The sequence below is a fragment of the Hibiscus syriacus genome, unplaced genomic scaffold (genome assembly GCF_006381635.1).
Source record: "Hibiscus syriacus cultivar Baekdansim isolate YM2019G1 unplaced genomic scaffold, ASM638163v2 tig00110391_pilon, whole genome shotgun sequence".
Lineage (NCBI taxonomy): Eukaryota > Viridiplantae > Streptophyta > Magnoliopsida > Malvales > Malvaceae > Hibiscus > Hibiscus syriacus.
Genome location: NW_024062719.1, coordinates 341,296 through 413,384, shown reverse-complemented (window position 1 = coordinate 413,384; position 72,089 = coordinate 341,296). Strand labels below are relative to the sequence as shown.

Below are 72,089 nucleotides of genomic sequence, written 5' to 3'. Positions count from 1 at the left end.
AAACGAATAGAAATGCCGCGAACCATCACGGCATGTTGATTTGGCTCGGTAATGTTAGAATAAAACTCATTCACTATTGTGGCGTTGACAGGGGCAGGATGTTTGGAAAACTTCTGCCACTTATGCTTAGTGACCATGTCTAGCACTTCGCTGCCCAAATCGGTGTTCTCCACCTCGGAGAAGACAAAGCCCAACTCGAAAAAGACTCACCGGTTCTTTATGGTTTGATAGCATTCCTTGGCAGCCTCGTCGACAAAGCGTGGTGGTGAGGGTGGTGGGGCTGGTCGTGAGCGCACCATCGTGAGACTGCAAAAATAACGAGTGAAAATGTTCTTATGAAGGAACTTGAGCACAGTCTTTGAGTCGTTTCTCGGCGTAGCAATTGCTTCAACCCACTTTGAAAACGTAATCCACCGCTAGCAAGATGTATAAGTGCCCTCATCGCTGATAATAGCTCTTGGGACTCCAAAACGAGTGAAAATGTTCTTATGAAGGAACTTGAGCACAGTCTTTGAGTCGTTTCTCGGCGTAGCAATTGCTTCAACCCACTTTGAAACGTAATCCACCGCTAGCAAGATGTATAAATCTCCAAATGAAGATGGGAATGGTCCCCATGAAATCGATGCCCCAAACATCAAAGAGCTCAATCTCCAATATTTGCAGCGGCATTTCGTGTCGTCTGGAATATTTCCAGAGCGCTGGCATCTGTCGCACGCCTTGCAAAATGCGTGGGTATCTTTAAATAATGGCCAATAAAAACCTGACTGGAGGACCTTTGCAGCAGTCTCGACCTCTAAAATGCCTCCACAAGTTGATGTGTGGGCGATGGTGTAAGATATCGCTTTGTCTTCTTCGGGGACACACCGTCGAATCATTGATCAGCACATTGCTTGAATAAGTACGGCTCGTCCCAAAGTAGAACTTGGCATCATGAAGAAACCTCTTTTTTTGCCCTGGCTGTTTAGTTCATAAGGAAAAACCACTAACAAGAAAGTTAACCAGGTCAGCGTACCACGGAATTGCCGTGGCATATAAAATTTTCTCGTCAGGAATTCTTCTTTAATATCAAAAATGTCATGGCATTCTGAAATATTTTCTAGCCTAGATAGTGGTCTGCAACCTGATTTTCAGTACCTTTCCTAACAATTACCTCTAAGTTGAATTCTTGCAGAAGTAATATCCACCTGATCAGTCTAGCTTGGCATCTTTCTTGTTCACTAAATATTTTATAGCTGAATGATCAGTGTGAACTATTCCTTGGTGCCTATCAAGTATGGCCTAAATTTGTCAAATGAAAATACCACAGAAAGTAATTCTTTCTCAGTGGTTTGTAATTTAATTGTGCATCATTTAAGGTACGGCTAGCATAATCTATGCATGAAAGATTTTACTTTACGCTGCCCAAGCACAGCTCCCGGCAAAATCACTTGCATCACACATTAATTCAAATGGGGTCGTCCAATCTGGGGGAACTACAATTGGTGCAGAGATAAGTTCTGCTTCAGCTCTTTGAATGCGCCATGGCATTTCTGATCGAACACAAAGGGTTGGTTCTGTTGCAGCAAGGTGCACAAAGGCTTGGATACTGTGGAAAAATCCTTGATGAATCGTCTGTAAAAACCAGCGTGGCCAAGGAAACTCTGAATGCCCTTAACAGAATTTGGTGGGGAAAGCTTCTCGATCACCTCGATCTTAGCCTTGTCGACCTCAATGCCCTTTGTAGAAATTTTATGTCCTAGAACAATGCCTTCAGTCACCATAAGTGGCATTTTTCTCAGTTTAGTACGAGATCAGCCTCCTCGCATAGCTTCAGTACCTTTGCCAAATTGCCGAGACATTTTTTGAAAATCGTCTCCAGAAACAGAAAAATCGTCCATAAAAATTTCCAAAAAATCCTCCACCATGTCAGAAAAGATGGCTTGCATGCGACGCTGAAAAGTTGCCGGGGCATTACAGAGTCTAAAAGGCATTCTTCGAAAAGCGTATGTGCCATACGGGCACGTGAATGTCGTCTTCTCTTGGTCCTCTGGTGCTATGGCATCTGATTATACCCTGAATAACCATCCAAGAAACAATAGTATGCCTTGGCCTAAGTCGATTCCAGCATTTGATCGATGAATGGCAAAGGAAAATGATCCTTCTTGGTGGCCTTGTTAAGCCTGCGGTAGTCCACGCAGATGCGCCATCCAGTGACAGTGCGAGTAGGTATTAAGTCATTTCTTTCGCTCGTTACCACGGTCATGCCTCCTTTTTAGGCATGCATTGGACGGGACTGACCCACGAACTATCCGAAATAGGGTATATCACTCCAGCATCGAACCATTTGAGAACCTCTTTCATCACAACGTGCTTCATGATTGGATTTAATCTTCGATGTGCTCTATGGATTTGCCGTGGCATTCTTCCAGCAAAATTTGTGCATGCAGATTGTTGGACTTATTCCCTTGAGATCTGCCATCGTCCACCCTAACGTTTTCTTATGCTGTGACAAACACTTAACAACTAGATTCTTGGTTAGAAGTAAGGGCAGAGGAAATAATCACAGGCAAAGTGTCATTACTACCCAGATAAGTATATTTAAGATGTTGTGGCAAATTTTTAAGTTCAAGGGTAGGTACATGTGTAATGAGGGCTTAGGAGGAACAAACTCTTCGAAATTCAAAGGTTCAAAGCACGTACCTGGGCTAGCTTTAAGGAAGCTAGCCTGTTGTCCTCGGATGAAAAGTCATTCGGCTCTTCAAGGAGCCTCTCATCAATATCTAGCTGAATGAAATTGTCGTGGCAAAATTGATCTGCCTATTTTGTAATTTCAGGGTCTACCTCAAAAATGCTCTGACATTCTTCATAATCATCCATGTGTTTGAGAGATCGGAAAACATTAACAGTGATCTGTTGATCGGCCACTCGCATGGTTAGCTCGCCCTTCTAACAATCGATGAGAATGCGATCGGTGGCTAGGAAAGGTCTCCCCAATATAATGGGCGCTGTGGCATCGACCTCACAGTCCAGAATCAGAAAATCGACAGGGAAAACGAACTTGTCAACCCTCACGATGACATCTTCAATTCGCCCTTCTGGACGCACATGTGAACGATCGGCAAGTTACAAGATGACTGAAGTAGGTCTCGCATTTCCTATCCCCAGTTTTACGAAATTAACTTAGGCATCAAGTTTACACTTGAGCCAAGGTCACACGTGCTTTTCCAACAAATTTGTTTCCAATCGAACATGGAATGATAAAGCTGCCCGGATCACGTCTTTTTGGTGGTAGCTTGCTTAAGGAAGAGCAAAATTCTTTTGCCGTGGCAATTGTTTCGTACTGCTCAACCTTTCTCTTCTTGGTGACGATTTCTTTTAGAAATTTAGCATATGTGGGCATTTGTTCCATTGCTTCAAGAAAAGGAACATTGATCTGCAGTTGACCCAGAATGTCAACAAATTTTTAAACTGAGTATCCTCGTTATGTTTCTTCAGTCTTTATGGAAAAGGAGGTGGGGTTCTGGCTTCTTGTAATGATGGGGTGGGAACAGAAGTTACCGTGGCATTTTTATTTGCCCCCTCAGCTTTGTTACTTGATGAACCCTCAGATTTATCTTCTTCCTTCGGTTCTTCCTCCTGTAGTTCTTTATCAGCTTGACTGGTTGTGGGGGTGAATCTTCCTTCGTTTTCCCCCCAGACTTATCTTCTATATTAATTTGTGTACCGCTTCGGAGAGTTAGCACATTGCATTGTTCTTTGCTATGAGGTTTGGTGACTTCAGTGTCACTTGGCAAATGTCCGGGTTTGCGTTCTTGTAATGCCGCGGCAATCTGACCTACTTGACTCTCTAGTGCCCTTAACGATGAACTATGGCTCTGGAGTAGAGCTCCTTGATTTTTTATAGAGGTCGAGTGGTCTTGCAGCATTGTTTTTGTTGTTGCAATGAATTATTGCATTATGGCCTCCAAATAACTAGTATTGATGAAGATGGCCCTCCCTTGTTTTGATTATGCCATGGCATATTCGATTGATAGCCCTGGGAATCATTAAAATTCTACTGACGAGCTGGCTGTTAAGCAGTGTGTTTCCTTGATTTCCCCAAGAAAATTTGGATGCTGACGCCATCCAGGATTATAGGTGTTTGAATAGGGGTTGTTATTTTCCTCGATTAAAATTGCCAACAAAGTTGATGGATTCTTGATTGGTTGGGCAATTACTCTCATTGTGATTGCCTTGGCATAATAAACAACTGAACAGGCTGCCTTCGCTTCCCTTACCTCACTTGGCCTTTGTAAATTTTTAGCAGGTTGGTAATGGCAGCAAGTTGGGCTGACACGCATCATTAGAATCTAGCTCGAGAGCTCCATGTGTCTTACGCACAAACCCATGCTTAGTTGAGGGAAACTGATAATCATTGGTAGCAATCCTATCCAAGATGTCAAATGCCTCTGCTGGTGATTTATCCAGTAACGTCCCATTTGTCGAGGCATCTAGCATCATCCTCGTGGGTGTGTTTACTCCATTATAGAACATCACTACTTGTGTCCAATCTTGAAAACCATGGTTTGAACACTTGCAAAGCAATGGTTGTATCTATCCCAGCACTCATGCATCGACTCGTCATCAGCTTGACGGAATGAAGCAATGTCGTTCCTAAGTTGGGTGTCATGTTCGGAGGATTATACCGCAGCAAAAAATATTTGCACAGATCTATCCACGACTCCATAGAACCCGCTGGAACTCCACTCAACCATGCCCTTGCTCTGTCTCGTAGGGGGAATAGCTTTAATTTCAGAACATCTTCGTGCACTCACTCCTTGTTGGCAAAAAGAATCACACACTTCCAAGAAGTTACGAATATGTTGCCTGGCATCTTCATTTGGCATGCCCCCAAACTACCCTATAGAGTTTAACATGTTGAACATGACAAGTTTCAGCTCGAAATGGCTGCCTGAATATCGGTGCCACAATTCCAGGGTTGAGATCCTCTAAGATTGGATTTAAAATCAATAGGTTCAATGGCTCTTCAGGGTTGGTTTTGGTCATAAACTCAAAAAAATCTGAAAATTAAAGAAATTATAAGTAAAGATAACTAAAGAAAAAAAAATTTACACAAGTAATATAAAAATGCTATGACAAATCAATTTAACTTCCAGTTGCAATTCCCCGGCAACGGCGCCAAAAACTTGTTCGTTGTTTGTGAGTACTAAAATATGATGCGGATATGTGTGCAAGTATACACAATCGAACAAGTAATAAAGTGATAAGTAGAGTATCGTCTCCACAGGAATTGGGGAATCAAATAGGTTTGTCAAGGCACTTTACTTTGTCACCTAAGTAAAGTTAGTTATGGTATATACAGATGAATGCAGGCAAATGGAATGGCCGTATGGAAATGGAGTGGTGATAGTGGTAGCAGATGGATATGTCGTGGCAAATTAAATTGTGATACGTGAAACAAATGGAAATGTCAAGGCAAAATAAAAATGCAAATACTAGATTTAATATATGTAGGACTTTCGCTTTCTCACAAGACAAGCAGCAATGGAAATGAGTTATGGGAGACACAAGGAAAACTTAAGTTTATTTCTCTGAATGGTGCTTCTTCTATGCTTACCCTGCCCGATAGAGTCTACTGATGTGCCCTATGCTATCTCTAGTAAGGGACTCGACATACTAAAGATGCCCTGGCATCGATTGGCGTAAGCCCATGCAGTGATCCTATTGACTCAGCTAATAGAATAACAACTTAGTCATGGGGCTCGAAATCAACAAGAACAAAGCAAGATTCATTCGTTCCTTACAACCCAACAACAAATATAAAAGCAAGGACTAGGGAGGAGAGAAAGCCTTCAACGTGCACTACCAAATGCCTTCCTCGGCCACCAAGGACTGCTACCAGCGGACTAGCTCCTCTCGGATGCTCAGAACGCCACTCCCTTCTGCTAGTCAAGGAAATGCCACGGCAAGTGGGATTGACGGAGAAGATGAGACTTCTCTCTCTAACTTTTTAAGATCAAATGTGGCTGGAACTAAAGTCCTCTTCAATATGGCTTCCTCCTCTATTTATAGGAAAAAGAAATCCTAAGGTTTGTGTTAACCATTCTAGGAAACCCCAAAACCATGGTTGAGTTACTTGGGAGTCAAGCAGACTAGGCAATGATACAGCCTAGGTAGCTGCTAGACCGGCATAATCCCGCTACAGGCCCCTAGGACCGACAGCTACAGGGTCAGACTAGGCAACGTCATCAACAGACCGGTGGTTGAAGCGCCAAAATGCTGCGGTGGGTATCTCGGGCAGAGCATGCGTAAAATCCGGACAGCTGGCTAGAAAATATCTTCTCTCTCCTTGTACGCTCCTGAAATGCCATTTGAACTTGGCATTTTTATTTAGCTCAGCAAAATCCTTGTCACGGCATTTAAATCCTCTTTTCCTTGCTTTCAACACCTACACATCATCAGACAAGTACTTTCCCATAAGCAGCACCGCTGTAAAAAATAAAATGTCACGGCAAACTGAAATCCACCACATGCAACTATATGCTCCTAAATGCATCTAAATGGTCTAAATGGGCTCTTAGACATTCAATAACTTAAGTGAAAAGTCCCAAAATATGACCTTTTCAAGGAGTTCGGGATGGATCAGCCTCGATTTAGCCGGATTTTTTTTTTTTTTTGCATGGCCGATTTTTCGATTTGGCGTTAGCTGCTTCGTGATTCATGTTTGGAAAATAAGGGATGTTCTGTTTGGGTGCCGAAATGGCCGTTTAGCACCGACGCATGGTCTCACGCGCCCGTTGATGATCCCCTTGCAGCGCCCTTAACACATTGTGTGAAAACCTAGTTTGATTGGGCTGGTCAGCTCGTTTGACTCTCTTGGACGTTTTTAGACCCTAAAAAAGAGAAAATAACAAAATAATGAATAAATGAAAAAGAAATAAAAATTTAAATGAAAATTACATATTACATATATTCTAGAAAATGTTTTCAAAATCATATATATATATTTTCGAAAATGTTTTCTAAATTATTTTTTTCAAAACGTTTTCAAAATGTTTTCAAAATATTTTTTTCAAAACTATATATTATATATGTTTCAAAAACTGTTTTCAAAACTATATATATATTTTCAAAAATTATTTTCAAACTATATAATAATATTTTCAAAAATTGTTTTCAAAACAAGATAATATGTTTTCAAAAATGTAATTTCAAAATATATATATGTTTTTAAATCGTATTTTCAAAGCCATATTATATATATTTTCAAAATCCGATTTCTTTAAAAAATATATTTATATGTTTTCAATAACCGTTTTCTAAAACTATATGTTATACGTTTTTCGAAAATATTTTCAAAAACTATACTATATTATTATATATTTAAAAAAAAACTCCGGACGAAAATGAGTGTCTGCACTACTGTTAATAAGTTATTATGGAACCTAAGATGCAAAACAAAACAAAAATAAAGTACTATTTTTGAATGGATAACAACACAAGAACAATCACTCAAATATGGTATTATTTGAGGTATAATAAAGTATGATAGTTCGTGATAATTATCATAATTCATATTTTTTAATGTGTAATCTCCATTTTTTCGATTACAAATAATAATAATAATAATTAATTAATAATAATAATAATAATAATTAATATTATTATTATTATTATTATTATTATTAATTATTATAGTTATTATTATTGTAAACAAACATGCCCAAAAATTATTGATATTATTAATTAATGTACAAGTTCAATAGCGACCCGATTCCAAGGCCCATGTACAACAAGGGTTTTGTCATATTCCCTCATCTGCCAAGTATATCAATCGTTAGATCAGATTGGATCCAACGGTCCAGATAAACAAAATTAGGGTTTTGACCTAAACTCATCAGACCCACGCGCCAAGACGTCGTCACGCGCCCCAAGGCTCCCCCATGTGTCAGCCATACTATCAGACTCTGATGCTCGCTCGTGACTCGTCGGTTCTCGAGGACTGTACTGCTGAAAAAAACATCGGTCACCATAGAAAGGAATAAAGAAAACCTCGGGTAAACTTTTTTTTACCCTTGTCCTTGATGAGATCATGGTCGCCTGTCCCAGAGATGTGTTCCCAGTAGGTCATCTCCTCGAACATGTCACAAAGACAAAAAGGCAAAAAAATCAGACATCATTCATCTCTTTTACATGCAACAAGAAATCAAACAAAAAGGCAAGCACCCTCTATTTAATGAACGACATCAACGATAAAAGAAAATAAGCCTTCTAATCCGGTTTTTGAAAGAGAAAGAGAGAGATAGTAGCCACAACACAAGAATATACAAAAGGGATAGGAAAACAGAGAGATCAGATACATTGGTCCTCCACCGGAGCCTCCAAACGTTGCTAGAAAAACACCTATTTTCGAAGGTAAACGCTTAGATCTAGTCCATAGGATAGTTTTAGGGGAATCTAGCCTAAGATTTGTTTAGGGGATAAGGGAGGATCATTTTGGCTGCTATCGAGGTGACAACGATTGTGATGGTTGGAGCTCAACTACAGTAGTAGGAAGTTTCGTGCCTCCTCCAGCGAGGGGAATAAAGGAGAGTTTGAGATAAAATTTCCTTTCTCTCTTAGCAAAAAACAAGATAGTGGAACAAATGGGAGATAAGGCCATTTTTGACCTAATTCTATGCTTTATATATCAGGAGTCGTACGACGCTGTTTTGGCGTGTTAGAATAACGTGGGTGAATTGTTGTAGAGGCCCTCATGTTTTGTAATCGTTGTGTTTTGGTCATATGTTATTTATATGATTTTCAATTTAGTCATTAATACGAGTGTTTTATGCATTAGGCTATAACTCTAACTGCTTTTACACTTTAGTCACCATCTGAATATGATATGTTTTTAGTTTAATAGTCGAATTGTTTATCAATGTTTGGTTTGTTTCATTTTAGTCCTTAAAGCTATCATTGAGAATTTGTGTAATTTACATTCTGAATCCCTCTAGTCTTGTTGAATGCTTATTCTGATCTTCAATTAACATAATCAATAATGAAAATAAATTTATTTGCTAATACGTCCCTGTAGTTTTAATTTAGTTCTCATTTAGTCTATTACTTTATTCATTTAGTAAATGTTTGTTTGAATTTATTAAGAATTGATATAACCCACACTAAATCATAGAATACCCCTAAAATCCAATAACACTTATTCTTAGATTATTTAACACTCATATTAATTTTCAAAAGCAAATTTCATAGAAGGCGTGAAAAGTGCCTATCTAGGTGGTACGATTCAATACGATGTTCGAACAAAAGCATACTTGAAAATAATTGAGTATGTCTGAATAAATAAATGAATAACAATTATTTTTGTTTACTTATTTTTATATGTTACTTTATTTTTTTATTTATATTTTATTCATATTAATATGAGATCCTAAATAAAAAAGAATATTCTCATACAGGGAAGAGATAAATGGGATAGTCTTCTCGTTGCAGGACGTGCAATCTCGTGATCTCTTCTCAAAATAAAGAACAATTTTTAGTTCGAAATGAATTAATTAATAAGCAATAAAACGAATTCTTAGATAACTCTTATTTCTAGAATTTTTTAATTCCACTACCACGATGATATGTAATCAATTACGTATTAATTTTGAGCATTGTGGGGGTATTTACCCTTCCCCACACGTAACCGACTTTTGATCCCTTAAAAATGAATTTCTGGCAAACACATATTAATTTTATTTTAAAAATTATTTTTATATTTATTTTTAAAATGTTTTAGGTACTTGACCTACATAACCCAAAGGTCGATGGAGACTTCGATTTAAAATTTATTTGATTTTCCAAACACATGATTTTTTTACATTTTAAAAATAAAAAGCATTTTTGTTTTGAAAAAAACGTTACGACAGCTTGGCTACTCCGATGGGATATGAAAGTCAAGCCAATAACGCTTATAAATCATCATGATAGTGGTATTTGAAATCTTAAATCAAGAATTATCTTTTGATTTGTTTTTATTGAATGTTGATTAATTCTTTTCAAACTGTTTATTGATAATTGTACTAATTTTTTAATTTATTTGTTTTCAGATTTATTGAGTATTTTAAAGGTGCTTCTTTGTTGATTGGCGACTTGTTTGGTAAAGGTTGGAATTCTCCTCGTCACACACCTCACCCGCATTGCATGACATAAGCTCTATACCCAAACTCCATCCTAATTAAGTAAAGGTGAATTTTATACGTTCATGGTGATTTTATTCCCCATATGATTATAGCTACTAGCCTCTGAGATACGCGCCTTGTGCCTCCATGGGAATTTAATTCATTGAATGTGTACAGGAAGATGGATCTTCTCGAATTGAACTCGTTCTATTTGAAGCTTGTAATGGGTGAGGATTGAGGGTTTGGAAGCCTGGGGGCACTAACATCAATGACGATTTGAGTACCATTTCCCATAGAGCCAAAACCATGCATATAGTCAAGTGTAGACTGTTCACCCTAGAGCTATGTCGAACCTCTGTTTTGTAAAAAGACCAAAATAAGTATACACGAAGGAGGAGTGTACTCTAACATTTGTTCTCTTTAATTTTAGGATATTTATTTTTTGAATAAAAGCATGAGAACTAGAAAATTATATGGTTAGGTTTTGCTTGCCCGAACAAATGCATGGGGTAGAGAGCATGTTTGGGTAGGATTTATTTTTAATATATATCATATTTTTTGGTATATTGCATAAGGGTAGGATTTATTAAATTTATTTTTATTTATTTTGTATATTGACTGATCTATTTGTTTTGATTTGTTTTGTTTCATTCTTTTGCATATTCATAGAATTTTGAAAGGTGATTGATCCAGAGTGTACATCTATGTTGAAAAAGTTTTTAAGATGGAGAAAAGTTTCATACGATTGGTCTGAGGTAAAGCAACAATAATTTGAGGATAGTATGGCAACGCAGTATGTATCAGAATTATCTAACTTTGTACCTGCTACTTTCAAGATGAATGATATTCGAGGTCTAAAAATAATTTGGGAAGGCTGTAGAAAGAGTAATAAGCAAGCATTCTGTCAGGATTATGGGGGCATCCCTCTTTTGATGTAAAATAGACTTCTTCATTATCTAAAGTTTGATAAAGTTCTGGAATCCGACTTCCAGTTGTTTCACTTTCAATCATGAGGACATGACCTCAACGTTAGAGGAGTACCACTTCCTATTGAGTCTGCAAAAAGTTAAAGTAGACAGGGTTTATATCAGATCTACGAAATGACTAACCCTCAAAGCTAAGCTCACTAAGATTTTTGGTACAAACGAGCAATAGGTGACCAGTCATATGCAAAAGAAAGAAAAAAGTGAAAGAGTATTGTGGTGTCATATGCAAAAAAACTGAGAACCACATTGATGTGAATATAAGGATATTTTTCTCTAGGGATCAACAGCTTAGTGATATTTCCTAAATTCATTGTTCATGTCGAGCTAGATATGATTGATTCATTCGAGAATTTAGAAGGAGAAGGAGAATTGAACCTCATACATGCGGTCTCGGCCAAGACATTTAGTTCTTTGAATAATTATTAAAGGATTAGGGGTGGTCATTTTCTAAGGTACATGTAGTTGATTATCGTGTGGATTCACCCACTTTTGGAAGCAAGAGAAAAGTTAATTATGATCACTTCTTGAAGGACTACTCACCTATAACTGAATATCTCACAAAGAAGTGGCATGTAGCCTCATGCCTAAATTAGTAGGTTAGCTATTTAAGGATCATTTGACCAAGACATCACATGGCGAACCCCATGGTTATTGCATACTCAAATCTTGTATAAATGTGGCGAAAATGATTGAGTCACACTCCTTGGGTTATAGGGAGAAATAAGATATACTTTGTTGTTGGTATTACGACAATATTGAGTGCGTCAGTTTGTCCTAATGATCTTTGGACTTACTAGCGCTGAGTTTGACTACAAGTCAGTTAATTATAAAAAAGTGTCTATGAGGCTAAAGTTTCGTGGGAAACGGTGTACCGAATGAAGGTAAAGGGATCTGATATCTTGTTAACCCTAAACTATATAGCATGGAAAGCTACAAGAGTGAATGAAAAGATCCCTTTATCTGATAGGGAGGGATTGACCTCCATGGAAGAATATTTCAGGGTGGTCTCGTAGAATCTTAAGGTTCAAAAAAGAGAGTTTAAAATAGAGAAAGTAGAATATGCCAAGAGAATAAGAGAACTGGGTGAATAAAACATCATGATGTCCTTCAAGGCCGAATTCCATGCTAGACAGTTCCAAATAATATAGGAGAGAAATAATGAAGTTAAATCCGAACTGGAAAAGTGGAAGAAATATTACCAGGACTTGTTTCGAAGAAGAAGGCTAGCCGGATCAAACAAGACAACTCAACAATAGGTTATGGAAGTGGTAGAAGGAAAACATCGAATCAAGAGCCTATAATTTAAGAATAAGTGTCAGCTCAAGATATTAGAGGCTACGAGAAAGAACATGGAGGTCTAGATGCCAACAAGAGAAACTTGATCAATGAAAGAAATCTTAAGAGTCGTGAAGTTGAGGAATCGAACAAAGAAATAGAAGACAACTTTAGAGAGCTAGAAATGGAGAAAAGTCGAGTTCAAGGGTTAGAAACAAAAATGAGTACTATAATTGAGGACTTTGAAGCCCGAAAACGAAAGATCCAAAAGTTAAAAGAATAGAGAGATCAAAAGAATGATGAAATTTTGGCTAAGTGGCAAGGATGGAACCGTGTCCTTGATATAAAACAAACTAAAATCCAATCATGGATGCAGTGGTACTCTACAAAGAACTGACAAATTGAAGAACCTAACAAAGAGATGAGACAGGTGCAGCTGAGGCATGAAGAAAAGTTAAACTTTACTCGAGCTAGAAATCAAGAGCTAGGAGATCGTGTCTTACAACTGGGAGGAGACTCTTCGCCACGAGCCCCTCCAGCCTCAATGAATTTGAGGCTTTCTCATGAAGAGAACAAAGCCCTACATGAACTAGTCAGGAGGCTGAAAGATAAGTACCAACAATATCGGGTTCGAGTCACATACTTGGAGAAAGAAATCAACAATATCAATGTCGGATGGAAGGACACTTCAGAGTAATACCAAGTAATAGTGGCATACCGAGAGCAGATGATGGGTAAGGTGATAGCTTATATGGGGATACGTAGTTCGCTGCATAAGAGAGCTGATGGGTAAGGTGATAGCTTATATGGGATACGTAGTTCGCTGCATAAGAGAGCTGGCTATAGGCAAAATTTTTCTTTTAGTCTAATATCTGATTATGGAAAAAGGGTCACTGAACTTATGATTGAAATTACACAACTAAGCCTGAGGGCCAGGCCTTATCTGTGAACAAATTTCTATGTGAAGGTTTGAAACTTTTCGTCCACTGAAAGTATTTCTGTGATGTTCACTATTAGGGATCAATGCCTTTTACATTGCATCAATTCATATAAAATTAGTAATTTTGCATACATTTATACATTCATTTTACATTTTAGTTGCTTACATTTTAACCTCATATTAACATTCATTCATTTACAAAGAAACATTGAGTAATAAAATAAGATCTCAATCGTTTGTAGTGACCTTGGCCTTTTCCCCAATAAGGACACCCCACTCTCATACGACACCAGAAAGACAACCAAGAAGATGAGGAAAGATTAGACATATAGAGAAAGAACAAAAAACATGCAAGAGGAAGTAAGATGAGAATGAGTAAGATTGAAGTCGACATTGCAAGTTCACAACTCGATATGATAAAAAATAGACATGTTCAAAAAATGCTATACTGAAAAGCTCCTACATATTATCCAACCTCTTCTAATCAAGACCCCATCTCACTCTCCAGGTTTGCACTGGAGACGCCATACCCTCCTGGTTTTTCCCCAGATTCTCAACGACCACCAGGCTTCACGCCATATCCTCCTCATCCCCCAGGCTTCACTCACGTCCATATTATTGTTCGTCATTTGGATCCTCAGGAAACTCATCCTAATGCATACTTCACTAATCAACAGGATCATATGGGACCCTCCTACCCAATAAACTATCCACCTACACCATGAAGGCCAAGAGAATATGGTATGAGGACCTACCCCCTGATTTAAACGAATTAGCGAGAATGAGAAGGAAATAGAAAAATCACTCAACAACTCAAAAATCTGGAAGAAATTGTGAAGTTTTTGGTGATTGAGCCATTCTATGGGGTCAATACTAGAGAATTGAGTCTAATCCCCGACCTCACCTCTCGTCGAAGTTTAAGGCGTCAAACATTAAGAAATACGATGAAACCACTTGCCCCTTTACGCATATCACAATGTTTTTATAGAAGAATGTATGGTTATTTGGAGAATAATAAAACTGTTGATTCATTGTTTCTAGGATAGCTTGACAGGATTTGTCATTAAGTGGTATAATAGTTGACCAGATACACATCAAGTCGTGGAGGGATTTAGCAAAAGCTTTCTTGATACTGCCACATCACTGACCTAGTACTAGACCATTGGACTCTCCAAAACATGGAGAAGAAACATAATGAGACATTAATGCAAAACACCCAAAGATGGTGTGACGTAACCACTCAGGTTCAACTACCACTACTAGAGAATAAAACCACTATCTCTGTGAACACTCTGAGGGCTCCATACCTCAGATATTCTTGGAAATGCAACCAAGAACTTAACAGACTTAGTTATTTCAAGAGGCTGATCGAGAACTCCATAAAAGTGGTAGGATCGAAGGAGGAAGGGTCTAGCTCAAATAAGCCAATGTATAAGAATAAAGAGAATAAGGTGAACAACACAAACACCTACAACACCACATAATGATTACATAACCTAGAACGGAAAGGGCAGATACCAACTCCAACGAGAATAAGTCTAGATGCCCTAGGAATAAACTGAAAGAACTACTTTCACACTCGTGTCAGTGTCATACTTTGAGATATACGCCTCATTGTTAAAGGCAGATATGGTGCGATATAAGTTAACTCCTCTTCAACCTCCGTACCCTGTTGGTATGTGTCAATGCTCACTGTGACTACCATGCTGGGACTGTGGGCACTCTATTGAAAATTGCCTAGCCTTTAAAAAAGTGGTGCAAAATTTGATTAATACGGGAGATCTGGAATTCAAATCACCAACCAGTCACCCATTATCAAAACATGGAGGTCAAGGGATAAATATGCTCCATAAAGATAAGAGAAGAGAATGAAGAAAGATGTTCTGAAATTAAGTCCACTTAGCTGGGTTTTCATATAGTTAACTATGGTCTCGGTCTAGTTAAAGCAACCACAAACCTAAGCATATTAATTATGGACCGTACTATGAATATCATTAAAAGGAAGGTTATGAGATTAAGTTATGCTATGAGTTTAGGGGTTGCTTAAAAGAATGATGAACAATAGAGAGTTAAAATTCTTTGACCAGAGTGAAGACAAAAAGGGAATGGATGTGTGCACGTCAGAGAGCTATAATGTGAAACATAGAGCAAAGAAGCTGTGATTATCAAGATCAAACCTAAAGTAGAGAGCTCATTGTCAATAACTCCAGAGGTTGTTATCACAACTCGTCACCATTCCTGTTCAAGGATACCTGACAAGTTCCTTGGAATTATATTGCAAGTATATTCATACCTGAAGGATCGAGACCATATGAAAGAATAGAGGCAGTAAAGGAAGTAATGGAAGAGAACCCAACCACTGAGTAGTAAGTGAAGTAGGTCACTTCACAAGAATGGGAGGTGATAATCCTAATAAACCTTGAAAGAGGCAGAGAAAATGAAAGCAAAGGCCAAGGCAGTTACAGTGCTAAAGATTTTCAATGAGGAACTTTCACCAGTGATAATGAGCCAATGACTGAGGGTCAAGCTCAAAAATTCTTAAGGTTTCTAAAGCATAGTGTGTATAGTGTAGTGGAGCAGCTTCACAAACAGCAAGAAAAAAATCCTAATATTGGATTTATTGTTGAACCTAGAAGTCTATCATAATGCCTTGCTAAAAGTGTTAAACCAGACATTTGCCCTTAAGATGTATCCATAAGAAAATTGATCGAATAGTGGTTCAATAGCTACTGAAAACTAAATTATATTCACTGATAATGATATCCTTGAAGGTGGAATAGGATCTGTCAAAGCATTGAATATCACCACTCACTGTCATGGTCATGTTCTGCCAGGAGTCTTAATAGAAAATGGGCCTACGTTAAATGTGATGTCTTTAGCCACCCTGGAAGAATGCCCATAGACAACTCGCTCATGAAAGACTACTATTATGTCATCAGAGTATTTGATGGAACGTAAAAAGACGTGATGGTTAAAATAGAGGTACATATGTTGATTGGACCCACTATTCATAACATGATTTTGTTATGATGAACATTCACCCGACCTATAATTACTTGCTAGGATACCATGAATCCATTCTTTAGGAGCGATCCCCTCATCTCTGCACCAGAAAGTGAAATTTATTATTGATGGAAAGCTAGTTAGCATTGGGGCCGAGGAAAAGATCATTGTTTTTGTGATAAATGATGCCCTAACATAAAACTTGAAAGGGCTTTGGTAGTATCTATAGGGAATTTTATGCCCCATAGCTGTCAGATAAGAGGACCTCTTTGGGATTAGGTCCAAACCCATTTCCAGTAACGAAATAAGGAAATGAAGAAGAGAAGTAAAGCTATAAGGCTCGTCAAGGAAAGATATCACAATGGAGTTGCATTATCCCCCATTTAAACAATTTTTAAATCTTGAGGAGTGGAAAACATGGACCAACGGATGATCAACGTCGTCAGATAAGGTGAGCAGGTGAAATCCAAGACATGTTTGATGAGGATATGGAGGGATTGTTCATCAATATGATCATAGGAGGCAACACGCCTGGAAAGTTTCTAGTTGGAATTCGTCATTGCTTTCTTGGTGAAAAAACTCAACAACTGGACTGCAAAGGATCTCCATGTAGTTTTTAAAACTAATTCAAAGTAATACTCATAACCAACCTTATGCTCCTGCCTGAGAGATTAAGGGATCTTTGTAAAGGGAAACTATGTTAAGACTGCTTAATCTTTAATGAAAGATGTTTTTTATTTCTTAAATGACAATCATTCTTTACATTCTTTTCATTTTTTGTACCATATTCATTATTCTTCATTCTTTACATTAATTTCATAAATCTTAGTCTTTATCCCAATATATATTCTAATCAAATTTTCTTGTACAGAGTTCACAATGTCAATATCACGAATATTTCTGAATCCAATCATAAAATGAATTTTAAGCAACCTATGTGTTTCAAAAAAGTTAATGAGTGTGAGGACGAGGTAAAATGTGATGTCCCTAATGAATTACTAAGGTTGGTAGGTAAAAAAGATAAATAGATTCTACCCTACAAAAAAATCAAGATTGTAAATTTAGGGATTGAAGAAGAAAGAAGAGAGATAAAGATTAGCACTACTTTGTCTATAAGAATAAAAAAAGAGTTATAGGATTGCTCAAGATTTCAAGGACATCTTTGCATAATCATACCAAGATATGCCTGGGTGAGCACATATATAGTGATGCATAAGCTACCAATTAGGCCCTGAGTGTAAGTCGTCCGGCAAAAACTCAGGAGAATAAGACCATAGATGCTACTAAATATTAAAGAGAAAGTGACAAAATAGATCGATGCAGTGTTCCTACAAGTAGCCAAGTGCCCCAAATGGGTGGCCAACATAGTCCCTATACCGAAGAAAGATGGTAAAGTTCGCATGTGCATAGATTATAGATATCTTAACAAAGCTAATCTGAAAGATAATATTCCTTTGCCTCACATAGACATGTTAGTGGATAATATTGTAGGATATTCATGGTTTTCCTTCATAGATACTTTCTTGGGGTACAACTAAATAAAAATGAGCCCTGAAGACTTAGAGAACATGACATTCGTGACCATGTGGGGCACATTCTGTTATAAATTAATGTCATTTGGGTTGAAAAATGTTGGAACAATTTATCAAAGAAAAATGGTGACTTTATTCAATTACATGATTCATAAGGAGATTGAACTCTATATGGATGAAATGATTGACAAATCTTGAACTGAGGAAGAGCATATTCTTGAATTTGAGAAAACTCTTCCAAAGATTGAAAAAATTTCAGTTGAAACATAACCCAACCAAGTGCAATTTTAGGGTAATATGAGGAAAACTCTTAGGTTTTGTGGTCATTAAAAGGGGAATCAAGATAGATCCAGATAAAGTGAATGCAATTCAAGAGCTCCCACACCTCGTGCATAAAAGGAAGTTCGAGGGTTCTTAGGAAGAATAAATTATATATCATGATTAATTTCTTAGTTAACCGATAAATATGATTCAGTATTTAGACTAATTCGAAAAAAACAACCCCGAAGTGTGAAATGAAAAGTGTCAAGAAACTTTGGAAATTATTAAGAAATATTTGTCTAACACTCCGATCCTGGTGTCATCGATTTCTGACAGACCGTTAATTCTCTACCTGACGATCTTTAAGAACTCGATAGGATGTATTGGGATAACGTGATGAGTCTGGAAAAATGAGATAGCCATTTATTATCTAAGCAAGAAATTCATTGATTGTGAAATTTGATACCTTTCAATTTAGAAGTTGTTTTGTGCTTTGGTATGGATTACCAAAAGGTTCAGACAATACATGTTTATCACACAATATGATTGATATATAGACTTTGATCCCCTGAAGTTCTTGATGGAGTTACTAGCTCTAAATAGCATGATGGCAAGATAACTTATGTTGTTATCTAAATTTGACATCATGTATGTTAATTAAGAAGAAATAAAAGGAAGTGTTATAGCAAATTTTCTAGTAAGTTGTGCCTTAGAAGATTACAAGTCCTTAAACTTTAATTTCCCAGATGAGGATTTGATGTGCTTTTCAACTGAAGAAAAAACCATTTCAAACAATAAAACTGGAAACTTTATTTTGATGGAGCCTATAATGCTTTAGGATGAGGGATTAGGGTAGTGCTAATCTCGCCAGAAGAGATCTACTACCCTTTTACAAGTATATTGAAATTATCTTAAACCAACAATATGGTAGAATATGAGGCGTGTGTCATAGGGTTGAGGGAAACTTTGGGAAGGAAAATTAAAGTGCTTAAGGTGTATCAAGACTCCTCATTAGTGGTAAATCAACTTCGTGGAAAATGGGAGACAAATGATCTAAAGTTAGTTGAATATCAAAATTTGGTCCTTAAACTAATAAAGAATTTCTAAGAGATCACTTTCAATTACCTCCCCCAAGAGGAAAATCAAATTGTTGATGCTTTGGCCACACTGGCTGCTATATTAAAAGTAATTAATAAAGTTGATATGATGTCAGTCATAATTTAAATGTATGAAACCCCAACACATTGTTATAGTATAGAAAAAAGGCGGACGACCACCCATGGTACTATGATATCCTGCATTATATTACGTATCAAAACTATCCCCAGAATGCATCGGAGATAGATAACAGAACACTAAGAAGAATGGTAGTCGGACATGTCCTCAATTACCTCCCCTAGAGATTTTATAATCAATTTCACTTATATATAATCTCATTCTTTACCATCTCTTGTACTTGTATTTTCCTTCCTCAAGGCTCCCTTTAAAATACATAAATACTTGTCTCTTTGCCTACATCATATCTATATGAGCATAATACACAACCACATCCAGATCTATATCATACTTGATTAACTTAACTTTATATTTCCTTCAAATCTTATAACTCTATTGTCCATACCATTACAGCTTATTTGTAACAAATTTTCAACCTAGGGCATAAGCCCTAATCAAACTAATTATATACATCCTTTCTGTTGAAATCAAACCAGTATAATGTACTCACTTATCAAGCCCACACTTTTATTCATATATTGTATTATTCCCTTATCTCCTTTACTGCCTTACATTTCCATCACATACTCTTGTTAGGCAACGCTAACTTTTTCCATCTAGAATGCAAGCCCTTATCATATTCATTATCATATCCAACTCTTGCTTCTATACAATATTATCCCTTTGTTTCAAATTCACAACTCTGATTTCATTTATTTATAAACTTGTCACTGATGTACTTATTCTTGAACTTTTCTACAAATTCTAACCACATCATTTGATCCTTTAACATTCTTATGGTGACACTTGTCCATTATATTCTATATTATCCATATAATAACAAAACTACTCCATATCATTTTTCCCCGATTTAAAACAGTGAAAATCTTCTATTACGATTCTAATATGATTTCAACTTTATGAAATTAACCTTTGCTCTTATGATCCACTTCCTGAGGTGTCCGATATTCATCCTGCCTGGCCAGGGCAGGTGAATGGCTATCACCATCAGGTCTATTACCTCTCAATTCTTTCGAAGCTCTCATTATCATAATTTTATTTTAACTTAATAATCTAATTCTATTAGCAAGCCAACACACTCTTTACACTATCAGATCAGAAATTTTCACTTCGAGTTAGCATGTACATATTTTAAAACTCTTTGACCTTCGGTTTAAGCCTAGAATCGGCTAAACCTTAGCTCTGATACCATTAAATGTAACACCCCCAACCTATACCCGACCCGGATACAAGTCCGAGGTGTCACATTGACTTTTCAAAACATATACATTCATAAAAACTATGGGAAATTTAAACTTTTATTAACATAAAACTTATAATTACATAAGTTCAAACCATTACAAAATTGATCAGAGCATGCGTAAATTACACTTTTGTACATTCCAAAACTTTTGACTTCACAAAATACATACTATGAATTTACTTCTGATATGATCTTTTAGTAAAGATATGCTGCTCCGCCAATCCTAAGATTGATCCTCATGCTTTCTTGTACCTACGTGTAAATCACTTACATGCTAAGTCATAGACTTAGTGATGCATAAAGATATGATAAAGAACTTCTATAATTATGAACATATAATCAATTATCTAATAACAATTATGCATATAATATTATAAATCCACAATGTCATATAGAAATCAGTATAAACAATAATAACATATTAACATGCAAATATGTACATACTCTTTATATCTTTTATAAGCCCATGTACACTATTGAGAACTCAAGGTATAAGAGTACTATGAGGTTGTGCACACATAGGCTGTCACCACAGCTCGTATAAAATCCACTAAGTGGCATATGAAATCTGTGTCCCGAAGAACCTATCCATATATTCCAAAGAACATAACTGTCCATATGTCCCGAAGGACATAGGTAATCCTGTCCATATGTCCCGAAGGACATAGGTAAACTATCCATATGTCTCGAAAGACATAGGTGACCCTCGACTCTTAGCATGCCAACTATACCTCTAGATCTCATGATTCATATCATGGGCATTATCTTTTATCCTTTCAGATAATCAAATATTCATCTATTCACATCATATAACTTATATCATGCTTTATATTTTGTACTCATATAATCATATCACTTATACTTTCTTTTTCATATGTCTCACGTCATATCATTCATAATCACATAACTTTAACATACTTAATATATCATATAACTCAACTAACTAAATCTCAGTTCACATGTAGTTTCCTAACATATTCCTATTTAGATTATTTAACATAAACAAGTAATCTCGTGTATCCTATAAGTAAATACTATCTATTTGGTCTCACTCTTTCATTTACTCATATAAATCATTTCTATTATTTCAATTTACATAACTCCTATATTATAGTTTTCTTTGAGTATATAATTCTTTCCTAAAATAATTATCTTACAATTTCGTATCATCTATTATGTTCAAGTCTCCTCATTAATATACTATTCTCATTTAATCATATAATTTAATTATATTGATTCCTATAATTAATCACATATATCATGTAGCATGTGTAGTCACCTATCATATAAGTTATTTGTATTGTTCAATTCCTATAAACTTCTCATATGATTTCCTATATTCTTTGTACTATACTTTATATCACATAAAAACCTACATATTTTAGATCATAATTCCATTTATACAATTCCTTATATCTCTATTGTCGTTTATCATGTCACATAGATTCCATACATTCACATATGTTCACACAACCATGTAAAATATATAATCACATATCCTCATATCAATCACATGCTCATATTTATTATTCATTTATACTACTATAGGAAATAGACTCATCACGAGTCTTATTTTCATTCATCATACATCACTAATACGTATTCACCTTAGTCTTGTTTGAATTGAATCAATTCTAATTCTTTGATTTCTCTGGAACAAAGTCACGTTCAATATCTACATAATTATTCATTGATACATATCAATATTCCACTTGATATACTCCAATCTTTCATTTCTCATACTAAAGGAAAAACTAATTTCATTCCTTGTTTAATGTATGTATCAGTACACTCTATAGTGTATCGATACATCCCTCACTGAGGTATCGGTACACTGCATGTGTATCGATACCCATATTACATTCAAAACTTTCGTTTCAAGGGGGTATCGATACACTCCTTAATGTATCGATACACTATGAAGATGTTCTTCAAAATTGGTCTTAGTGTATAGGTACCTGTTCATAGGGTACCGGTACACCCTGCCCATAACAGACTTTTTCACCCAAAAATTCACTCAATTTAGCTCAAATGTTTTATATTTCATCCCCTTTTATATTCTTAACTCGCATACATATACTTAAACTCATTAATACTCATTTATCACATCTCTAACCTCAAAATCCTATCCTCTACATGGAATTCAAGAATCATACCGATTTTTCCACTTGTTCTAAATCTAATTCTATTACTTCATATCTCTTTATTCAACCACTGATAAGTCAAATTTAGTTTCAAATTCCACTTACCAATTCTATTCCAAGTTTTCATTCAAAAACTCTTAATCTTTAATCTCTCCTAACTTCTTAATCCTTTGATTTAAAGTTGACTTAAGCTTAAGTATTATCTAATGATCATAACCAAATCAAAAATTCAACAATAAATTAACCATCTGGAAAACTACATTTGCTTAAAGCTCATGGCCACGATGGAGAAGAAGAGAACTCTGGAAACTACAACCTTGTCTCCTCCTCAATTCTACGTGGACCACTCCCTTAAAAAGGGAAAAATAAAAAATCTTTCTTTGCCAATTGACCATTTTACCCTTTACTTCCTTTAAAAATTAATAGCTCTTCATAAAATATTTCCAAATAAGTCTATGAAGTTTTCAATCTTTTTAAAATCATACCTTAAAGTTTTAAAACTTCTAATTTAGTCACTAACCCTGATTTTGGGATATTACAAGGATTCCAAAGTAGGCCACTGTGGCAACACCTATGGGTGGAAGTGTATGGAAGAATGTGACATAATAGCCCAAATTTTAGGAGGTGTGATAAATTGATGACGATTGCGTGCATCCCAAATCATATCTCTTGACATACCTTTTAGGAAATTCAAAGGAGGTTAATCCTAAGTAGACAAATGAAATGAGATAGATATTTCAATTCAAGCAAAGACTTCAACAAAGAGGATGAAGTAACGATTTACAAACAACGACGTTTGCAATACTAAAATGGCACCATGCATGCATATTTATGCATTTGCAAAAATAGGAGCATACACATTCATTTTCATTAAGTTTTGAACGTTTGACAAGAATTCAAGAAGTCGACAAATATCTCATCTCTACAAAGGAAGAGGATTTCAGCAAAGATTTAGTCCACCTTGTCACCTTCGAAAGAAGTGAACCTCAGCAAAAAATTAAGGACCTTTGGGTACCTTAATTACATATCAAGGACACATGATAATAGACCAAACATTTATAATTTAAGAGTTCATGATGAGAAGAAGTCATTCGATGAGGGAGAATAAGTTCCTAATGAGAAGAACATGTTCACCTCTTCGTACGATTCCATCACATAATGAGTTGGATCAACATCACATTTGCTCGACTGCATCACAGAAGGAGTTGGATCAGTATTTCCAAGAGAATAAGTTCATAATAAGAAGAACTTGTACAACTTTTGCTCGATTCCTTCACAGAAGAAGTTGGATCAAAATTTTAAGACAAGAAGTTCATAATGAGAAGAACTTGTTCAGAAGTTCATAATGAGAAGAACTTGTTCAGAAGTTCATAATGAAAAGCATGTGTTCAGCCTTTGCTGATTCCATAACAGAAGGAGTTATATTAACATTTCAAGAGAAGAAGTTCATAATGAGAAGAACTTGTTGCTCGAGTCCATCACTGAAGGATTTGGAATCATTTAAAGAAAAAAAAGTTCATAATAAGAAGAAATTGCTCAAACTTTGCTCGGTTCCTTCACAGAAGAGTTGGATCAACATTTTCAAAGAGTTTGTAATGATAAGAACTCATAGCTCAAGAAGCTCGATGGTCACGACAAAAATAGTGCTTTATGTATTTTCTCTATTTCAGTTCCACCTCAATGAGCAAATAGGTGCAACAGTAATCACCATTTATTTGATTATAAATTATTATTATTATTATTATTTATTAATTTTAATATTATTTATTATTATTAATTAATATTATTATTATTATTATAAACAAATATGCCCAAAAATTATTGATATTATTAATTAAATGTACAAGTCCAATAGTGGCCCAATTCCAAGGCCCATGTACAACTATGGTTTTGTCATATTCCTTAAACCACCAAGCCACATCAATCGTTGGATAAGATCTGATCCAACGGCCTAAATCAACCCAAATTAGTGTTTTGACCTAAACTCATCAACCTTCATGCGCCAAGAATCTGTCACATGCCCGAGGCTCTCATGTGTGTCAATCACATTGTCATCCTCCTATGTTCACCCGTGACTCGCGGTTCCTGAGGAATGCAGCTACCACTAAAAAACATGTCGGTCACCATAAAAATGAATAAAGAAAGCATCGAGTAAATTTTTTTACGCTTGCCTTTTGATAAGATCACGGTTGTCTATCCCAGAGCTGTGTTCCCCGCCAGTATCTCCTCGAACAAGTCACAAAGGCAAAAAAAATTAGACATCTCTCTTCTCTTTTACATGCAACAAGAAATAAAACAAAAAGGCAAACATTCCTCTATATAATGAACAACAACAACGATAAAAAAAGAAAATTAAGCCTTTTCCTTTGATTTTCGTAAGAGAATAAGAGAGAGTGATAGCAGCCACAACATAAGAATATAAAAAAGGGAGAGGAAAACTGAGAGAGGAGATACCTTGGCCTTCTATCGGAGCCTCCAAACATCGTTGGAGAACACCCATTTTTAAGGTAAATGCTTAGATTTAGGCCATAAAAGACAGATTTAGGGGAAAATAGCCTATGATTTGGTTTTGGGGAGAAGAGAGAAGCATTTTGGCTCACTTTGGGTTTTTTGACCACTGCCGACGACGGTAGATTACGTGACTGGAGCTCAGCTATAATGGTCGAAGGTTTCATGCCTTCTCCAGCTAGAGGAAGAGAGGGGGATTTGAGATAAAATTTCTTCTATCTTTAGCAAAAAACAAGAGAGTGGAACAAATGAAAGATAAGGCCATATTTTGCCTAATTCCATGCTTATATATCAAGTGCCATACAACGCTGTTTTGGGGCTATAAAATAGCATGTGGGTAAATTGTTGTAGAGGCCCTCATATTTTGTAATCGTTTCGTTTTGGTCATATATTATTTATATTATTTCCAATTTAGTCATTAATATGAGATCCATGTTTTATGCATTAGGCTTTAACTCTGATTGCTTTTACACTTTAGTCACCATCTGAATATGAGATGTTTCGGTTTAATAGCCGGAATGGTTTAACAATGTTTGGTTTGTATCATTTTAGTTTTAAAGCTATCACATGTAAACGTGTGTAATTTACATTCTGAATCCCTCTAGTTTTGTTGAATGCTTATTTTGGCCCTTAATTAACATAATCAATAAATAAAAATAAATTTATTTGCTAATAAGTCCCTGTAGCTTTACTTTAGTTCTAATTCAGTCTATTACTTTATTCATTTAGTATAAATGTTTGCTTGAATTTATTTAGAATGGATATAACCCACATTAAATGATAAAATATCCCTAAAATCACACTTATTCTTAGATTTATTTAATACTCGTAATTTTCAAGAAAAATTTCGTAGAATGGGCGTGAAAAGTGTGACCTATCGAGGTAGTATGATTCAATACGACGTTCGAACAAAAATAAACTTGAAAATAATCGAGTATGTCTGAATAAATAAAAATGAATAATAATTATTTTCGTATTTGCTTATTTTTATACGTTACTTTAATTTGTTTATTTCTATTTTATTCATATTAATATGAGATCCTAAATAAATAAATAAAGAATATTCTCGAATTGGAAAGAGATAGATGGGATAACCTTCCAATTGGAGACGTGTAAATCCGTGATCTCTTCTCAAAATAGAGAATATTCTTTTAGTTTGAAACGAATTAATTAATAAGTGATAAAACAAATCTTTAGATGATTCTTGATTTCTAGCATTATTTAATTCCACTACCACGATGACGTGTAAGCGATTATTTCTGGCAAATGCATATCAATTTTGTTTTAAAATTATTTTTATATTTATTTAAATTATTTTTAAATGTTTTAGGTACTTAACCTACTAACTCAAAGGTTGATGGCAACTCCGATTTTAAAATTTATTCGATTTTTCAAACACATGATTTTTTTTTACATTTTAAAAATAAAAATCGCTTTCGTTTTTCATTATGTAGAAAAAAATCGATAATCATGTGATTTAAGATTTATACATTAATATTTTAAGAGCAAACATAGAATAGATATCAAAGAAAAAATAATATGAAGATTAAAGTGTTTTTTGGCTCTTGAAAATCTTGATTTAAGGCAAATGGAAGTATCTTATGGATCATATGAATCTTGGAAGATTGTTTCATGGGCTAGCTCTAAAGAATAATATAACAATCAAAAGTGTTTTTACGCTCACCATACTGATGATGCTGAGATGCGAAAATAATTAATGATTCATTCTTTTTAGTATAGGCGAATAACCGCTATTCAATGTCTTAAGACTCATGCATGGGGGATATTTTGAGAGCTAATGTAGGTGTTTTGATAAAGAGGGGGAAAATTCAAGATCCGCAAAGAAAATGAAAGAAATCTATATATTAAAAAATATAAAAAATCTATCATTTGGTCCCTAAAATTATAAAAATGAAATTATAAAATGAATGTTGATAATAATTAATGGAGATTTATGTGAATTTCGCAAATATTATTTATCATGTATCTGTTAAGAATATCATAATATCATTTTTTTTAATCAATTTTAAATCTAATCCTATCAAAAGAAAGAATAATGGAAGACTTTAAGAAAAATAAGGAAATTTCTAGTAAATTTAAAAAACATAATTTTAGGAGTAAGCAAAATTCGATTTGATTCAAAAAATTGATTCTATCGATTTGACTTGATTCGAAAAACTCAACTTGAATTGAAAAAATATTAAGTTTAAATTGAGTTGTAAAATACAACTTGAATAACTCAAATAGTAATTCGTATAACCCCAAATTTTTTTATAATTAGTATATTGATTTTTAAATTTAAGTCGTCTTCTGATTCTGTATGATATATATATATCATACATAAAAAATATGAAAAAATATATATGTATTATATAGCTATAAAAAGTTATTTAAATTGAAATAAAATAATATCATAATATTGTTAATATTTATCATTAATTAAATAGAAATTTGAAAATTTGATTTGACTCGAACGAACTCGACTTGAAAAATTTTCAAGTCAACTTCGAGTTGTTAAATAAAATTCATCATCTCAAATAACTCAAATTTTTTACTCGACTCGATATGACTCGATCAAACAATCACTCTTCCATAATATAAAAAATATATAGAAAAAACAAACAAAGATGATCGTCTTAACAAACCAACTAAATATACTTTTACTTTCTTTAACGTGATAATATAATTAAAATCTGATTGAGTCATTAAAAATAATATTCAATAAATCAAGATTTGGCATGGATATTATTTGAGATACAGATTTATTTCCTTTTAAAGTAGCTTCCCTCCATCCATAATCTGTAGCTCTTTTAGTACTAACTATTCATAATCATCATCTCCTGATATAAATTAACAGAACAGAAAAGCCACACACAAAAAACCAATTTCATAGAAAAAAGGGGGAAAAAACAAATTGTTGTTTATAAGAAAAACAGAAGCAATCCGTAATGACCGTAGACGCGGCCAAAGCAAAATCCACGTAAGAACGGCAAGAAAACACCCATTGAGGGAACTCCGAAGCAAGAGGTTTGGACGACACAGCTGGAGACAGGCTGTCACCCAACGAAGTCCCACTCACCTATTCCCCAAAACTACGTTTTTCCTCTCTCTCTCTCTCTCTCTCTCTCTCGATTCTTGATTTCTACATTGCAAACAGTTATAGGGTTTCTCGATCCCTTTTCTTCGATTCTCCGTCTCGTTTACCGACCTCGGCGGATCAAGATTCTTCTCTTAGTAAGCTCTTCGTCGGTCAATCTTTTACCTCATTCTTGTGTGTTTTTTTTACTTTCCCCCTTGTTTGGTATTGTTGCGAATATCTTTTTTTTAATAATTTTTTATGATATCCGATGGCATTTTAGCATAATGATTGTACTGCATGCACTATCGATGACGATGAATTTTAGGAAGTTCAATTATTATTTTTGTTCATATGTATATTTTCAAGATGCCTAGATTTGTCTAATTGATTGGCTGGAGTTTGTATTTTTTTAATTTTAATAATTTATAGTTAATGATAGGGAAATTTAAAAAAAAAAATTATAGATTTTGCAACGTTTGTTAATTATTTTATAACTAGAGGAAATCATGCTTATTTCTCCAATGATAGTGCAGGAAAAAAGCTTCCCCCCCCCTTGATTTTGTTTAAGATCAAATTAATTGAAAATTTAGGGGAATTGATTGGATTCTCAATGAGGTTTTAGGTCATCAGTTTTATTATTTGTAGACTATAATTAATTAAGCATAATGATAATTCTCTCTTAGTTTCATAATTCATTTATTTGACAGTTTTGACTAATATTCTTGTGTCACAAGTGACAATACGGGCAGCGCTGACGTTATTTTTGTCCATCTTTGCTTATTGTTGGCATTGTGATTAAAGCATATCTGGATGTTTTATTTCAACACCTGCCTATGATCTGTTATGGTTTGATTCATTTGGTCAGATATTGCTTATTAGGGAGCAACTTATTGCCAATCTCCAAATGATTTGAAGTGTTGAGTTTGATTTGCTAATCATGTAAAGAGCTTTGTCTTGCTTAGATGGAAATTATTTGCTGAAATGTTTAACATCTTATTTGTACCTCATATTTTTTTGATAGGAATTGCAGGCCTCATTAAAAACCCCCTTCTTGATTAATGGAGCTTGAAAGAAAGCTCCTTAATCAGCGGAAGGAGGAAAAGAGTGCCTTAGACATTTTATTAATCAGAAGAAATTACATAAGATTTAACAACTAGTCCATAATGGATTACATAAAACTTAACAACTTCACTAACAACCAAAACCCTATAACTCGAACAAGAAGATCCATTGATAAGACCTAACAATCAACCAATCCCTGACTTTGCTAAACTGTCTGCCTCTCCATTACATGCCCTTGGAATCCACCTAACCGAATGCACCCTATCCGAGATGAGTACTGAGATCGCTTTAACTAATTGCAAAGTAAAAACAGGAGCCAAAGCCGGGAACTGAATCCAATCCACTGCAGACTTACAGTCACTCTCCACAATCAACCTACCAACAGAAACCCAAACTGAAGACAAAAAGATTTCAATGCCTCTCTTTATAGCCTTTAACTCAACAACCGGCGGGGGACCTTGACCTACATTTTCTGAAAAAGTCAGAAGAGTGGTGCTATTGTAGTCTCTTAAAATACCTCCTATACATCCATCCTTGCCATTGAGTCTAGCAGCTCCATCAACATTCATCTTCAAAAAATCAACAGGGGGTGGGTGCCAGCGAAACAGCTGAAAATCCTTAGGTTTATGAACTGAAAAACCATCTGCAAGAGATGGGTCACCAATCAGCACATCCTCCTGTATAGGAAACTTAGGATACTTGGCTAAAAACCATTTAGATAACCTGAATCTAGTAACAAAAAACAGAGCCATCCTGTCAAGGGGAGAACCTTCGAACACCATTGCATTCCTAATTTTCCAAATAGACCAAAATACTACTCCCGGAATAAATTTCCAAATCAACGAATTCCCCCTCAACTCACCCCAGGAGCTAAGCAGAGAAGGAGGGTTCTTAGGAAGTACTAAAGCTATATCCCAAAAGCTTGCCATTTTATTCCACAATTCCCAAGCTACATAACACGAAATAAATAAGTGTTGCACTGATTCCACTTGTTTCTTACACAACGGACAAAGAATGTCAACCCCTAGCTGCATTCCTCTGTTCACCAACTCTTCTCTTACTGCCACTTTCTGATGAGCTAGCTGCCACAAAAAAATTTCAACACAAGGAGGAGATACACCCAACCACACCCCTTTCAACCACAAATCCGAACCCCCAGACCCTTTCCCAATTGCATTTCTGCAAGACTTGACTGAAAACAGCCCATCACCACTTACAGACCAAGATAGAAAATCTTCTACTGAATCAGATAGTTTAACATCCTTCAGTTTTGTCATCAATTCCAACCACTGATCCAATTCCCAATCACACAAATTCCTTCTAGTTTGGATGTTCCATACCCAACCGTTCGAATCAAAACTGCCAAACTCCTCAACCTTACCCCATTTGCTTGTAGAAAGCGCAAACATCCTAGGAAATTGATTTTTTAAAGGAACCTCATCAACCCATTGATCTGACCAAAATGAATTTGTACCTCATATTTATATTAATATATTATCTTCTGCTCAATCGTTGTTACTTTTTCTTTGATGATGTGAAAACTAATGGCCTCTCGTGTTTTCTGTTGTCTCAATGTTTAATTAAGATGGAATGTAAGAATATTTTCCGAATGACATGAGACAAATAGTGATGCACATGACATCAAACAGTTGTGTCTTTTTGTAAATGAGACTGTCATTGCTGTTGGTTTATATGGAGTGAGTCTGCACCACCAAAACTTGATATATCTGCTGCATATTCTGAGTAAAAAGAACCATCTGAGTGACATGAGACATAAATAGTGATGCACATGACATCATATTCTTTTTGAAAATGAGACTGTTATTGCTGTTGGTTTACATGGGGTGAGTCTGCACCAGCAAAACTTGATATATCTTCTGTATGTTCTGAGTAATCTATTTGATATGTTTATTTCCATACGCATTTAAACACGGATGGTTCTTTTTACTAGAATCTGTCTATTAGATGATTGTCATAAAAATGTTCTGGCTTGCTTTGTGATATTTGGTCATATGCATAAAAAAATGTTCTGTTTTAATAATAAGTTCCTATAAAATTGGAGGTCTAGAACATTTTTCACTTTTTCTTTTATCAGAGTAGGTGTGGGGCACAAAGCGGTGGTTTTTATTAAACTGTCATGCATGCTATAGAAATCTTTGTTCTTTTGTTATAAGAGTTTTCTTCATGATATTTTTGGTTAATTGTTGATTTGTTCCCTTTACTCTGCAGGTTCTTGGACAAATAATTGAAGTTTGAGCTAATCCTTCAAGTTAGTGGTTGAAACAGCAGTCTAAATTTAACATTTTTAAGTTTTGAATCAGTTTTTTGCATTAAATACATGAATATGGTAGGCAGGCAAGAAGATACGAGTTAATTAATGATGCCAGCTTAATCATCTTTGCACATAGTTCCAGTAATAATTCCTTGATAGCCTCTAGATATAATTCTCAGAAGACTGTTTGTGCGCTATCAGAGGATCCTTTGTATCCATGCTGGCTGAGAGTATGCGTGGAATCTGTGTTTCGGGTAATGCCCCTGAAGAGATATTCCGCCGAAGCATTCGGTGTGTTGACAATTTGTCTAGTTGCTCTGTTGGTTCTTCTCGGTTTGGTGTGCATTGCATACTTGCTTTACGTGCGTTCACGCGTTCTTAGACAAGGATTCATTCAGCTTAGTTATTTCAATGGACCTTGCATCATCCGAATCACGTTCATTTTGTTCACCATCTGGTGGGGTTTTGGTGAAATTATACGGCTAAATTTTCTAAGACGACAAGGAAGAGTGTTTAATGCACTCAATTTCAAATGGCAAGAAAACATCTGCAAATGTTACATCGTGTCAAATTTAGGTTTTGCGGAACCTTGCATGTTCCTCACTCTCGTTTTTCTTCTTCGAGCTCCTTTACAGAATATAGACACTGGCATTCTGAGCAGAAAATGGAATGGGAAAACAGCGGGCTATATTTTTCTCTACTGCCTCCCTGTGTTTGTTCTTCAACTTATACTTATTTTGATTGCACCAGATTTACGGAAGGATAGAAGAGAATTATCACCATATTTCCCAAGGGTAGTTGTTCGAGTGATGCAAAATTCTGATGACATCGCCCTTTGCACTTACCCTTTATTGAATACTATTCTTCTAGGACTTTTTGCTACCATCTTGACCATCTACTTGTTTTGGCTTGGGAGGCGGATTTTGCAATTGGTTATCAATAGGGGTTTGAGGAGGAGAGTGTACACATTAATTTTCTCGGTCTTGAGTTTACTTCAATTAAGGGTTGTTTTACTTGGACTATCTGTTTTATCTAAACCAGAACAATTTCTGTTTGAAGCTCTTGCCTTCTCAGCTTTTCTTGCTCAACTATGTTGTGCTGGTTTCTGCATTTGCATACTTGTCTGCTACCCGGTTAAGGACTGTCTAGCCCTGAGGAACCTTCATGACTTGGAGGCTAGGCGAAGGGCTTTTCTCGATGTTCAAAATGACTCTGTTTCTCTCATCCCTAATCAGAGCCACCCCGAAGGAAGTTCCGGAATTAGCAGCGAGATGAGTTTTGATGCCTCTACCTCAACTGGGGCATTCGTGCAACTGACCCGCTTCTCTCCTAGCTGAGAATGCGATCCCACCAGCACCGCCACTTTGTGGCCATGGATCATCAAGCAAGTAAACAAGAAGAAACCGAGCAGTTTGCGAAGAAGATCAATTTTGTGTCTAAGAAAGTAAGCAAGAAGAAACCGAGTAGTTTTTCTTTTTCTTCTTAATTCAGATATGATGGTTTTGCTGGATGCAAGCTATAACTCGAATCCCATTTTGTAACACTATTTTTAACATGCATCCATTGTGTTCAAATTTACAAATTCTTTTGCTATGTTGGAAATTTTGAGTTGATAGCTGGTATGGTAAATTTACAAATGTGTTGAAAAATATTCGTAACGGACTGCTGTTGTCTTGGAGAAATGATAATTATGAGCTGCAGTATTGTTACTTAAGTTATGCTTTGAACTATCAAAAGAGCAAATAAACGATTAAAGAATATTCTTTTTATTATGCTTGCTGGTGAACTGTCCGACATGCCACTGCCAACTTGTTTGAAATTGCTCGTCTCGATAATGAATATGGGACCAGGTCAATGTTAGTTACTTAGTTGTGTATTTAAAAATTTACATTATAAATTTGAAGTTAAGTTATCAATATAATATATAACCAAAATATTAAGTATTAAATTATATAAAAATTTAAAATTTTTAGATTGAATTTCATTATTCCTTGATCCCTTCTTGTTAAAACTGTTGTATGTATTCTCGTGAACAGAGTAAATTTCAGGTTTAGAACGTATTTTTCTTGGTTTTTGTTTTTTTATATTAATTTTAAATTCAATAATTTTTTAATGATATCATAATTTGAGATTATGATGTGTGATCATTCTTAGAATATCGTTGAAATAACATAAAATTTTGGTTAAAGGATTAATATAAACTAAAAGTCTAACAATGGGATGAATCAATTTACCTTAATGGTTAAAAGAATAATTGTTATTTCTAGAGGTTACGGGTTCGAACACTAACAACTGCAACAGAGTGATTGAACGTTCATTGTTAAATGATTAAAAATTATTTAGAATATATATTACTTTATAATCACTTTAACTTGATGAAAAACGAAACGGCTCTGGACCATTCAAATGTTTCATACTCGATTTCCAATTGTACACACCATAATTGATATTGTAAGTAATATTGATTTTAGAATGCAATTAAAAAAAATTTATGGTAAAAAATTTAACTCCTTCATGAAAAGAGAATATTAGGAAAATTATTTTTTCAATTTAGCTGTTGAATTATATTTTATTTTGGTATTAAATAATTTTTTTTATCACTTTTAATATTCAAATTATTAATTTACCTAAAAATTAAGAGTTTATCACTTTTAATATTCAAATTATTAATTTACCTAAATAATTAAGAGTTTCTATATCGGTCAATAAAAATGTATCGTATGTTTGTCTTACAAATTATTAAGAGTTTATCACTTTTAATATTCAAATGATTAATTTACCTAAAAAAATAAAGAGTTTACCACTTTTAATATTCAAATTATTAATTTACCTAAAAAATTAAGAGTTTCTATATCTGTCAATAAAAATATATCATATGTTTGTCTTACAATATTATGAATGACACTAAATAATAATGTTTTTCAATTTACTTACAAAATGTAATACGTATTTGTTAGAAGAATATTTTTCGAAATAAATTTTTTAGATTGAAATTTACTTAAATAGTAAAAAAAATTAGACAAATTGATTGAAGGAGTATTAAAATGAAAAAAAAAACATTAATAGGTGGACGTAGTTTGGGTGCTAGATTGAGTATTAAGCCTAACAATAATACAATAGGCTAACAAAGATTGGGTGTTTTGGTCATTTCACCATTTAAATGTTGATTTGTCTTAACGTGTGGCGCCGGCGCGTGAATTTTGGAATCACATGCTTGCATTATTTAAATGCCGTATGCAAATGCCCTAACAAAAGCTCCACCGCTGATCCATCTGTATACCAAAACTTTGAAGAACAAGAAGGCTTTGATTAGTAAAGAAAAAACCCTCAATCGAAGTCAAAAGAAATGGCCTCATTCGAGCAAGCGCCGCCCGGTAATGCGAAAGCTGGGGAGAAGATCTTCAAGACCAAGTGCGCCCAGTGCCACACCGTAGAAAAAGGCGCTGGTCACAAACAAGGTCGATCTCTCTCTGCCTCTCTCAGATCTGATTTTGTTCTTCTTTGATTGAAATTATTCTTTTCTAAGTTCTTAATTTCGTGCTTTTAGGAACGAGTAATACAACGCTTTCTAATTTAATCCGTGTTGATATCTTTTAAATTTTTTGTAAGAATTATTTGGTTACTTTATTGTTCTCGGATTCATTAACTGTTTACTTCGTATACATAAATTAATCCATGTTTCTTTTAAATATAGATTTTTAGTTCCTAGGTTAGGTATGTTACTTAGGTTTGCACTGAAACAATGTGATCCACACTGATTTCTATGTTGATACAGATCTCTCCTTGATACAATTTTATGTTTTCATTTTTACTACCTTTTTGAAGTTTAGGGGAAAATATGTTCATATTGCAGGGCCAAACCTGAATGGGCTTTTTGGGAGGCAATCCGGCACAACTCCAGGGTACTCTTATTCCGCTGCTAACAAAAATATGGCTGTGAATTGGGGAGAGAACACATTGTATGATTACTTGCTTAATCCTAAGAAGGTATGTAGGAGCCTTTTTTTTTCAGTATAATTTTATCAATTTGCTTGCTATTGTAAGTTCATAGCTTCTCAATATATTCTGTGTCTGTGTGTGTTCATTGGATGGATGATGCCATGATTTTGAAATATAACATGAAACAGAGCTTCTGGGTTTCTTTATCAAACGCTGCGGCTTATCCTTTTGACTCTCATTTGGGACCATGTGTCATGAGGCTCAATTATTTGTTTGTAATATCCGCTAATCACGTGATTCAAAATAGCATGAAAAAGAGTATCTATTTTAGATAGGATTAGTGGCACTGTGTGCTATGTTCAAACCAACCTGAGAAACCGATGACATGGAAGCAGTTGATAGGGTTACCTTGTTGAATGCACAATGTTAATAATATCTTGTTACTGGTCGTCGTCCATTAGTGCCATAAATGACAGCTTAACTTAAGGCGCCCAATGGTTTATTCGTGGGAAAGCTTTTACTTTAACATGATATGTTCGAAGGATGAGCATAAATCGGGGTCTTAAGAAATCATCTAGTGATGCTATTGTTTTGCATCAAAAGGTAATTTCTTATGAGACTGGTAGTATAGTCACTGCTGCTAATTACTTGATTTCCATCATAGGTAAGCCATCTGGGTAGTTAATCTAATTTAAGGATGATATCTTTTTATACATATTCACGGTTGTTTATCGTTGCTTTAAATCAACTATTACCATGTTTGCATTTCGGTGGCCTTATGCTTTTGGTGTTATTAACTGGTCTTAGTTTAGGCACGTAGTAGATGTATCTATGCTAGGATAGCTGATTTGGCTTGATTTGAATCTTGGTTTTGCGAGAAAATACTCTCATATTCAGTCGACTATTGTTATTCGCCTTAAGCATAGAATTCATTGCTGAATTGTTACTGATTCAATTTGCTGGTTAAATTTGCTTGTGCAGTACATTCCTGGGACAAAGATGGTTTTCCCTGGATTGAAGAAGCCACAGGATCGTGCTGACCTTATTGCTTATCTGAAGGAATCAACTGCCTGATGGGTCTGCTTTATATCAGCTATTTTGGAACGAAGGAAGAGTTTTGCTCAATGATTTATTTATTTTTACATGATAATAAAATGACTAGGCAATTCTTGAAATGAAGAGAGAAAACAGTCAACAGCTCCAAGATAATCTGGGTTTTGGAGTTGAAAGATTTCGAGTATTATCAACCTCAATAAAAGGTGAGGCTTCTTGAAGTTTTCATGAAACATTGAAGATTTATTCGAGCCCCAACAGTTTGTTATGATATCTTAATTCTTTATGAGATTTGGATGATGGATAATCGGTGGATTTATGTGTGGGTGTAGTGCAAATATTGGCTTAGGCGTTGATGAATGCTTTTCAATTTGGTTTTTAGGTTTCCTACAATAAGTAACAATTGATACATCTACAACACTCAAACGGTGATACCGAGTATAGGGATATACGAATGATTTTAGATTTGTAATATTTTAGAGGATAAATTTATAAAACTTTAGGAATTTAAAAACGAATTATTGTTTAGAAAATAAAAATATATTAAAAATATAAAAATTTAAAATCTCAAGAGTCAATCGTCCCTTCTATGTTTTTATTTGTAGTTGTCATCTTGCATCTATAATTTCTAAAACCTATTTAAAAGAAAATTTTGTTTTAATAATACAAAAACTATAAAATCAAGATTGAGTTTGTGTTCTTTTGGAGTGGTTCCAAAACATAGTTTGGGGTGACTCAAATCTAGGTTTGTGCAAAATTATCCGACTCGACGACCCATACTTAAAAAAATTAGGTAATTTTTTTAAAAAAATTTACCCGGTCGAGTCGGGCTCGGGTCACAAAATTGAAGTTTTCTGGGTACCGGTTACTCGAGTACCCGGTTAGTTTATATACATATATATATATATATATATATATATATATATATATAATGAATTATTTATATTATGGATTATTAGATTTTGTATTTCGAACTTTTAAATTTTATGTTCGGATGTTGAAGTATGTAATTTGAAGTTTCAAACATTTAAATTTGTGTATATATTTTTTTAAATTAATAATTTGAAAATGAAAAAAAAACAAGTGCCAAATACTCAAAATACGGATACCTGAAAAATCCGAGTACCCGATAACATCCGAGTCGAAACATAAGTTGAAAAATCACCGACACAAATATTACGGGTACTCGGTAATCTAATACCCAAAAACTCGAATACCCGAATTTGCACACCCCTAATCAAATCCAATCTCCCTGATTAGCTCTTGCTAAAATATCGGCTACCTTATTCTAGTTCCTTCCTAATGTCAAATCAATCTTGTTTAGTAACTTAGACAGCTTTAGCTATCGAGTTCCTTTGTAGTATCCTAGTACCGTCTTTAATCGTTGTGATTCTATTCATGCAATCAGTTTCCAATATCAATTTTATACACACATGTTTAAGAACCTCGTGGACAGAACTAAACTTCTGTCATAACCTTCCCAGACTACGTGTGAAATCATAAATCCATGGTCCTTATATAACTCAATATGAAATAAAAAGGACTCGTTTTCCATTCCAATCATTGATGAAGAGCTTGTTATTGGGAAAATATATATTCAAACATAAGATACAGCTCGCACGATTGATCACTTAATATAGAAAATAAAACACAATATCAAAGTATGTGTTTATTTTATACAATGACGGTCCAACCAATTCTTCATAAAACCACTTGCTAATTTTTAATTATCACCATACATATGCCTTCTTCTTACACGCAGTAGCAATAATAAAGAATATGCAGGCTGAATAAATGAAACTCAAAAGGAAGATAGCCAGGCAGGCAGTTGAATGAATCAATACATATTACATACACCAATGCGATAATTGATTCTTCTTCCCATTCTTTTGTCCTCTTGTCATCTTCATAAAGGAATCTTAATTAATTTTCTAATAATGGACTTGCCTTTGTTTCTTTCTGCATTTTCTCTCTCTCTCTCTCTCTCTCTCTCTGTCGGAGGGGAACCAATGGAAGAAGCAAGTCACATTTAGTGTTGCAAACGAGATAACTTGAAATTTAAAGTTGAATTTGAATTGATTTGAAAATTTATAGGCTTAAATTGTTATATTCGAATCGAACTCAAAATAAGAATTAAAACTTGATTTGAGTTTAAAAACTTTAAACATTTTTAAGTTTAATTCGATTGAAGCTCGAGCTCAAATCTTTAAGTACGTGAAACTCTTCTATTATATTTTTTAAAAAACCAATATATAAATGTTAATATTATTAATAATTTGTTTTGAAAATTAAGAATTTAATATATTATTCAACTTAAATATTAACCAAATTTGAATTAAATCAAAGTCATGACTTCATTTACAAACATAGTGAAATTGCACCAGTCAACCAGTATTTATTTTATTTTCTAAGAAGATGACACGCACGCATTGAAGTGAATGTGGTGGCAATATGCATATTTGATTATTCCACATTCTTCCCTCAATTGATGGCCAGTATATTTAATTTCTGACACAGCTCATTCATACTCCTACATTTCAACGCATCAGATCTGGTGCTGTGTTGCTTTCTTTGTTTTTCTCTAACGACAGTTTTAGAATATTAATTTCTCTCCTCTATATGTGAGCTCGTCTTCTTCAGTTCTCTCATTGTACCAGTTTCAGTTCAGTTCAGTTCCCGATGTTGCTGTCAAAGAAACAACCTTCTTCTGCAACCCAATGGACAGAGAAAGTCAAATACCAAAAACACAGAGAACCCTACTTCAAGTTCTCTCTCAATAATCCACAGTTTCGATACGCTGCCTTCCTTTTCGTGTTTCTTTCTTTGTGGTTTCTATTACAAGTCTTTTGGTTCCCACCAACAAGAGCCACGCGCCACCAAACGACGGCGAAGTCTTCGCCTGGGAAATGCGGCGGAGATGTTTCGGTTTATGTGTATGATTTGCCGGCGGAGTTTAACTTCGGCCTCCTCCATGACTGCAGCCATTTGAATGTTTATACCAATATGTGTCCACATGTGGCTAACAACGGTTTAGGGCGGCCTCTGGAAAATATGGACCTTGGGTCCAGTGAGTCCAGTCCCTGGTTCGCCACTCACCAGTTTATAGCAGAGATGATTTTCCACGCACGTGTGGAGAACCACCCGTGTCGGACCTGGGATCCGGCGACGGCCAATCTGTTTTACGTGCCTTTCTACGGCGGTCTGCATGTGTCCAGCAAGTTCCGGGAGCAGAACCACACCGTTCGTGACGCTTTAGCCGTGAGATTGGTGGATTATCTCCGGGAACAACCGCCGTGGCGGAAGAACAACGGCAGGGATCACTTCATCGCCCTAGGGAGAACCTCATGGGATTTCATGAGAACCGACAATGGACCCGATTTTGGAGCAAACTCTCTTCTCAATTCGCCATTTGTGAAAAACATGTCGGTGTTGACCGTTGAGAGGAATCCATGGAAAGGTTCAAACCAACACGGCATCCCCTACCCTTCATACTTCCACCCCTCCACGTCGGGCCAAATGCTGACGTGGCAGAGGATGGTACGGCGGTCAAACCGGCCCCACCTGTTTTCCTTCATCGGAGCACCGCGTAAGGGAGTAGGTAAAGCCGCCATTAGAGACGAAATGATAAAGCAATGCATGGAGTCCACAAGGTGCAAGCTGCTCAAATGCGAGAACGGGAACCCCAAGTGCTACAACCCTAGCGAGATTCTGAAAGTGATGAGAGAATCCCAGTTTTGCTTGCAAGCGCCGGGGGATTCTTTCACCCGACGGTCGACGTTCGACGCCATCCTCTCGGGTTGTATCCCGGTGTTCTTTTCGCGGCACACGGCGTATACGCAATACGCTTGGTTTTTGCCCGAGGAGGCCACGGAGTACTCGGTTTATATGGAGGAGCAAGGCGATGAAAGCAAGATAATCGAAGAGGTGCTGATGAAGATACCGAAAGAAGAAGTGGAGAGGATGAGAGCTACGGTGATCGATATGATTCCAAGGATCACATACGCACACCCAAATGCGAGTAATAGCGATCTTGGTTTTCAGGATGCCGTGGACGTTGCGCTTCAAGGCTTGGCACGCCATGTAAGGAACATAATACTATGAGATACATAATATGAAAGGGATAAAAACAATAAATTTCAAAGAAGAAGAAGAAGAGAGCATGTTTAGAGGTAGTTGATGTGAATTCATTTCAGTTGGGACATAGTTCATGGTTTTATGAATGATTCGCTTTACATTTGTATTTACATTGCACTTGCATTATATAGTACACCAACAATACAAGACTACAAGAGTCCATGTACCATATCTTTCAAAGGATGCTTCTCTATTGACAATTGGTGATGGAAATAATTTATCTACGGTTGATAATTTGTTCCTTTTAATCTGATCGGTACTCATATGTAGAAAATAGAGAAGTAGCGTAGGAGAAAAGATGAGTGACGTATATATAGACAGATCCCCTTTTAAGTCATAGTTAAGATTATTTACAATAATTCTAACTAATGATGTCTATAGGATAATAATAGTTATTCGTAGATTGACAAGTTGAATAGATCTGATAATCAAGTCTTAGATTTTGTTCTTATAAATTATGTGGGCCTATGAGAGGTATTATTTATGTAATATGTGTAGACACCCGTTTTTGTTTGGTCTAAAAAAATATTATTATTATTATTTACATATTTTATATTGTTATTTTGTAGGCCCAACAAGTGACCCGATTTAAGCCTAACATCCAGGCCAACCCCAAACCACAACACTCAACAGCCCATATTACATACCAAGCCCAAAAGGAATACAAACCCAATAGAAGCCCAAGTTTGGATTACCCCGACCCAACCCAAGCATTACTCGAACCAGCCCATTTGTAACCCAAACCAATTAGGGTTTCTAAACCCTAATCAGTAGCCGCCGCTACCAATGTTTCAACTCTCATTAGCGCGTAAAATCTATCGTTCGTTTCATCCGCCGCGTGAGACGTCGCTAAACGTTTCCTGCCTGATGTTATCATCAACAGTGACAAAAACGCATCAATCAGTCACAAAAACAAATCAAAGTCAGAGCAAATACAAAAGAAATATGAAAAAAAATCTTACTTCTATCAATCAAGGGAGATAGGATAATGATATCATATCTCCTCAGCAGCAGATCCATCACACATGCAAAGGATAAAAGATCAGAGAAGGAAACAGAGAGAAAGGGACAGAGAACAAGAATTAGGAAGGGAGATAGAAACACAGAGACCATTCGAAACAAAAGAAAAAAAACAAAGAGAGAGTATTAGGGGATTCGGGAACTGAAAAAATCCTAGAGAGTTTTCAAAAACAACAAAAGAAAAAAACAACAAGAAAGAAAAAGAAAAGAGATGAGGGATCAAAACACAACCAAAGGAAAAAATAAAATACCTGGGTTAGGAGTGTGGAAGCCCGAAAGTCGTCGTTCTCCAAAATATTCGAAAGGTAAAGTGTTAGATCTGGGGTCCTAGAGACGTTTTTAGGCTAAACATGTTGGGTTCCAGTTTAAGGGGAAAGAGAAGAATTTTTTTGGGGGTTTCTCTCTCTCTCTCCAACCATCGTAGGTCGCTGTGAGCGCCGTCGTGGGCCGGCGGCGGCGGCAGCGACTACTTTCTTCCCCGTTGAGGGAGTTGAGAGAGTTTGAAACTCTCTCTCTTCCCTCGGTTTGCAACTGAAACAAATGAGAATGGTGGCATAATTTTGGCCTTGTTTTGGCCTTATATACCATCTGCAAAATGATGTCTTTTTGTCTGAGGGGTTCAGTGTATTTTAGGGGTTAGGTTAATATCAGCCTTAATCCCTGACTTTTGTAAATCTCACCCGTGTTTTTACTTTTTTGTGGGCTAATAGCATTTTAGGCCCCTGGTCGTTTATATCAATCTATTTCGGCCATTAATCCAAGCTTTATATTATTCCTTTTCAAGCATTTATTTTCTCACATTTACATTAAGTCATCATCCTATGTATCATACTATTTTGGCTTATATTTGACTCTGGTAACAATATTTGTGATTATTTCATTTTAGTCATTGATTTCATGTGTTGTGTATTTTTGCTGATATTCGATTATGACCCTGTGATTTATGCATGTTTCATTTTGGTCACTGTTTTAATATTGTTGTATTTAGGATTAATTGTTATTTGCCCATTTATTTTTTTTTGGTTTGTTTCATTCCAGTCCTTAATGTTGTTAATGGGTTATTTTCATTTTCAGTACTTGTATTATTTAATATTTTCGATCTTGGCTCTAGTTTGTTTGTAATTACTGTTTAGCTCCTTTAAGTTCTTGTTTTTCCCATTATGGTCCTTGGAATTATCAAATGCTTATTTTGGTTTGTAATGTTCATTTGTTTTTATTTTAGTCCTTCATGTATGAATATATTTTACATATTATGTAGTGATATGTATTATATTAAATAAATATTTATTAGCTCTATTTACTATAAATATATTATTTCGTATATTTACAATTGCATTTATTTTCATTGTATTTTTTATTTATTGATGAGTTATTCGGATATTTTTCAAAAACTGCATTTGTAGAACGGGAGTGGAAAGTATCACTTAATCGAAGTGTTGCAATCTGATACGACGTTCGAACAAAATGAGAGCTTGAAATGAATCAAAGTTATTTTTAGTGCTAATTAATCAGTTTTAATTCAAATGATGCAATGCATATTTCTAAATGAAAATTTATGTTATTTTACGTCAATGACAATATTCAGATATATATTCGATACATATTTTTATTGGGGGAGGGAATGTTCTTTACAGATAAGAAATAGACGAGATAGTTTTCCCGATGGAGGATTGTTAATCTCGAGATTTCTTTTCAAGTTAAAGAATTTTCTCTGATTAATAAGTCGAAGCAAATTAAATAACTTTAATAAATGGATCATACTTTAATTATCGATGTGAATTCACAATTTCCACCATTTACGACAAAGTGTAAGCGACATATTACCAATTTTGGGCATTGTGGGGGTGCTTACCATTCCCCACGCGTAATCGACTCTCGAACCCTTAAAAATGAATTTTTGGTAAACGCATACCGAATTTTGTCTTAAAAACAATTTTTCTTAAAATTTTTTAAAAGACGTTGTTAGGTATTCAACCTATCTAACCCAAAGGTCGATGGGGGCTCCTTTTCCATTTAATTCAAATCAATTCATAAATCCCCAAATTTTTAAATAAAAGTCATAATTGTTTTTTAAAAATAATACTTAATTGTTTTTAAAAAATGGTTATGACAACTTGGCGACTCTGTTGGGGACTTTTTTTAGAGAGTTAGGTTGTAAGTCGCTTACACATTGTCGTTGTGGTAGAAATTATGAGTTCGAGTCTTTAGTTAACTTATGATTCATTTATCGAAATTTTTAATTTCATCTTTTTTAATTGTCATACTAACATTTTAATTTATGTTTTCAGCTTGGTCAAGGTTTTGTTAAGTTTTTTTCGTTTTTCTTTTGAGTCAAAGGTTTGTACACTAATCCTCACACACATCGCTTGCATTTGCATAACATAAGCTCTAGATATGAGCTTTGATCCAAATAAGTCGGGGTGAATACTTTACTCTCGTAAGAATTTATTCTTCGTATGAGTTTTAGCAATTAACCCATAGGATACATACCTTATACCTTCATAGGGATTTATTCCTCCTATGGGTATAAGGCAGTGAATCCCCTCGAATTGAACTCTTTCTGTTCGAAACCTGTAATAAGTGAGAATCGAGGGTTTAGTAGCCTAAGGGAGCACTAACATCAAGTACAATTCGAGTACCTATTCCTCATAGAGCCAAAACCATACATATAGTGAATCGTAGAACGATCACCCTAGGTATAGTCATACTGAACCTCTGTCCGTCAGTAGGTGCCAAAATAGGTGTACACAAATGAGGAATGACTCTAAACCTTTATCTTTTGCTTTAAGTTCAAATAATATATTTATTTTTTGTTGAATAAAAGCATGTGAACTAGATACCATGCAGTTAGAATCAATTTCTTGAAAATAATCATTTTTGGGTAGAAAGCATGTCTGGGTAGGATTGCTATTTAATAAAAGTATGCTCGGGTAGATATCATGATTGGGTAGGTGTTATATTTATCTTTAAATAGCATCTTTTAATTTTATTAATTATCTTGCCCATACTAACTTATTTCTTTTCTTTTGTTTGTATCATTTTTCATCATTTTTGCATTACATTTCATCGTCATGACATAATACGAAAGTGTTGATCCGCAAGGCGATATTCAAGTGAAAATTTTCTCAAGAAGAGATAAAAGTTTTCAATCAAGTAGTCGCATACACAGACATGTACCGAGGGCTAAAAGAGATTCAGAGAGTAAAAGAGATTATGGATAAATTCGAACCAAATAAGGTTTAAGTGATAAATTATTTAAGACTCTATTGAATTACAAGTTCTGTGATTGAGAGATAAATGAATTAGTCCTGAATATGTAAATTATAATTTATCTCATTAAAGGTACTTGGATGATAAATTATGAGAATACTTCGATTAGGTAAAATTACGAAAATACTCTTATGTTGTAAAAAGACAAGAATTGACCCTGGAAGTTGGATAAGAAGTTTGTAAAAACATATTGATCTGATGAACTACTGATGTGTATAGAAAATACTAGTTTTGCTTAGGAAATCTGGATAACCGATTCTAAACCAAGATAACTTGTATAAGATACTAAAAGTTTGATAAGGAATAATTTAAAGTTTAGATATTATTCGGGAAAGCGATTAACCCTAGAATCTCTAAATTATAATTATCCTTGTTAAGAATTTTAATACCGAAATTATATTGTTAAGAAATTATGAAAATGCCCTTGAGAGGTAAAAATAGTCCAAGTTGACCCTGAATGAAAAAATACTTTGAGGATTTGTATTTAACTCAATAAATTACAGATTTGATTATTAAGATCCTGTCTTTGTGTAGAAAATTCCTGATAACCTGTTTGTAACATCTGAGAAGACACTTAACCCGACAATCTCCGAGTTATGAGTAAATACCTAAAGAATAATTTATCGAGGGTGCTCTTTTATCAGAATTGTTCGAAAGGACTGGAATATATGATAAGTTTGAATTAAATAATACTATCAGATGGAAAGAAATGATTGAAATACCTTGGATCTGTAAAATAACCAAAATACCCTTGGAATAGAAATGGCTCAAGAATATCACCAAGCCCAGAAATAAATGGATATCCTTAAGCTTTGAAATGAATGGAAAAACATTGAGCACCAAAATGACCAAAATACCCTTATGGCCTAGACTAAGTAAATGTCTTGGATTAATTAAGGAATCCAAATAAGCATGGGTGATGTACTACCCTTAAAAGTTATAGAACACAGCTTAAGTCGGTTGACCAACGCTAATGTTATGTCAGTATCTAAATGGCATAGATACCACTTGAATCCTTGTATGTCTCCTCAAGTTTGGATTGATGATAATTCTGGAAGTACTCAGCTCAGCTTAACTCTATAGCGCATTCGGTACTAAGAAATGGATATTTGTTAGACAAATCAACCATAAATACCAAATTGAACTGAATAGAAGTACAATATGTATCCGAAATTCAGAAACGTTTGAATTACTCTAGAAAACTCTGAAGTAACCGGGATAGACTTGACTACTAAGTGAACTAAGTAAGCACAATGACTCAGGATTTAGTAAGTGATTGGGATAAGTTTGGAAACTCAGATGAACTTACATGATGTATTATCCCTATGGGTTATGAACCATAAATCAAGTACACCGACATTTCCTGATATAGTTGAAACATGGTAATGAAATAAAGACCATTATAATATATGTTTGTCTCCTTAAGATCCATTCAGCGATGACTCAGAAGATGATTTATGGATAAGAAATTATTGTAATTAAAGAGTGAATACGTGGAAGGGCAACGAATGGATCGGTTAACATGCATTAGTTCTGGGAGTTATTCAACTTGAGTTATTTCGATAATCCGATAGATAGACACATATTGTAAATATCCTGAACCTTTATTTCTTCCTTATCAACTCAAATCACATTCTGAATAATTGATGATTCCGTCAGTTAATGAACTCTTCCTATATTAATTTTAAATTCTGTCATTCTATCAATATACTGAAGATTCGTATTTCTCTACCCGATAAGATTATCCAATATCTCTGAATAATATCTGGAAACTCTAGTGTGTTCCCTAATCACATGAATATTTTATCTGATTTCTAATTTGAATTATGTTATGATACCTGAAATGGATTATGTTCTGATATCTGACCTGGATTATGTTCTAATATCTGACCTGACTTATGTTTTGATTTTTGATAAATGTTTTATTTGGGGGGTAATGTTGGAGGAAGTGTACTTGCAGGCTCCTCGGCTTTGTACTCAGGGCCTTACTCGATGTGACGGTTGGTGTATGGTTCTGGGGAACCTACATATTATGCTGTGTTCGGTTGGAGGGATTACTATGAATTTTGATAAATGTTTTTATTTGGGGGTATTGTTGGAGTAAGTGTACTAGTAGGTTCCTCGGCTTTGTGCTCAGGGCCTTACTCGATGTGACGGTGGGTGTATGGTTCTGGGGAACCTACACATTATGATATGTTGGGCTGGAGGGATTACTATGGTTTCTGAATTTTAAAATTATGTTTTAAAAATATCTATATCTTTTCATTGGTTTTGCGGGAACACACTAGATAACCTATCTTGATCTTTTGGACCCAGTCATCCGAAATATTTTCCTCTGAACTGAAAACTAACTATCTTTTATTACCTGAGATATCAGTGGAACCTCAACTCAATCTAAAAATATGTACATGTCTGAACCAATAAGGAAATATATGTTTATATGTATCTATACGTTCTGTATTACTGAGCTTTCCAAAGCTCACTCTGTTACTCACCTTTTTAGGTTAAAAGAATTGTATCAGTGCATCTATCGACATCAGTAAGGGAGTTCTTCCGTTATTGCTTGTAGAGTATGGTACATTGATTAGGGGGCATGTAGTTGTATTTTGTTTTATATATGAGTCTAAAAATTTGTTTTATCTCTGTATACTGATAAATCATTTTATGAGTTATATGTTTTAATAAAAGTTATAAAATTTTCGATATTTTTTACAGTAGGTCGCTCAAGTGGCCCTAATGTGACACCCCAGTAGATGAGCATAGAATATACTACATCAGACCAGTGAACATCAAAGAAATAAGAATACCAAACCTTTTACTAAAGACAATAACCGGAGACTTTTTTATCATTTCCTTACTTAACCATGCCTCAAGGATAGTGTTGATCTTGACACTTGTCAGATAGCTATAATTTATTGAAGGATTAAAAGTGTAATTAATTCTTTGATATCCAATGAACTCTTGTTTTATGACATGTTTCAATTGTGAAACCTAGAAAGGGGCAATATTTTTCAAACGTTGATTAAACATTTTTCAAAATTCTTTTAATTGATATTTTTATACTTTTGAAAATAAAAGAAGAAGAAAAACGTTTTTCAAACAAGTCAATCTCTCTGGAGTGGATCTTGGTAGTTAACATGTGGCTCTTAGACACAAAGCTCATGCTTAAAATCAATGTTGAAGCAAGAAATGATGAATATTGGGGCATCTTTGGAGATTCAACATCCTGAAGTAAACGATCAGATCTTCTGAAGGTGTTTCCTCAACATGCAGGAACAAGTAGACTATCGATCGCCTTTGAGATTGTTTCTCTTGAAACAAAGGGTCGTCTTGCTTGAGACAGTTTTCTCTAAAAAGCAAATTTTGTCTCACTTGAGATAGTTTCCCTCGGAATACAAATTCTGAAAGTTATTTAACTTGAAACAAAACAAACATCTTTGAGATCATTTCCCTTGAAACAAATTTTGTCTCTCTTAAGACAATTTTTACTCAAAACAAATTTTGTCTCTCTTGAGTCAGTTTCTCTTGAAACATCATCTCTGAGTTGTTTCCCTTGAAATTAATTTTGTCTCTCTTGAGACAGTTTCTCTTGAAACATCATCTTTGAGTATGTTTCACTTAAAACAAAATTTTGTCTCCCTTGAGACAGTTTCTCTTGAAACATCATCTTTGAGATCATTTCCCTTGAAATGAGTTGTGTCTCCTTTGAGATAGTTTCTCTTGAAACATTATCCCTAAAGATGGCCAATTATCCTCGTCGCGTAAGAACCGTGTCATCCACCGACCAGATCTCCTTATCACGTAGGAGCCGCATCACCCCTAGATAACCAACCGCCCTCATCGTGTAGGAACCGTGTTATCATCCCTAAAGATGGCCAGTCATCCTCATCGCGTAGGAACCGTGTCATCCACCAACCAGATCTCCTCATCACGTAGGAGTCGTGTCACCCCTAGATAACCAACCGTCCTCATCGCATAGGAACCATGTTATCATCATCCCTAAAGATGGTCAGACTTCCTCATCGCGTAGGAATCGTGTCATCCACCGACCATATCTCCTCATCATGTAGGAGCTATGTCACCCTTAGACAAACAGAACTCTTCATCACGTTTGAGCAGTGTCATCCCTAATAACAAACATATTAAATTTCCAAGAAATAAATAGAACCGGACAAAAACTTGTTATCTTCTTCGTCTTTGCCCTATTCTTGTTAACACAAGAATTTGTAAAGAGGGGCAGCTGTAAACACCCATTTTTGTCCGGGTCTATAAAAATATTATTATTATTATTATTTTATTTTTATTTACATATTTTACATTGTTATTTTGTAGGCCCAACAAGTGACCCGATTCAAGCCCAACATCTAGGCCAACCCCAAACCACAACACTCACTAGCCCATACTACATACCAAGCCCGAAAGAGATACAAACATAGCAGAAGCCCAAGTTCGGATTAACTCGACCCAACCAAGGCATGACCCAAACCTGCCTGTTTGTAACCCAAACTAATTAGGGTTTCTAAACCCTAACCAATAGCAGCAGCCGCCAACGTTTCAACTCCCATTGGCGCGTTGACTCCACTGTTCGTTCCCCCCGCTGCGTGAGCCTCCGCCAAACATTTTTCGCCCGATGTTATTATCAACATTGACAAAAATGCATCCATCAGTCACAAAAACAAATCAAAATCAGAGCAAGTACAAAAAAATCTGAAAAAATCTTATTTCTGTCAATCAAGGGAGATACGATAATGATATCCTATCTCATCGGCAACAGATCCATCACACATGTAAAGGGTAAAAGATCAGAGAAGACAACAGAGAGAGAGGGACATAAAAGAAAAATCAGGAAGGGAAAGAGAAACACAGAGACCATTCGAAACAAAAGAAAAAAACAAAGAGAGAGATTGGGGGATTCGGGAACCGAAAAAAATCCTAGAGAGTTTTCAAAAACAATAAAAGAAAAAAAAACAACACAAAAGAAAAGAAAAGAGGGATCAGAACACAACCAAAGGAAAAATAAAATACCTGGGTTCGGAGTGTGGAAGCCCGAAAGTCGTCGGTCTCCAAAATATTCGAAAGGTAAAGTGTTAGATCTGGGGTCTTAGAGAATGGTGGCCTAATTTTGGCCTTATATACCATCTACAAAACAACGTCGTTTTGCCCGAGGGGGTTTAGCGTATTTTAGGCATTAGGTTAATATCAGCCTTAGTCCATGAATTTTGCAAATCTCACCCGTGTTTTTACTTTGCTATGGGCTAATAGCATTTTAGGCCCCTGGTCGTTTTTATCAATCTATTTTGGCCATTAATCCAAGCTTTGTATTATTCCTTTTCAAGTATTTAATTTCTCACATTTACATTTAAGTCACCATCCTATGTATCATACTATTTTCGTTTATATTTGACTCTGGTTACAATATTTGTGATTATTTCATTTTAGTCATTGATTTCATGTGTTGTTTATTTTTGTTGATATGCGAATCTAACCCTATAATTTATGCATGTTTCATTTTGGTCACTATTTTAATATTTTTGTATTTAGGATTAATTGTTATTTTCCCCTTTATGTTTCTGGTTTGTTTCATTCCAGTCCTTAATGTTGTTAATGGGTTATTTTCATTTTCATTTCCAGTACCTGTATTGTTTAATATTTTCGATCTTGGCTCTAGTTTGTTTGTAATTAATGTTTAGTTCCTTCAAGTTCTTGAATGCTTATTTTGGTATTTTATTTTGGTTTGTAATGTTCGCTTGTTTTTATTTTAGTCCTTCATGTATGAATATATTTTACATATAATGTAGTGACATGTATTAAATTAAATAAATATTATTAGCTCTATTTATTGTAAATATTTTATTTCGTATATTTCCAACTGCATTTATTTTCATTGTATTTTTTATTTATTGATGAGTTATTTGAATATTATCAAGAACTGCATTTGTAGAATGGGCTTGGAAAGTATCACGTAATCGAAGTGTTGCAATCCGATATGACGTTCGAACAAAATGGGAGCTTGAAATGAATCAAAGTTATTTTTAGTGCTAATTAATCGGTTTTAATTCAAATGATGCAATGCATGTTTCTAAATGACAATTTATGTTATTTTACGCAAATGTCAATATTCTTATATATATTCGATACATATTTTTATCGGGGAGGGAATGTTCTTTACAGATAAGAAATAGACGAGATAGTTTTCCGATTGAGAATTGCTAATCTCGAGATTTCTTTTCAAGTTAAAGAATTTTCTCTGATTAATAAGTCGAAGCAAATTAATTAACTTTAATAAATGGATCATACTGTAATTATCGATGCGAATTCACAATTTCCACCATTTACGACAAAGTGTAAGCGACACAATATCAATTTTGGGCGTTGTAGGGGTAATTACCCTTCCCCACGCGTAATCAATTCTCGAACCCTTAAAAATGAATTTTTGATAAACGCAAACCGAATTTTGTCTTAAAAAACGATTTTTCTTAAAATTGTTTTAAAAGACGTTATAAGGTATTCAACCTACCTAACCCAAAGGTCGATGGCGGCTCCCTTTTCATTTAATTCAAATCAATTCATAAATCCCAAAATTTTCAAAATAGAAATCATAATTGTTTTTTAAAAATAATAATTAATTATTTTTTCAAAAAAAAAAGTTATGACAATATGAATGATGCGAAGACTTATGTCCGAAAAGCATGAATTCCTTGAAAATTCTAATGAACAAAATTGTTATCTATTTGGAGATGTTTAGAGGGATAAAGAGCTATTTGTTTTCGAAAATATCCTCTGAGGATATAACAACCCCATCAGGATGGCATCTTCACTCTCAATCCATCCTTACATTAAGATAATGATAGATAATTGAAGTTAGAAGTATTAATTGTTCATACTTAGAATCTGATCCAAGTTGACAACTATGCGGAACAGGAACTTGGAATCTCTCCATCGAGCCCAAGTTGGCAATTATGTGAAAAAGTGAAGTTTTTTTTTATTAATCTAGAACGATTATAAGTAGTGATATATATTCTTAATATTTTTAGTTATTTAACAATAAACACTCAAATACTTTGTGTAATCTTGGTGCTCAAGCCTGAGATCTATAAAAATAACAACAATTTATGAAATCACCCGTACTAATTTTAGCCCTTTATTGATTAAATGGAGAAATTAATGTTAACATTTTTTAGTATAAGAAACAAGGGGTAAAATGAACCTATATGAACATTAAACACAAATCACAGTGATGATATATATAATCCCGAGGAAGAAGAAAAAAATGCTATGTGAATAGAGTTACAACATCTCTGCGATATCCTCTTACCATCAACAGCCTCTGCACATTATCTACCAACAAATCCATGTACTCCATGTAGCAGTAGGCCGGGCGGTTGAGAGGAGGTGGGGGTAAGCTTACGAGCACCACCGCGGCCATTCTCGAATATCTCAATATCGTCGAATTCAGCTTCAGCGTCGTATACAGAAACTTTTCAACTTGTTGCTCGTCCACAACTACATTCTTTCCATCAGCAATCAATGGTGTTCCTTCTCGCTTTGCTGTGTCCTTTATTTCTGCCAAATAACTAGATACGCGCTTCCGAGCAGCATTGAATGCCTCCAATGACTCGTCTTGCTGAGATCCACCCTCCGAATCCCACGACTTAATCGTTATAACGATCACTTCGGCTTGCATCCGAAGATCGTATAGGAACTTCTTCACATCAGCCTTGAGGACCTCTGCATCGGAATCCTCCTCCGCAATGCAGAAGACCTGAATCTTACAGCTCTCAAAGCTCTCTTTTGTAAGAAGAAGTTGTGACAGAAGAAGCATGAGGCCACCATCTCTCACGATCCAATACAAATCAATGGTACCATACTGCCTTTGATACTCATTAGGCCATTCATCGAGCCCCTTGACGATGACAACTGCCTTATTCGCAACAATACAGTCATTAATTATACCAACGAATCTGGCTGGGATTTCTTTCAGGTTTTCGCGACGCCATATTTCAGGGTACCGCACAACCAAGATATTCGGCTTGAGGTTGCCAAGACCCATGGTCTGCACAATTCCACGGAAACCGTCGGTCATATTGGGAGCTATGACTATTTCTGCAACACCTTCACAGCTCTTGTAGTTAATGTAGGTTTCAAGCTGCTTGCAGGCTTCCTTGGCATCTTCAGCACGTTCCTGATAGTCTCCATCCAGTATATTTACAAACAAGGACATTCCACGGCCTTTCTTCTTCATGCAGTTGGCAAAATCGGCAAGTTTTGGATGGCAAGGTACGTTTTCTGGCAGCTTACCCCAAGGCCGGCAGAATATAAGAGGAATGGGATACCAGTTCTTTGGATGAACTTGGTTTGCTGCAATAATAATAATAATAGGTCAAATACATCAACACAAAATACAAGCAGAGCACGAATATACAAAGATATTGCAATACCTCCAAGAGATCTAAGGCTGCGAAGGGCCAGTTGAAAATATGCACTTTTGAATCCGTCGCCCCAGTCCCCAGCTTTTCCTTTAATGCTCACATAATAATATATGAGGCTGGCAAGGGCTAGAGAAACAATAGTGAATAACCAAGAGATCAAGAACATTATAACTGCAATAAACAAAAACAAATAGAACAGCTGTGAAAATCGGCTTCCAATCAAGAAATGATGCAAAAATGCATTTTTTTCAGCTAAAATGTGAAAGGAAACATACCTACACAAAGTAATGCTCCAAGGAGAGACAGGAGCCAATGGTGAAATTTCCACCTAGGACGCCAACTGGGTGCATCCAGAAGATCCAAAAGTAAGCACGACAAATTCACACCCGTATAACATAGAAGGAAAAACATAGTGACAGTTGGTGTGATAAGATCCAGATTCCCAATGATAACACATCCCATACATATAATGGCAGTAAAGAGTGTAGCCATGTTAGGCTCACTCCCATCTGCTACTCTGAAGTAGTTGAGAACAGGAAGAATATCGTCATTGGCTATTGCTGCTAGAAGGCGAGGGGCACCGGTCAAGCTTTGAAGAGCTGCACCTAAAGTTGAAAGAATAATTCCAATACGAACGATAATCGGGAGAGGCCAAGCTATTGTAGCAGTAAGTACCCTGCATCAAAATTGGTTTAGCATTAGAACAATATCGCTAAACCATAAATCCTTAATGAAAGAATGCACGGGGAAAACATTACAGGCTGAATCCATGAAGAATGTTAATGTGAGACTAGAAAAGTTCAATACCTGTCCATCAAAAGCTTTTCTCTGGTGGCAACAGCTCCAAAAAGGAAGACAGAAACTAGATACAGAACTGTAGTGACAATTGTGGCCGACAATGTCCCAAGGGGGATTGAACGCTGAGTATCTTTAAGCGAGGCTGATCTATTTGAACCTGCCATGATTCCAGTTACAGCTGGGAAAAAGAGACCGACCAATGCACTGAAGAAGTATATAAACAATGATTTAGAAACTCCATGTAAGAAAATCATTGATTTCACCAGTTTCAAGAAAAGTATGTGGTTAACATATATCAAAACTTAATAGTAGGGAACAACTTTTTCCTGGTTTTTCTTGGATGGTTAGAGAGGTGCAGGGAGACATGAACTTGTTTTATTCTTTTGGACCAGCAGTGTGGCCACTGGTTAAACTTAGGACCTGTTTTATTCTAAACCTCCATTATCAGACAAGTTTCAATACAATAAGGTGAATGTGAACTTATCTGTGCTATATCATCTTCAGGATCAACAACAGGTGTGAACAAAATCAAGAGAGAAGATTTTTATCTAAACTAGTCATTCAGGAATAGTATCATGTACAACTTCATGGCACAAGTAAATTTCTCTCCAGTAACAACAATCCTATGAGCCTTAAATATTCTTACTTGAAGTCCCAGTGCACCTTTCCGTAAGGATCAGGGATACCATCACTGTTTGTATTCTGATACTGTGGATCCCAGTTATCTTTTAAGCTTTCAATATTCAAGCCCGTAATTCCATCTGTATAAAAAAAGTAACATATTTCATACATCCATTATGACAAGAAAAACATGAACACTAAACAAGGGAGGGAAATCAGATTGATTTTGAGCAATGGTGTATGGCTCAAACCAAGCAATATGCAACTGTTATATTCATGCTTAAGGAATCAACTCCACAAGTAATTCTCTGAGGCAAAGTGTGTGTGTGTGTGTGTGAGAGAGAGAGAGAGAGAGAGAGAGAGAGAGAGAGAGAGAGAGAGGAGGGAGGACAGAAGGAATACGAAGATACTCACTTTCAGGATCATTCTTCTTCGCCTTAAAAATCCCGATGAAAATGAAAAGTACTGAGATTAAAACAGGTACAAGGAAGACAGGGGCAACTCGATTGATCATTTTCACCCCACCAAACACAATAATGCATAGGATGATAGTCACAACAAGCCCATAAATTTGCAAGTCATGTGTACTTATAGTCGTAATTGATTTTGATACGGTGCCATTCACCTTTGTAGTGGTTTCTGCAATGCAAACCAGGAGGATATTAAAAATGAGTGGAAAAAGATTCTTTTTAGCATAATAGAAGACACAAAATGTATGGGGACAAGAGCCTCACAATCCTCAAAATAAATAAATTAGAAAAAATGGGTTATAAAGATAAAATAAAATGCTATCTGCACAGTCGACAGCAATTAATCATTACCAGTAAAAAACCCAGCAGAAGGGAGAGCTTTCAGAAAGGTTTCTACAGCTCCCAACACATAACTACAACCACAATCAAAAGAACATGTAACAGAATGCTGTTAAAGACTTAATAAATTATACTATCAAGAAAGAAAGATTCATGCTGAGCACTCCCATTATATTATGTCCTTGAGTTATTTAGCAGATAATAGTATTACGGAAAGGGAAGAAAGGACCAGAAGTTAAACTTACAGAGCTCCTGCAACTGCATTTCCTAGGAAGAAACATAATCCAATGCTAACTCCAACCTCAGGACCAAGTGCACGACCAATGAGATAATATGGACCACCACCCTAACAGTAATTATTGAGAAAACCACTAAATACCAGCTCATAGTTATATAATGAAAGAAATCTCAAAAAATGGGGGTGGCAACACCCAAATTCAACTCAAAAGTAAATCATCCCCTTAAGACATCAAAATGACTATGATATTGGAGTCACATATATGTGAACTAAAAAATTATTATGAAGGATAAGTAATTATAAATTAATGTACCTTCATGGCACCATTAGTTGCAATAGCACTCAATGATAATCCTGTCAAGAAAGTACACAGACCACAAAGCGAAACCAACAGCAGTGAATCAGCAACGCCAGCCATGCCAATTATCCTGCATTTCTCATAAACGACCCTTAGCAACCAAAATTACAAAATCTACGTATTTTACTGTAAATTTTACTGTTCCATAAAGTAAGTTAGAATTAATTACTTTTTTCTTGACTGAAAGTCTAATCCAATCCTTATACCAAATATTAAAGGACCTATATGTGTACGTGTACCTGTAGCACATATACCAAATATAGTGCCACAAAGTCTTGTAAAGTACAAATTATAAAAAATGAGTTCAATTTAAAATTCAAAAAACAGCACCAACAATTAAAAACAGATCACACATTTCATTTACATTGTCCATGTACTTCTGCACTTGCTCATCAAGATAAAAGGAGGAGTTGCATAAGTTAAAAGAATTAACTTCAGAAAAAAGGACTTACCAAGAAAAGCGTATATAGTAGATAATCCCCAAAATACTTTGTAAGCATGGCACAAATACCCCCATCAGTGTACCCATTTTTTCGGGCTGCATGATGTATGCACAGAACATGGAACAGCATGAGAAGGCTGTGAAGTACAGATTCTTGTGTTTCGTTAAGAAATAATGATTTGATCGGTAACATTTACAAGAAAAAATGTTCATACTTGAACATGAATAAATTTATCAATGCTTGCCAATAGTTCAACCAAGTTTGACATAATTGACAGGCAGTACTAATTCAAGGAAATTCCAATTACCTTTTCTTCAAAATCCACATAGATTATTGTTTTCTTCTAAGTTTTTACACTAATACCATGCTAACGTAAAAAACATGGCTTACATTTGGACCCCCTTTGGAGATGGAAGCAACTCTGGTGCTAGAAGGTGACAGAACTTGCTCCTGTGTCATACTGGAAAGCAATAATTATTCATTTGTTAATTACGTTTCTGGAAACATTAATCAGCAATTACTAACATCTCATAAGTTGTAATAAGCAATAATGAGAATAAAATCACGTACCTTTGGAGACCAAGGATATTAACAAGAGAATCAAAGCCAAACAATTCCAACTGGTGTTGCCTTCCATCCATGCTCTCGTGCGTTCGAACGTTTACTCTCCTGCCAGTGCAAACATACATGATTATCGAATATGATAAAAAAAAGGATCAGCAAATGAGAATGAGGGTGGGGATTATATTACCTGTTGGAATCGTCGGAGGAAGAATCGGGATCCATGGAGGTCATTTCGAAAACAGCGCGATCCTGAGCCCCTACGGGACTGTATTTACTATTGCCTTTTGCATGATAGGCACCGTCTTCGCCTCCGTCTGAATCTACATTGTTCATTTTCGGATATATTCTTCTTCTCGTCGATCAAATTCTGTTTTATTGGGAACCAAAAATGAAAATGAAATTGCCAAAATGAAAGGAAGGAAAAGATCATAAAATTAGATTTTATTCATTCATTTAATATTAGTATTTTTTTTATTAATATGAGATAAATATAGGCTTAATATCAAAATAAGTACTCAAACTATACCATTTTTTATGAATAAGTATCTAAAGTATTTTTTGACTCATCGGATGCCTAACGTTATAAATGTTACCACTTCATGTGTCCGGACTGTCAACGATATTAATTTTTCGCGTTAAACGACACGTGCCACAATTTAGTAATTTTAAAAATTTTATTTTAATTTACAACATTATATATATATAACCCAAAACTGTTGCCCTTTGCCGTCAACAAAGCTCCACCCGACCTCACCTCCCTTGACAACCAAAACCTCTATGAAATCGTAATCGATTAATGATCGAATGACAACGAATCGAATATTATACCTGCAAACTAGGGGTGTGTAAAAATATCCGACCCGGTTGACCCGACCCGCTGACCCGCCAACCCGAACATTAAAAAATCGAATAATTTTCTAAAAAAATTGTGTTTTCCGATTAGTTTTTATTTATTTTATATATATAATACAATATAATGGATTATTAGATTTTGTATTTCGAACTTTTAAATTTTATGTTCGGATGTTAGAGTATGTAATTCGAAGTTTCAAACATTTAAATTTGTGGGTCGGGACACATGCCGAGAAATCACCGACCCGGATGTTTCGGGTACCCGGTAATCGAGTACCCGTATTTGCACACCCCTACCACAAACCCTAGGATGAAAATCATGATCTCACACGATCACGACGATCAACTGACGACAACTATAACGACGTATAACTAAGAGGATGACAGAGACTACATCGATGGTAGTGGTCAGACCAGAAAGAGTGGCGACGTTGTGTTAAAGTTAGGATTTGAAGATTTTAGGAATTTGAAGCACTTTTATAATTTAACCCGGTAATCGAGTACCCGTATTTGCACACCCCTACACACAACCCTAGATAAAATCATGATCTCACAACGATCACGACGATCACTGACGACAACTATAACGACGTATAACTAAGAGGATGACAGAGACTACATCGATGGTAGTGGTCAGACCAGAAAGAGTGGCGACGTTGTGTTAAAGTTAGGATTTGAAGATTTTAGGAATTTTGAAGCACTTTTATAATTTAAGAGAAATTAATTTTTTTTATAATAATATTTCTATTATTTTAAAAATTATATTTTAAAATCATTTGATTGTGAGATATGTCACTTAATAGAAGAAATTAATGTCATTGACGGCCTGGGTATCTAAAATAGTAATGTTTGTAATGTTAGGTACCTTGATGAGTCAAAAATACTTTAAGAACATATTCATGAAAAGCGATATAATTTGGACACTTATTTTAGTATTAAGAGATAAATATAATGTAGTGTGTTTTTAAAAATAACTCTCAACCATCTGACATTAAACGCTCACATGTTCTCAAACTCAAAACCTCAAAAAAATAACAATAATTTCTTTGTTATTCGAAATTGTTTAGTTCATGACATTTAATATTAATATTAATATTAATAGTAATAACTAAAAACGTTGACGTTTCTTTGTTTTTTCAGTTTATTGTTTCTCCAATTTATTTAATGGATTTTTTATTAGTAACATTTTTAATGCAATTTTATTAATAAAAAATTAAAACTGCCTCATATGTAGAAATATCACAAATAAACTTTTAAAAAATTTATAATTGTATTATTATTATATCACAAAGGAGACAATAACGTTCAAGTAAATTAATATTTAACAAATAATTGAAAATTTTATTTATTTTTTATAAAATAAATACATAAAAGATTTTAATATAAAATAAATATTTAAATTATACTCTTTTGTCATTTATATGATTAAGTTATTTTTTTATTAAAATAGATTTCAAATATTTCATGTTATTATTTTAAGATTTCGTTGTAACATTTATTAAAAATTTACGTAATCCAATGAAGAAAAGATACACGGTGGAGTTTTTAATATTTTTTTTATTTCATAACAGAAATATATGAAGAAAAGATGAGATTTTAATAATGCACATAAATGATATACCCAAGCGGTGTGACGCGGGCTTTGCATGAAACATGTAATGGGTAAGTTGTGCTTTCTTTTGCCTTTAGTTCAAGTCATGGTTTTTAGAATCGGATTGGTTAACGAATCGGTCATACTATCGATTTATTAGTTTAATCGATCGAATTAGTTTGATCGGTCGGAAGAATTGGACGACATCATAATTATTTAAAAAATTAAATAAAAATATCAAAAATATTTAATAAAAAATATTTTTTTATATCACAAGTCATATTTAAAGCAAGTCATAACATATATAAGTTAAAAACCATAAAATCAAGTGAAACAAAATGATTCAAATTAACTACAACATAATATTTAAGGTAAAACATATTAAATAATAAATATAATTATATAACTATAATTAAAAAATAAATTTGGGACTAAAAAATCATAACAAAATGATATTGTGTGGTTTAATTTTTTTTTTAAAACAATCTCACATGGCTAAGAAACATAGAAGAACATCCCAAAAGTCTAAAGAGTAAAAATATGAGAACAAAACAATTTCACATGACTAAGAAACATAGAAGAGCATCCCAACTAACTTCTATAAATAATAGAGGTAATTTGGTATTCAAAATCATAGAACCTTTTAGTGAGCATTGAGTGAACTATTCTTTCACTTCAATCAAACTCGAATTTTAGACTTCAATCGAGCTTCTAAATTTTTTTTGAGTTCAAACCTTTTCGAGTTGAAGTTTCAATATTATATTTCGAGTTCGAGTTGAATTTGATAATTTTTAACTCGTGAATTTGAGTTGAATTAAGCTTACTTTTAAAGTTTTCAAGTTCGAGTCGAGCTCAACAATACTCGAGTTCGATTTTTTCTGGCTGGTTCACTAGTAACGGTTCAACCGGTGTAAATTGAATCGGACTAAACAGCAATTCCCGATTAAACCGGTTGAACCGGTTAAACCGATCGGTCCGATCTAGTTTTCAAAACACTGATTCAGGTTTGATTTAATTATAAGTTGGAAGGCCTTTCCACTGTTTAGGATAAGATTTTATCGAATTGGTCCAGTGCATGACAATATCAACCATCCAATTCCAAACAAAGAATAATAAAATGTCAGAAGAGCAAAAAGCAAACACATGAACAATTCAATGCAACCTGGTTAGTTCCTCCACTTTCTTGGAAATGCCCTCCACAGAAACACCCACGGCCTTGGAAACCTCCTCCATCTTACCACGGCTCAGATCGAGGAATGATTCGATCAAATCTCCATCCAAAAGGTTTTTGGCTTCTGAGGTTCTCTTCTCATTGTTGAATGACCTCCATTGCTCATGGCTCAACCCTCCCACGCCCTTTATTACCTTTCTCAAGTTTGACTGCAACTTCTCCAAAAACACGTACTGCTCGTGCGGAAGTGAAGCAATCACCCCAATCACACCATTCACCGTGCCAAATATGACAGTTGGGATCTGCCCCACTTCTGAATCTGTAAACCTCATCACCAGGGAACCATGACGGAACCTATTCACAAATTCCCCCAAGTGGTATTCACCGACCACCTCAAGACGGCTCCGTTCCTCATCAGTGGCACCTTCACTGTTCTTCCGGACGGTTAACAGATTGAAGTTGTTTTCCGCACCTAGATAAACGTCATCATCGAGAATTTCAACTGCTGACATCCAATTTGCATTATAGTCGCGGGCTCGTTCCTCTATAGCACCTTCCTCATGCTGCAATCAAAAGAGGGAACCTTGCACCAATTAGCAAGAAGAGAAGCAGATACATAGAGAACAAGCCCAGTTTGGAATCAAAATCACAGGCTATGAAAGGATTTAAAATTGCAAGTCAAGCCTAGCTTTGTGTTTTTGGAACCTAGATTATTTACCTTGTAGATTAACAATGAAATTGATTTCATCAAATCACCTACAACAATGAAATCCCCACGAGTTTGCACATAGAGGGCAAGTATGTGGCCATGATGTCCGCATTCAGATTGTATTTCCCGGGTGCCATCCTCTCGAAGCATCCACTTATATAGCTGAATTTTTTATAGCAGCTAGTAGTTTACCATTGCACCTTAGTTGGCTCGTTTTCTTCTGGCAAAACATATTGCAGTCCCGACACAGTAATACACATTAGGATCATCAGAGAATGAACAGCTAAGAATGGAGCAACCATACTCATAAATATCAAGAGGGTAAGTTGATGTAAAATCATAGGTTTGATCATCTAACAGGCGAACAAAATGCATTTCAGATTCGTCGGCATTAGACTGATTTTTCAAACTACATATTGCAAAGGTGCGGGATTGTTCTTGATGGCAGATGCGACGTGCATGCTCTCCAAGTGGGATAGTGCGGATATGAAGCTTTTGAATATCGTCAATGGTGCCAATGGTAAGTTCACCTTCTTTTGCAATGGCGAGGCTGGTCAAAAGAAACAGTAACTGGAACTCTTAACCCAAGTTTTCATTTAAGAAGGCTAAATAGAGAAAAACTGATAGCCAGCTAAACCTTGAAAATCCTATATCTGGTCATCAGCCAGCACTAATTAGCCACTTCTGAGCATCAAATCTTCAGATTAATGGAAATATTTTAGTCTGCTAGCCTATAATATTCGCCGAAGCAAAACTTAATGTTGCATGAAAGTTTAGACTTTATGGGTTAAATGACTCGTCTGAGAATAAATTTCTTTCGAGTTAGAGAACAGTTATAAGAAAAGGAATAGGGGGCAAACCTGTCCGGAAAAGCAGCAGAGTTAAAAGGGCACATATGACTCACTTCCTTCAGATTGACATTGCTGTAGAGCAATTTCTTGTTACTGCTATAAATGACAGTTGGCCTATCTGATGCTGCAAATACATGGATGGTGTTCTTGGAGGAGAAAGTACGAAGCGTTATGGGTTGCGTTCCAAGAGAAACCTTTTTTCTATCTGTTAATTCACCACTACTCATGCTCACTTGAAAATTCAAGAGATGACCATCTCCAAGGGCACATAACAAGTAGGAGCACTGCAAAAGGGACAAAGAAAGACTTTTAGGCATGGATTTGAGAACGGTAAACAACAATGAAGGCATGATAATGGCATGAGAAACACATAAATGATAAATGCAAAATGTCATGGCTCTACATGTGCAGCAGAATCTTAATTGCAGAACCCTTGCTAGATCAGTTTGAGATGATAATCAATGCATTCTGTTGCAGCTAAACGAATATGAAAATTCTTGGAAATATTGCATGTGAAAAGAGAAGTAAAATATGTCAACATTATAATATTAAAGCATAAAAAATATAAAACAGAATCATACCCCTTCAAAGGAGCAAAGAAGAACAGATCGAGGAATAATCTCCCCTCCCAATTGCTCCTTTGCAATGAGATTCAGTTCAGGGAGTGAAAATATCCTCACACTTATAGCTGTCCACATTCCAACGGCAGCCAGATGAGTGTAGTTAGAGTTCTCACCAATGGGGTTAATGTCAAGACATGAGATTTCATACTCCAACTGTGCATGTTTTACTTCCCTTAATGTGCCATCACCAATTTCCAAATAAACCAAATGGCCACCTCCTGTTGCTAGTAAAACCTGTAATACAAACAATCAAAGACTTACACAAGAAGTACCTTTTACAAGAGGTTTGTGAAGGTTTTCAAGGCAAGGGAAGATTGACATCAAGCCTAATAACTCCAATGCAAAAACCATCTCAAAAGTGGTTCACACGCCTACCGCCTACATAGTACATACAAAATAAAATGCCAGACAAAAGACTCAAAACAATTCAGAAAGAAATTGGAAAAAGGTACCTGGGTAGCATTGCCAGTGGCAACATTGACCGAATACCCAGATGGAGCATTCCACTCATTGAGCAGCTCTCTAGATATTGAACTCACAAGCCTTACAGAGTTTGAAGTAACCTGTCATGATACATAGCCATAATTAAGTCCATATAATATGTATTTGATACAAACATATCGCCCACTCTTACCATCAATCACTGGGCAAATTACATGACCCAGTGATCCTCCCATAAAACTCCATTCACAAAACAATTAAAACTAAAATAAAAGTTAAATTATATAGATGCTGACCAGGGTTTCAAATAATGGCCGAATAGCGGTATCGCGGCCGTTATATCGCTGTCGCGGAGGTGTCCGAAACCGCTATCGCGGAAAATAACGGTATTAAGCGAGATCACACCAATAGCGGCGGATCGCGGCCAATCGCGGCAATAGCGGACTGCTATTCCGCTATTATTCCATTATTTTAATTTTTTTTAAAAAAAGGGGTTTTTTTTTTAAAAAAAAATCAGCTCCTTCGAAAAAAAATTCAGGATCGCGATATCCACAATGACCGCAATAGCATCCGTTATATCCGCAACCGTGATAAACGCGACGCGACCGAAAACGTGACCACGAACACTATTTAAAACCCTGATGCTGACATTGAATTAAAGAAAGCAGCAACACTATACAAACAAATGTTATCCATGGTAAGCTCATACTCAATTCTGCCAATTTGAAGGAAAAAACTCACCTGCACAAGCTGATTGTAAACAGCATCATGGCAGAACAAAGTCTGAACTTGAGAATTAAATCCCTCAATCTCTGTTTCTTCCAACTCATCCTCAAGATTCATTGCCAAAATGCGTGTCTCACTGATAAAACTAACAACCAGAAAGGTGTCAAATGGATCGTCTGTAGAGGATCTTAATGACCACATTCCTTTGATACCTTGAAGTTCCACTGATGCCTAAGATATACATAAATTTAACATGTGGGTTATGTGAATATAAAACAGTAAAGTTAATTTACTGTAAAAAAAAATTCTATAACGCAAAAGAGACCTGTTCATTAATTCCTATTCCATTTCGAACTACGCGAAGAGAACCATCTTTGTAAGCTCCAGAGCAAGTAACAACTTGACCCTGCCCCTGCCTCTCAAGGTCAACCACACAGAAGTCAACAATAGGCCCCAAATTGACATACCTATCCAAAACTTCTACATAATAACCTTTTGCATCTGGCTGTGGATTTAACTTTATCACCTGCAATGGTACAACCACAGAATGAAAACACATTACCACATAATATTATAATGATGTCGTGCTGAAAAACATGGTAAAACAGCCTTGTCATTGAATATTCAAATAGAAGTATATGATAATATATCCTGCTTCACTTACAGCTGAATCATACCAAGCAGGTCCAGCATAAAGTATCCAACATCATAGAAACATCCTTAGGGTCATCTAAAGTGTTCCTTCATTGAAAGGAAACACTACCGCATGGATGACGGAAAGTAGAAGAGTAGATTTTAAAGAGAGTGAAGGGTTTTCTTTTTTTTTTATATAGGAATTGAAGGCCTCATTAAAAACCCCCTTATTGATTAAGGAACTCAGATGAGTTCCTTCATCAGAGGAAGGAGGAAAAGAGTGCCTTATACTTCATTAATGAAAATACATAAGATTACAACATGAAGATAAGACCCTTACAAAACTCCTAAAACCCCAAAATAAAATACCCCTAAAACACACTGAAATTAGCCAATGGCAGATTTAGCCAACCCATCAGCCTCTATATTGGCTGTCCTAGCGACCCATCTAAGTTCATAATTTCCTCGAAATATCTAAGTTCATAATTTCCTCGAATCCATCATATTTAAGAGTAGAGTCTCCACAAAATGATCAACTTGTGATCCCTTCTTACCCCTCAAAATTTGTTTAAGTTATAGTTTATAATAAGATAAAATGTTAATAGCACATAAAGCATCAATTAGATTTCTCTGTCATACCTGTGAATCACCATAACTTGAACCAATAAAGACAACTGCATTATCAAGATAAGATATTGTAGATGCAATAGAGGTTTCTCCCAAAAGTTCGAACTTCAGTCCAGTAACTCTGCAAGATGCAGATGAAATTAACATAATCTTAAGGAAGTCCCACTAATGCACACTGCCAAGAAACCAAACTAACATTTGATCTGTTTTCTTATTATTTAAATCTCCAAATGTTTAAAACGGACATTTGAAATGAATTATGAAAGTTCACTCACTTCTCTTTTTCATGGGTAATGACAAGCAGGTGAAGAAGGCCTGCATGATTGCCAAGCAAATACCTAGATCCATCAGCATCAACTCTTCCGTATGCTTTTGTAAATGACTATAAAATCAGTAAGAAAGCGTCAAATCTACAAGTCATAACCACCAAATATCCTTACAGAAATGGTAAAAGTTCAACAGTAATTTGATAAGGGGCCTACAGGTCTTATTGGAATTGCTTTGAATGCATTGGCACTGCAATAGACAACCGTTTCTTCCCCAACAATAAGGACACCACAAAGTGGTGGAGGTACAGGTATGAGCAAATCTGCTCCATTGTCAAGATTGTTTTGGGACCATGGTCCCTCGACAAAGTCCTTCTCCTTTAAAGCCACCTCATATGTTTTAACATGACGTGCATCTTTATTATCCTATAGGCAAGAGCACAAAAAGAAAAAGAAACACAAACAATTATATCGGTGTATGTGCTGTTTGAATAAAATACATCACATAAAAAAATGACAGACAATCATTACCAACGAATACAGTTAGACAAATGACACTATCCTACTGACTGAAGCTTGGGCATGTGGAAACCTAATCAAATTTCCTATATGTCAAGTTCAAGCAGCAATTATGACTATTTCCTTTTAGAAATCTGAGCTAAGCTTAGCTTACTCCCAAAAGTATTAGCTCAAGCCTCAAGGCAAAGCCAACAAAATGACACTATCATACCAACTGGAGCTTTGGCATGCAGAATCCTTATCAAAATTTCATACATTTAAAGTTCAAGCAGCAATTATGACAATTTCCTTCCAGGAATTTGGCCTAAGCTTAGATAACTCTCAAAAGTATTAGCTCAAGCCTCACGACAATGCCAATAAAATTTACAACCAAAACTAATAAAATATTATAAAGAGAGAAAAACCACAAATCCAGAATAAAGAATGCATTAGCAAGAAAATTGAGACCTGGTATAGAACTACAATTGTAGGCTTCAAGCAACCATAGAGAAACTTGATATCCAAAACTTGAAGTTCCTCAAGCCTGAAAAACACTAACCACCATAAGGATGCAATAACAAGGACACTTAAAGCAATATCTAATACTCATTTAATTAAACATAATAACTATTTTTTATTAGTTAAAATATTGATTGCTGTCATAGGAAAATAATCTGATCGACACTGAAATATAGGCTGCAATTGAAACTAATTTCAACTGTTTTGGTAATTACCCTAGGAGAAACGATTCATTGCAACAATGTGAAGCAGCATGTGGGAAAGAGAATTAAATTTAAAGGGGTGACGGAGACATGGTTCATGCAACATCTGTTATTCACTCTCGGTTAAGATCATAACCAAACACTTCACTTACTCAAAAAGAACCACGTAATAATCAGAATGAATGGAAGAAAGAAAAAGAAAAGAAGGTGAAGAAGAATACCTTATATTAAATGCTTCTTTGAGTTGCCCTTTGCTATCAAAAGGAATAACCTAAGACGAGAACAAAATATGATGCAAAACCTTTTCCAGAAATGAGAATGGAACACAACAAAATATATAGGTTTGGAATTGGTTGCATCAAGTGCACCTACCTTAAACAACCCATCATATAGATGGAGGCCAATTAACCTACAATCAGGATCTATTATGCCAATCTGCAGAAAATGAAAAAGAGAGGGAAGGAGGCAATGAATTTTTTTTTCCAATTTAAAACAAGTTAAAAAAAATTTCATATTCTTTCCAATCAAGGGAACAGTTCAAATGCACAATAATTACCTGCCCATTGTCTGTGGGTCGACCAATACGATCTGAAACATCCCCCATCGCCCTGCAAGCAAGAGCTCATGATGTTAGCTCCAAGATTGTTTGCTCAAAGAAAATCAGGTACACATCAAACAATTTTTTAGAGCCATCATATTGGTGCAGATTTGCATCTAAAAATAAAACCTGTGCAATAAAAGCATAGGATAATCTTTTTAAACAGAAATACTAATTTAACAAGAATTACTTGGGAGAAAGATGGAATAAAGCTTCCCACTGGTTCATTCACAGTAAAAAGGTAACTAATATCTAACTTCATCAAGATAAGATGCAATTTTGCAAATGGCAGCAACAGCCGACAAGAGATATTGTGCCGAAATTCAGGGAAAATATATTAAAAGAAAATCGAGCTTCTGAAAATATTATAAAAGGATTATAACCTCTCCAGAGAGATAGTACTACATAAAAATAGAACTCATCAAACTAACAGAAGACGGTAAAATCTCAGGAAGGAGAATATCCCCTGTCAGTAAACAGATATTACAGGATATAACATCATAACAAATAAATCACTCAGGTGAAAAAAACAAGTAGATATAGATCTATTTTCATTTAGACCTTGTAATAAGCTCGGATGTCTCAGGATCCCATTGAAGGACACAGAATTTGTATCTTTCTGTTGCAATAAATAGAAAATCTTGAGCTTCACCCTGTCACAGAAATAAATAACATGTATTAAATCACAAATAAACATGTCACTGTGAAAAAAACAACTATAATAATAAGTTATTTGCTCACATGTGGACGAAAAAGTTCAAGAGTTGCAATTCTTCCGTATATCGGCACGTCTAACATAGGCTGCCACACGAAAAAAGATTAATAATCCTTTTTACCCGAACCATGAAAAAAATAAAAACAATGTTCAATTTCAAGGGGGGAAATAATAGAAAAGGCTTAATCATAATCATAACATATTTCATAATTCAATCATAAAAGGAAACCATAAATTAAGCTAGACACCTGCAATCCTTGAGAAGTAAGCAAATGGATTTCAATTCGAGTACACTTCCTGCAATTGGAGAGTGATTAAAGTAAAAAAAGACATTAAAATTCTCCATCGTTAATAAAAAAAGAAAGGAATTAGCTCCAGTCTATTAAAGACCTAGCTTTAATATTATCGTAAAATGGAGAAACAGAAACAAAACCGAAAGCTAAAGCTAAAGCTAAAAAATTAGGGCGAGGAAACAGTAATTTAAGTGGAAAAAAGGCGTACGCAACGATGAGATTGAGCTCTTGAGGGCTGGTGAAGTTGCCGACGCAGGAGTGGGTGACGTTTGTAGGCTTGTGAGCCGTAACGACGTAGTTCCACGTACTCATCGTTTTCCCTTCAGATCTATGCCTTCCAGCGAAGCCGCAATAGTGTCTCACAGCAGGTTTCGTTTTTCTCTTTTTGTAATGGAGATGTTGCCGAGCGAAGCTGAATTCACTGCTGCTGCTGCTGGCGTTGGAGCTTAAGGCTAGGCGGGGGTTTGATGAGAAGGGTGTTTAGGTAATAATACATGGCCCTGGCTTCATTTTTATATACGTTTTTATTTATTTTACCGGGAAGGGTTCAACCCTAAGTACAGTGTTAAACAGATTGAAAATGAAGCATTGGTTTTCTTAATCTATATAATTATTAAAAAATATTATTCTAGGGAAAACTACATCATTAGCTACTAACGTATCATTTATCTTCTATTCTGGTCATGAATTAATATTTTCTATCAAAAATGTCACTAACGTTATTTTTTTTATTTTAACCACCTATCATTAAAAATTTAACTATTTTAATCACCGATCAATACAAATTTAGCTATAATATGGATGTGATACTTATGTGACATATTTTATTTTAGATTTTGAATTTATATATCATTTTTCTCCCATCCTCAATAATTTATATGATTTTTTATTGAATCTATACGATAATAATATTATCAAATTAAGTAACAAAAGTGCTAATACATATGTACATGTTGCATACACAAATAATCTTATGCATTCACCTAAAATGAAAAGAAAATGATATATTTGTTTTTTAAATGTGAACAATTTAATTAAATTTATATATATATATAATTGATTTGAAATTAAATTTTCGTACATATTATTACAACAAATTAAGATTTATGTATTGATTGTACAAATTTAATTTTTTTTTAAATTTATCTTTTAAATAAATAAGGTGAAAGTAAAATCGTTAATTTTTTTTGTTTTCAAATATATACATAATTTCTGGGGTCGTTGATGATTGCTTATGAATGACTCTGGAGGATGGTAAGTGAACATTGTTGAAAGTGTGGGTAACCAAAAGTAATATCTTTCTTTTTAGTTTGATCAATTTTAATTTAAAGTTTAAACTGAAAAAATTAGATAAAAGTTGATTCGCAAAATATTTTTTAGATAAATTATTATTTTTTTAAACAAAAATTATAGGTAGGGCTCATTAAAACCTCTTATAAACCTAATAGAAGGAAAAAAATGTCCAATTACCATAAATCAAATATCAGGCACATCGTTCTAAACATCATTAGCAATTATATAAGGACAAATCGACTCAAATAACAAATAGCCACCAGTTCTAAAAGCACAATTAATTAGCTTATGAGCAACATGAATACATCACGATTAACAAACGTAATATGAAACTGGGGATGATCTTGGAAAATCACTCAAGTCTCTTGCATAAATAGATCAGAGGTTGAATCATCAACAGAATCCCTTGTGATTTTATGAACGAGCATCATCAAACCAGTATCAAACTGAATAGTCGACCACCCCATATCACACGTAAATCTCAACACCGTAAGAAAAGCATTGAACTCTGTAAAACCAACTTCAAAACAACCAACAAAGATTTGAGCCAAGCCACCACACACTTGACCACTTCGATCACGGGCTATCACACGAATGGCATCGATCCGATGAGAACCATCAAACACTCAATACGTATTTACCTTAACAACATCGTAACAGGAACATACAACCTTCACAAACTGCAACTAATCTCACTCTATTAGTCATCATCCCACATGAATGGTGATGTTTCTTCTCTCTCTCTAATACTCTCAAGTACTCTTGATGAAGAATTTTCGTATTCGTAACCAAGATCCAATGCGGTTGCATCCTATCATTATGAACAAGAGAGTTCTTGTTATTCCAAATATTACATAATAAGACCAAAAAAACAGCAAATAAATTAAGGCCAAGGATTAAGAAAGCTTCATGCATCCTGTTGACGAAAATGGGTAAAGAAAACAAAAGAACACGAGAATTTTACGAGGTTCGGCAATGTGCTTACGTTCTCGGTGCCTAGGCGGCGCTAGAAGTTTTTATTCAATGATGTTTTAGGTCTAGGTTACATCTCTATTTATAATAGAAAACCCTGGTACATAATTACAAAATTAACCCTATACCGTACCGCGGGGGCTACGCCCCCGCACCCCCAACCCACATAATTCGTAACCCCACAACGAGACTTTCTTTGTAAGGACAGTTGATGTTCGCTTCGCTCACTCCGCTCCATCTCCTGTCCTCTTTACTGGTATATTTATGAGCCATACCTAACAAATCTCCACCTTGGCGAATATCCTGCCTCTTGGAAATTTCAATGTGGGTTGGGTTACCTTGATTCTTTAACAACTCAAAACATTCAACAAGTCCAAGCAATGCTTGAACTTGTCTGTCGTAACTGGCTTAGTGAACATATCAGCAGCATTCTCATCAGTATGTACCTTCTGAAACAAAACCTCTCCAGATGCAACCAACTCTCTGATCTTGTGGAACCTTACATCAATATGTTTAGTTCTAGCACGATACACCTGATTCTTAGCCAAGTGAATAGCACTTTGATTATCACAAAGCAACTGAACTCCACCTTGTTGAACACCCAACTCCTTCACTAAACCAGTAAGCCATAAAGCTTCTTTTGCAGCTTCAGCCGCTGCCATGTACTCAGCTTCAGTTGTAGATAGTGCCACAATAGATTGAACAGTAGACTTCCAACAAATAGGCCCTCCACCAAGAGTAAATACATACCCTGTCGTAGATCTTCTATTATCCAAGTCACCTGCATAGTCTGAATCCACATATCCTACAACCAAAGGATTATCCCGCTGACTCCCAAAAACAATTCCATGTCCCACAGTACCCTTTAAGTACCGAAAGATCCACTTGACTGCTTCCCAATGTTGCTTACCAGGTTTAGACATGTACTTACAAACTTGACTAACAGCATGAGCTAAATCAGGATGAGTACATACCATCGCATACATCAAGCAGCCAACAGCATTAGAATACGGAACCTTTGCCATATCTTCAACTTCCTTATCTGTCTTGGGGCACTGTTCTGATGAGAGCTTAAAGTGATTCGCCAATGGAGTGCTAACTGGTTTTGCGCTGCTCATCGCAAACCTTTCTAGCATTTTCTCAACATAACCC

General features: G+C 35.3%; 4 protein-coding genes and 1 pseudogene across 4 annotated transcripts; 3 read left to right on the top strand and 2 right to left on the bottom strand.

Moving 5' to 3' along the window:
• The first annotated feature begins 31,837 nt into the window (after nucleotides 1-31,837).
• LOC120123206 lies at nucleotides 31,838-33,267 on the top strand. Its single transcript, XM_039142142.1, has one exon. It carries the CDS (start codon nucleotides 31,938-31,940, stop codon nucleotides 33,015-33,017), a length of 1,080 nt encoding a protein of 359 aa, XP_038998073.1. The 5' UTR covers nucleotides 31,838-31,937; the 3' UTR covers nucleotides 33,018-33,267.
• A 1,661-nt stretch (nucleotides 33,268-34,928) lies between these two features.
• Nucleotides 34,929-36,979, top strand: LOC120123167 (cytochrome c). The gene is made up of 3 exons (XM_039142121.1): nucleotides 34,929-35,138; nucleotides 35,534-35,667; nucleotides 36,601-36,979. The coding sequence occupies exons 1-3, from the start codon at nucleotides 35,027-35,029 to the stop codon at nucleotides 36,691-36,693; spliced, it is 339 nt and encodes a 112-aa protein (XP_038998052.1). The 5' UTR covers nucleotides 34,929-35,026; the 3' UTR covers nucleotides 36,694-36,979.
• A 2,356-nt stretch (nucleotides 36,980-39,335) lies between these two features.
• Nucleotides 39,336-40,793, top strand: LOC120123145 (probable xyloglucan galactosyltransferase GT17). Its single transcript, XM_039142106.1, has one exon. It carries the CDS (start codon nucleotides 39,352-39,354, stop codon nucleotides 40,771-40,773), a length of 1,422 nt encoding a protein of 473 aa, XP_038998037.1. The 5' UTR covers nucleotides 39,336-39,351; the 3' UTR covers nucleotides 40,774-40,793.
• Nucleotides 40,794-44,178: 3,385 nt separating this feature from the next.
• Nucleotides 44,179-69,105, bottom strand: LOC120123143 (annotated as a pseudogene).
• On the bottom strand, nucleotides 52,332-57,723 carry LOC120123144 (cation-chloride cotransporter 1-like). The gene is made up of 13 exons (XM_039142105.1): nucleotides 57,544-57,723; nucleotides 57,363-57,461; nucleotides 57,183-57,252; nucleotides 56,802-56,887; nucleotides 56,305-56,419; nucleotides 55,999-56,099; nucleotides 55,766-55,827; nucleotides 55,359-55,583; nucleotides 54,970-55,084; nucleotides 54,333-54,527; nucleotides 53,801-54,201; nucleotides 53,535-53,696; nucleotides 52,332-53,454 (listed from the first exon to the last, which is right to left on the bottom strand). Exons 1-13 carry the CDS (start codon nucleotides 57,687-57,689, stop codon nucleotides 52,370-52,372), a joined length of 2,862 nt encoding a protein of 953 aa, XP_038998036.1. The 5' UTR covers nucleotides 57,690-57,723; the 3' UTR covers nucleotides 52,332-52,369.
• Nucleotides 69,106-72,089: the final 2,984 nt, after the last annotated feature.

Bases quoted from the DNA above. Each gene is read 5' to 3' on its own strand.
- LOC120123206 (XM_039142142.1), top strand. From the start codon at position 31,938: ATGCCCCTGAAGAGATATTCCGCCGAAGCATTCGGTGTGTTGACAATT.
- LOC120123167 (XM_039142121.1), top strand. From the start codon at position 35,027: ATGGCCTCATTCGAGCAAGCGCCGCCCGGTAATGCGAAAGCTGGGGAG. The intron at 35,139-35,533 runs GTCGATCTCTCT...TTCATATTGCAG, and splicing joins AGGCGCTGGTCACAAACAAG to GGCCAAACCTGAATGGGCTT. The intron at 35,668-36,600 runs GTATGTAGGAGC...TTGCTTGTGCAG, and splicing joins ACTTGCTTAATCCTAAGAAG to TACATTCCTGGGACAAAGAT.
- LOC120123145 (XM_039142106.1), top strand. From the start codon at position 39,352: ATGTTGCTGTCAAAGAAACAACCTTCTTCTGCAACCCAATGGACAGAG.
- LOC120123144 (XM_039142105.1), bottom strand. From the start codon at position 57,689: ATGAACAATGTAGATTCAGACGGAGGCGAAGACGGTGCCTATCATGCA. The intron at 57,253-57,362 runs GTACGTGATTTT...ATTGCTTTCCAG, and splicing joins AATATCCTTGGTCTCCAAAG to TATGACACAGGAGCAAGTTC. The intron at 53,455-53,534 runs GTATTGCAATAT...TTATTATTGCAG, and splicing joins CAGCCTTAGATCTCTTGGAG to CAAACCAAGTTCATCCAAAG.